General features: G+C 35.0%; 2 protein-coding genes across 2 annotated transcripts; one reads left to right on the forward strand and one right to left on the reverse strand.

Annotated features, from left to right (window-relative positions):
• The first annotated feature begins 18,980 nt into the window (after nucleotides 1-18,980).
• Nucleotides 18,981-28,096, forward strand: LOC146745812 (uncharacterized). Its single transcript, XM_085498748.1, has 4 exons — nucleotides 18,981-19,278; nucleotides 22,378-22,531; nucleotides 27,316-27,763; nucleotides 27,879-28,096. The coding sequence occupies exons 1-4, from the start codon at nucleotides 18,986-18,988 to the stop codon at nucleotides 28,094-28,096; spliced, it is 1,113 nt and encodes a 370-aa protein (XP_085354874.1). The 5' UTR covers nucleotides 18,981-18,985.
• A 4,411-nt stretch (nucleotides 28,097-32,507) lies between these two features.
• LOC146745813 (uncharacterized) lies at nucleotides 32,508-37,944 on the reverse strand. The gene is made up of 3 exons (XM_085499151.1): nucleotides 37,901-37,944; nucleotides 35,094-35,168; nucleotides 32,508-34,240 (listed from the first exon to the last, which is right to left on the reverse strand). The coding sequence occupies exon 3, from the start codon at nucleotides 34,220-34,222 to the stop codon at nucleotides 33,107-33,109; it is 1,116 nt and encodes a 371-aa protein (XP_085355277.1). The 5' UTR covers nucleotides 34,223-34,240; nucleotides 35,094-35,168; nucleotides 37,901-37,944; the 3' UTR covers nucleotides 32,508-33,106.
• Between the last annotated feature and the right edge of the window lie 34,145 nt (nucleotides 37,945-72,089).

Here is a 72,089-nt window from a genome sequence, read left to right on the forward strand (position 1 = left end):
CAAGCAGACCGAATGTACATGAGTTGCCTCAGAGAGCAAAAATTATGTTGAAGATTGATAAAAGACGCACTGAGGGTCGACTTTATATTGTATGATCCGGTACATCCTCTTCGTTCTCGTATCTGCTTGATGTATAAGAATGCGCTACAAAAGAGGCTTGGAATGCATCAATGACAGCATAACACGAGTGTTCAGGAAAAAAGTCATTTGGCTTGAGAAATTACCCATTAATAGTTTGTCATTTCTTTTCATCCATACTTGAAACACGTAGCTTGAATTTAGTAGCTCAATTGAACAAGTGCTTTATTTTCGTATTTTTGTTTCAATATTTTGTACAATATAATTACTTCTAATTTGCATATTAACGTTGGGTGAAATAATAGCGTCAAAGGTAGTTGTTTCTTCAATTTTGTTTAGCTTCATTTAATATAATATAATATGAGGTTGCTATGGTGATACAGTAATGTATTCATGAAGACATAACAGTATCAATTGACCATGTGAAATGTAAACTGAATGTATATATAGCGGCATCCTTGTAATAACATTATTATAATTGTAAATAGCTTGCTTGGTATGTGGTACCCACAGATGAGTAAGATGGTGAAAATGGGTGAAACTTTCTCGCTATGAAGTTTGCATTCAAACAGATTGGCCATCTTGTAAATATTACGTTATAGTTTCCTAATAAGGTAAAACATGGGTGCAATTCCACAAAATTATGGCATGAGGTGCGGTAACAGATGTGCAATAATGTCGTACAGCGACTTATGTGAATAATGTGTTTATAATTAGACTAATGAGTTGTTGAGTAACCTCGATTCACCCACATTGTAAAATGTATTCGATTCTATGGTAAAAAATATAGTGTTTTTATCAAGTAATATTTTATCAAAGTTGTTGTTCATATAGCAGTTGTTAAGACAAATGAAACTTTTTTGTTTTCACTTGTAATCACTAATTATTGGCGTGGAAATGGAATATATTACGTTAAGACTTATTCTTAATATATTTTTGAATTCATGTGACCAAATCAGTTGTTCCAAATTGTCCCCACCGAAAAAAAATTCACAATGATGAAAACAGGAAGTATTTATCATAGTATTATTTGATAACCCCAAAAAACTGATATAATCTTTAAAGAAAAACATGCATGTATAATTTGAATACAGAGATTATGAATTTGCAGTTACATCATCATAGTAAATACACTAAGAACAGTCAGTGGCGGCGGCGCAGGCGGGCAGAAGGAGCCCCTCCAAAATCAAGCTGAAACCCTTTGTGTCAGCAAAATTTGTCCCTCAAAATGCAGGAAACAAAGTTTCAGAGGGTCTACATTTAAAAAATTGTAAGGGGGCATGCCCGCGGACCCCCCCTCCCCCCTCATGCAAAATGTCGTGCTGTCGCATCTAATAGTTTTTTTATTGCAACAGTCAATGTCTAATGAAAATGTTTTGTGTCTTTTGTTTGGCCGTAATGTTCCATTCGTATTTGTGTTTCTGGGAGTAAATAATTTATATCCTAGATTCTTAATGTGTATTCGTTCCAATCCTAATGTATTATCTGCATCTATTCCACAAGTGCAAACGACGATATGAAATGTTCAAACTGATTAAATCACTTATCGCACAGAACACACCTCTATTGTTGTGTTGAAAGCAACTATCGCAATTATCCAGTCTACTGCTTATTGACAAGTAAATGCTCTGCCTATAATACATTGTTGACATTTGAACATAGTGGTATATTTATTCCCAAAAGCAAATTGAGACTGAACAAAATAATCTTCATACTGATTCAAAAATAATAAATTACATGTAAATATTAATGTTAAATATTGCCACCAACATAGGTGATGGATTATTAACTCATATCACTAGTGACCCAGGGAATGGAACTCAATTAAAATAAACAACAACACATAATTTTCGAGTTCTAACACCAGACACTAGTGTACCCCACAACCCATGAAATAAATAAACTGACCTTATGCTTAGCGTGTACGAAATTGTATTTATGTCGCACTCCAGAACTGAGTGAAATTTTAATGTAATGTTCAGTTAAATCTATTTATAGGTAACATTTACTCAGACTGGTAAAATATAATAAAAATAATATAATAATATACTGGTAGGTAGGAGAACTGACACGCCGACGAACTATGTGCACAGTAGCTTAGTGTTATTTATTTATTTTTTGATACTGAGTTGTATCTTATGCACTTATTTAGTGGTGAAGCAGATAATAGCGAGCACAGCAGAAACGAGCTCTGTTGGGTTGGTATAGATATGGGTATGTATTTATGGAAGCGAATGGAAGAAGTGTAATTGCAGCGTTGCACTTCCGGTCAATGAGCGGCGCCATTTTGTTTGTTTGTTTCATAAATTATGCAAAGCGAGACAGCTTACTCATGATCCAGCATCTTTAGAATAATCAATAATGAGGGAAACGATTTTTGGCAACGACTGAAAATAGTTCAACTGTGAATAGTGTTTCAGGTAATTGTTATCAGCAGCGCACACGAATCGTGCATGGCGACATCTTGAATCCCGTTTTTTATTAGAAACCCGCTGTCTACGCCCGCATAATGGTGCGTTCGTATTTCTGTTGGATAACCGTCCAAATGGATAGGTTCGTCTGTTTAATATGTTCAGTGTCAATAACGGAACTGCCCAAATTTGCTGTCGTTATAAGCTACACTCAAACTGATAAACCAAGTTTCCCGTGTTATACGTTCAGCGTGAATATACGTATAATGATGTGACAGTCGCATATGAAACCAATACATATTGATTTGATCGTGGTGGAGAGATTGTCTATCGAGTGTGGGCATACATTACATAAATAAGCCAGGTTGGCGACATATATTAACATTTATTATACACTCATTCGCAGTGTCCGAACACAGTAACTATCTCATATTGCGCCCTCGCCGATCACAATACAATTTATGCGAAGCTAAAATACTAGTAGTTCCCTACCATGGTTTACACTATTGAATGGTTGCGTGCCCTCTACATTCCTTATCTTTGATAAGTAATTTGTGTAAGTTTGTCTGTTGAATTAACACTTTACCAAATATTGACATTTTCTAAATTGATCTTGGATAGTAGTTCGCTAATCCTAAGACCACTGAAAATGTATGTAATCGGAATTTTAAATTTACCTCATACTTACATGTAAACCAGTATGCGGGAAAAATCTCGACAGAACAAAGACCCTGTGGATATAATCTCAGAAAGCATGTGGTATCTGATGTACTTTTTCATAATTTTTACAGAGTGACTGTCGGTACATTATACAACAGGAACAGCGAGGAACGTTGATGTAGATCTAAATGGTTTTAGTTAAATTTCGAGACTACTAGAGTATGTATGTTAACTCTAAAAATCATACAATATTGCGATAGCCGATAGACTAAAATAATGCTCGATCTTCATGATAGATGATATAAATGTCATTTACATTTCAGTGTTATCAATTTAATTTGTATTACTGGCGGGTGCGTAACTAGTATAATTTCTCTGGTCTGAGATTCAGGCCTGGATTCACGCGACTAAGTGACGTAATTAGAATACCGAAATGAAACTCAAAATTGTAAGTTGCTGAAGATATTTAAAATTGAATTTTCTATTTCGTAATCAAACAGTGATGTTTGCTCATTAGCATAATCATCATATGTATGCTGGAATGCCATAAAATATTTTCACACACCAACTGAATCAACTCATACACTTGTGTTTACAGGCAACTACCTACCTTGAGACGAAAATGGCAAGTTAAATTATTGATTTTGACATGTGTCGGGAGATTAATAAGAAACTTCCTAAACAGTAGTTGAGACAGTCGTTGGTGATTATGAGTTTCTAGCATTATAAAGCAACTACGTTACAGAATAGCTCACCTACAGTTATTGTTTTATATAAGTTGTATTTACAAGATTGTTCATTATACTAATCTCATACTAAGTTTATTATGATGAGTCAAAGTTTTGTCAGTATTGCGTGGATTGAAAAAAGCGAAAAGAATATTTGCCTTCAAATATAAGTTCACTTGCGAGTTGCTATAAGTGTACATATATGTTGATACAAGGAAATGACAAACAAGCACAATAATAGATAACTTAGACAATTTTTGACGAGGAACACAATATGACTAATACAAATGCAGAGTCAATCAGGAATTCGCCAGAACGTGATGACATGTTTACTGTAAACGCTCCAAGAGAATCTTACATGTAGTCTTGAATATAGCATTTTTTTTCATGTGCATTGGTTTGAAATAGACTGTAACTGCGGACACCTTGTTAAGCATTCTACGTGTATCGTGATTTGTCCTTTAGATATCACATCAGTAGTAGCCAGGCCGGGAGTTTAAGAAACTACTCCCGCGCTGTAGTTACGACATTTTATTGTGTATGTGTTTAAATGTATTTGAACAATTATACGATACTAGAAGTGCATAGGCCACCGGCCTTTAAGTACAAATCAGATAAAAGAATATATTTACACATATGAGGGCTAATCAAGAAAACTCGTATCACAATTCACAGTTGCGTGCCTTCTACATTCCTTATCTTTGATAAGTATCTTGTGTAGGTTTGTCTGTTGAATTAACACTTTACCAATTATTGACATTTTTAAAATTGATCTTGGATAGTAGTTTGATTACAGTACACACATTCGCTAATCTTAAGACCACTGAAAATGTATGTAATCTGAATTTTAAATTTACTGAATACTTACATGTAAACCAGTATGCGGGAAAAATATCGACAGAACAAAGACCCAGTGGATATAATCTCAGAAAGCATGTGGTATCTGATGTACTTTTTCATAATTTTACAGAGTGACTGTCGGCACATTATACAACAGGAAAAGCGAGGAACGTTGATGTAGATCTAAATCGTTTTAGTTAAATTTCGAGACTACTCGAGTATGTATGTTAACTCTAAAAATCATACAATATTGCAAAGCCGATAGACTAAAATATTGCTCGATCTTCATTATAGATGATATAAATGTCATTTACATTTCAGTGTTATCAATTTAATTTGTATTACTGGCGGGTGCGTAACTAGTATAATTTCTCTGGTCTGAGATTCAGGCCTGGATTCACGCGACTAAGTGACCTAATTAGAATACCGAAATGAAACTCAAAATTGTAAGTTGCTGAAGATATTTAAAATTGAATTTTCTCTTTCGTAATCAAACAGTGATGTTTGCTCATTAGCATAATCATCATATGTATGCTGGAATGCCATAAAATATTTTCACACACCAACTGAATCAACTCATACACTTGTGTTTACAGGCAACTACCTACCTTGAGACGAAAATGGCAAGTTAAATTATTGATTTTGACATGTGTCGGGAGATTAATAAGAAACTTCCTAAACAGTAGTTGAGACAGTCGTTGGTGATTATGAGTTTCTAGCATTATAAAGCAACTACGTTACAGAATAGCTCACCTACAGTCATTGTTTTATATAAGTTGTATTTACAAGATTGTTCATTATACTAATCTCATACTAAGTTTATTATGATGAGTCAAAGTTTTGTCAGTATTGCGTGGATTGAAAAAAGCGAAAAGAATATTTGCCTTCAAATATAAGTTCACTTGCGAGTTGCTATAAGTGTACATATATGTTGATACAAGGAAATGACAAACAAGCACAATAATAGATAACTTAGACAATTTTTGACGAGGAACACAATATGACTAATACAAATGCAGAGTCAATCAGGAATTCGCCAGAACGTGATGACATGTTTACTGTAAACGCTCCAAGAGAATCTTACATGTAGTATTGAATATATCATTTTTTTTTTCATGTGCATTGGTTTGAAATAGACTGTAACTGCGGACACCTAGTTAAGCATTCTACGTGTATCGTGATTTGTCCTTTAGATATCACATCAGTAGTAGCCAGGCCGGGAGTTTAAGAAACTACTCCCGCGCTGTAGTTACGACATTTTATTGTGTATGTGTTTAAATGTATTTGAACAATTATACGATACTAGAAGTGCATAGGCCACCGGCCTTTAAGTACAAATCAGATAAAAGAATATATTTACACATATGAGGGCTAATCAAGAAAACTCGTATCACAATTCAGGTCCCGTCTTTGCATAGTGTAGAAAATAAATTTTGAAGATCACGTAAAACGGTAACACTGGGTGAGGACATTAAAAAAATAAATTTACAGTTGGAAAAGAAATCATTAATTCGGAGATGTGTTTTCTCCTCAGATCATTCTAAAAAGAGCAAGTTGAACAAAAGTGGTATTCTTCTTCAATCTGGTTTGTAGTACAAAAAGTACAAATACGCTCTGATCTCTCATTTTTCAATCGCCTATCTGCTTCAATTCTTAATTCATTGGCAGTTGTAGTAGACGCAACCAGAACTTAACAATGCGGACAAGCCGATATGACCGAAGAGTTTATCGACCTAATTCAGTAAAATACCATTTCTCACAATTTTTGTTGCAAACCAACATCTGTACTGCTAAACATGACCACATCATCGGCGTACAATAAATAAAATATCTTTAAAGTTAATACGTGCACCCCAGCTCGTGCTCGTCTGAACTTCCCAAATCATTTATAAAGAGACTAAAAAGCAAGGGCGATAACACACTACTCTGTTGTACACCCACATGACAGTCAAAGAACTCTGTTATACCAATAGGTGTGCCACATGCTTTCATTTTACAATACAGTGAATACATTAAATTAAACAACTTCCCATTAATTCCCATGCTGGCTTATAAAATAACATGCAATGGTTAATTTTGTCGAATGCTTTTTCATAATCAAAGAATACACAATCCATTCTACCCTTGATATGTAATAACCTATTAATAATTATAAAATAAAAATGTTATCATTTGTTGAATATTTCTTGCGAAAACCAACTTGGGCATCGACTAGAGGGTTATTTGACTCCGTCCAGGAATTTAACTTGTCAAAAATGATATAACTGAAAACTATGGAAGGCATCAGAGTTATACCTGTATAATTTTGTACATTACCGAATGAACCATTTTATATATAGGGAAAACCCACTGATCAGGGTAAACACCAGTGATAATAATGTTATTATATAATAGAAGCATGACGTTTTTTTAATTGGCTTGGCGCATTTTTAAAAATTTCACAAGAGAGACCATCTAGACCAGGGGATTTATTGTTCTTTAATTTGACAAGCGAATTATTAAGTTCCTGAAGGGTGATTTCCCAATCCAGAGTGGTACACGCAATTGTAAGGCCATCTAAAACAGGGTCGACTGCCGATCTTGTATTGTCAACAAAATTTGTCACTTCATTGTAAAATGCCGTGCAACTAGGAGTGTTCCACTCAGTGTTATTATCTTGAAAGAAATCGGAAAAATAAGGGACCAAAACAGGGAAGAATTTTTATAATTTCATAAAACATTTTCATTTTCCATTTTAACAATGAATAATAATCATTTCTTGCTCCGTGATACTGGGTAAGATTTGCTTGCGTTTTACAATTTCTATACAATCTCAAACTTTTCTGAACATTTTTTCTCATATTAATACATTCAAAATCAAAATCAAACCAAGAATCTGTACATCGAGTAACTGTATTAACCTGACATTTCATATCTTTAACAGAAGTACTAATCATACGTAACAGAATATCAGCTGCGTCGACAACTTTACCATCATTAATCAAATCAGTAAAAATAGTCACATTAGATTCAGTTTCAATATTCGACCAGTATGAATAAAAATTTGCTGAAAATTCTTACTTAAATTTATATCTACTTATTAAAATGCTAGCAGTGATTGGTAAAATATTATTAGTAGTATTGACATTATTTATCAATCGTGGATTAACACGAAATTATTAACATTCATTAAAAGATAATCAATCACACTCCCAAACCATTCCTACCATATGTTAAATTTCCAACCCCTTTATCCTTATGAAGTCTACCATTCACAATTCTCATCCCAGTATGTATACAAACACCCAACAGTAAGTTACCAAAATGATTTACACACGAGTCTTGAGAATTTCTTGTTGGGAGGAAATCTCGGGTGTCGAGTATATTATTATCTAACGGAAGTACAGAATCTAAACTGACACAATCAGCTTCTGATGCCTTCCGGGGATTGTAATCCCCACTTTATGATTTGGATATGTAGCCAAAGTATCGGCTAACTCATTTTCCAAAATACTAAAAAGGCCATAATTTGCATAATTTGAACCTGTTGGTGAATAATACACAAATCTAAAACATACTGGAATACCAACGTTACCCATATAACATCTTCCAGCGAGTTTTAAAATATAGATACATTGTTATTTAGACTTAATTTATACAAAACACTAATACCACCGGATGGACGTCCCTTTACACAAAGTTTCACACGATAGCAATGTTTGCATAAATAGCCATTAAGATTGAAATCAGACATAACAGAACACATAGTCAAATCAAAGGTTTTTTAAATATGCTAAAAAATCCGGGTTATCAAATTTTGATGCCAAACCGTTAACATTCCATACAACTATATTAATAACATTATTACATATTAGTTACAGGGTATGTTGGGAATTATAACATTATTATAATTACACGATATACAAGAACTGTTGTCAGTGCTTAGGCCGTGGCCACCCGATTATCCATTAATAATCTTAATATCATCAGTTGATTCGTCTTAAACGTAGGCTGTACCATCAATTATCAACTTGTCGTATCGAAGCGACGCCTTCTTACCTTCATCTAGAGCTCTCCGAAGGAACACATCCAACTTTTGTCGTTATTCACGAATCATATGCGTAAAATGTTCAGTAACACGAAAGCTGGAATCATTCAACTTCCCACCAAGGCGTAGAAGACGATCTCGGTCTTTATACTTTGCAACGATTGGCTGCGGTTTCGATTTGGTTGGTAATCGATGGGCGCGATCTATTTCAATTCACTCAGCATTTACATCTAGCACGTGAGTAAGAAATTCACAACTGGATCTCGATTCCATGAAAAACCAAGTCATTGTGCATATCTTGCCCGTTTTACCGATCCAAAGCTGCTTCATAACCATCCATTTTACGAAGCAGTTTGTGGTTTTCTGCTTCCAGTTCACTAATCCGAGTATTCGCCTGTTGGAGTTCTGATGAAACATTTTCTAGTTCAGAACGCATTTGACCCATAAATTCATCTGTTTCTGCTCCGGCTGCTTAGTTGCGTAACTACAACATTATCATCAATGAACTCTGATTCTTAACTAGCTTTAGCACTATTTGCAGTTGCACGAGATGATGGGCCTGGATTTGACTCCACGTCAGCACATCGTAGTAGACTTAACCGCACAACAATACGAAGATACAGACCGCCATGAATAGTCAATTCAATATGGCTAACACCATTATGGCCACGATATCTGACTGAATAAAAATACCAATAAAACATCGCCACGCTTCAAGTGAGATTCCCATCTTTAAGCCAGAGTTGTATCAAGACATGAACAATCTCGAATAGTTGCATTTTTGGTCATTAATAATCAAGAGAAACGTAAAATGTCGTTAGTTTTCACAGAGACCACGAAACCAGCAAGCCGTGTCTAAGAAGCGCCCACTCAACTATTATGAAATATGTATGTGAAGACCCTTGGCACTGCCATTTCGTCGTAGCTAGACAACAAATGTAGATAAAGAGGAAACGAAACGCATTCTCCCAGCCCAAAGTGTGGCGAGCGTCCCGTGGTATTCACACGTCATTGCCATTACAATGTAAAAAAACAGTATTTTGAACAGTTGGAATAGACGGAATAGAAAATACCGAAATTTTCCTTTGGGCAAACATCAGAAAAACATTGAGATATATATGCGCTGATGTATTCATACTTTAAAATGAGGAAACATTTTTATAAAATCTGGTGGGCAAGTATGTTTATTTGGAAACGTATATTCATCATGGCCGACAAAAAATATCACCATAGCTGCTTCACATTCGAAGAACTATTCGAGGGTATATATTCCGGGCGGACTTCCTTCTAAATTCCACTAAATTCCTGTACAAATTACGAAAAGGGGCCAGAAAAGTGCATGTAATATTATCTTCTTCTTCTCTATATCTAGTCATTATGCATTTCACTATCCCAGTGCGGTTGACAGCCGAACACTAATGGCAATTATGCCCCTCCGCTCAACGCCATGACCCTAATCCAAATCGAAAAACTTGTAGTCAAGACTTTGTGGAATAGAAGATATACTACTGTTCGTGTTGGCTTTGGGTCGTCGTTGGCACTACGATGTCGGTTGAATTAGTTGACCCAGACAGGCATGTGAATTTACGACATGTCAACGCATGTACATTACGGCGTTGCTATGTTTCAAATAGATTTTACAAGCTTCATGCAGAGCTGCACAATATTGTTTACCTAAGGTAGAAACCTACTCATAAATGCACACCAGAATTTAGAGTTATGTCATGAATTTTAGTCCTGGTTGACGAAAAAATCATGGGGTTAATATTGTTTGAAAACAAATTAATGGTTACATATTTGAACGATGTTGTCATATCGTACTCGGGTGTGTTGGTTTTACCAAAATCCGATGGAGAAAATAATTGTATGTGGTGTATTAAATGATTAAATTTTAGCACTCGTGGTTGTATAATATCTCTGCGATCGAATCAAAGACAGATTATTGAAAGTTATTACTACTTTAAAGACGTGTCTGTTGCCATTCCGACGGGAAGCGGACAATCACTGAAGTACGAAGTTGCCCCTTTCTGTTTACATCAATGCCGTCAGGGGAAGCTGAGCGACTTACCGGCGACAATAGTTGTGATTATTTTTTTGTTTATTTGTTTTGTTTAGCACTCGTGGTTGTATAATATCTCTGCGATCGAATCAAAGACAGATTATTGAAAGTTATTACTACTTTAAAGACGTGTCTGTTGCCATTCCGACGGGAAGCGGACAATCACTGAAGTACGAAGTTGCCCCTTTCTGTTTACATCAATGCCGTCAGGGGAAGCTGAGCGACTTACCGGCGACAATAGTTGTGATTATTTTTTTGTTTAGATAGCGTTAATGAAAGAACAACCCTGGAAGCTCCAATTTTTGAGTTTATTTTGCTTACTTTCACACACCCACTAATGAATAATCAATGACATCATGAATAATTAATAACAGTCAAATGCCCGCAGATGCGTCCAGTAGTTTTCGAGATCATGCTAAAAACAATTAATTATTTCTTTTTGTCAACAAAAGTCCCGACTTTGCCAGTCTACACCTGGCACAGCTCATAAAGATATGCCATTGAATCAAATATCAAATAATATGAGGTTATTACGAGGATACCTCAAAGTATGCACGCAGACAGTACAGCCAGAGTGCATCCTCGTAATAACCTTTGTTATTATACATCTTTTACTTCCAAGGATACATCGTGGGAATGCAGAAATCCAAAACAGAGTCAGCGAACTTATTTGGGTGGATTTTCTTTTATTATAAGAGGACGCATACGCGCGTTATAATTCCATATTTGCAATTCGCATTTCCTTATCAGGTAGTATAAGCATACACTGTAAAATACCACAAAATTACGGCACACTAGAACTTTACGTTAAGTAACTTTACGTTACGGTGGCAGATGTAAAATAATATGAGGTTATTATTAGAATACCTCAAATTATGCACGAAGACTGTACAGCTGGAGTATCGAAGCGCAGTGGAGGTTGATGCGGCGTACTGTCTGAGTGCATACTTTGAGATATTCTCGTAATAAACTTATTATTATCTTTTTCTTCCAAGGATCCATCATGGGAATGCCAAAATACAAAAAGGTTAGAACAAAATCAGTGTACTTCTTTGTGTGAATTCCAGTCAAACCCTAGTGGCAGCCATGTTTGTTTGTATTATTAGAGGACGCTTACGCGCGTAATTATTCCATATTTAGAATTCGCATTTCCTAATCTGGTAGGATGAAAATACCCCCTAAAATACCGCAAAATTACGGTACGCTCTAACTTGTGGCATTATGGTGATAGATATATAATAATACCAATTATAACTATCATCACCGAAGCATTTTATTTAATAACATTACTAGACTCGCGCTGTAAATTCACAGGCTTGTGCCGTACAAACCACTACTTTTGCATCAATATTCCCAATATGGGCTTCTTGAAAAACTTGTAGACTATCTAAAGGATATTGCTGACCCACATCAATATATTGTATACTATTATATAATTAACTGTCTATTTTTCTTTGGTGAGTTTATTGCGGTGTGGTTTAAGCTGCTATAATAAAATATTATAGTATATATTAATAATATATATTATATATAATAAAATAATGTATACGCCTGACAAATGAGACACAGCCTACAGCCATGATGCTCCGCGAAATGTACCCACATTCCAGTGAGTTTGAATTTCATTAATTTGAAATTGATTATAAATTACGTCCATACTTTTCTGCATACGTATCACAAGTAAATGTATATGCACACATACCAGTTGGGGTTTCCAGTTTTGATGGTAAGAATAATTGAGGCTTGATTTTCCATCATCATAGATGGGTAATCGGAAGACGGAGACGTTTCAATTGTATCGAAAATATATCATTTCCCACGCTGCGTAAAATTACATATTACATACATATATAAAAAATACTCCCTCTGCGTTGAGACTATTTTTTTTTGCAATCGTGGTGACAACTGATTACAGAGACAAAGATCAAGGTGTATCGAGCCGTTGTTCTCACTACATTACTCTACAGCTGTGAAAACTGAACAGTCCATCAACGTCTTGCCAGAAAGCTAAACCACTTTCACATCCACCTCAAAACACTTCTTGGCATAAAGTGGCAAGACAGGATCCCAGACTCTGAGGTCCTAACACGCGCTGACCTACCTGGTATTCACACCATCTTGATGCAGTGTCAGCTTCGCTGGGCAGGACACGTAGCTCGCATGTCAGATGAGCGACTCCCAAATAGACACAGCAAGGAAAACACTTCAAGGTGGCCAGAAGAAGCGTTTCAGGGACACACTAAAAGCCGCACTGAAGAATTTTAACATCTGTCACGGCACATGGCAGCAGGTGGCCCAAGACAGAGGAACATGGCGATCAGTTGTTCAGAAGGGAGCTAAAGTTTGCGATGCCAACAATATTGCTGCTGCTGATAACCACAAACAAACCAGGAAGAACAGGCCAATAACCCTGTAGCAGCTGCTATCATTTCCTTTTCGCGCTGCCAGAGACTCTTTTGTACGCAGATCTCTCTCACCAGCCACCTGCGGACCCACAAAGCAAGATCACCCCGACCCGCGGGATGACTAGATGGTCCTTGTGTCGATGGACGTACAACACATAATTGATGTCTCAATGTACCAGAAATAATCAAATTAATATAATTGTAACAGTCCTCCAAAATAATTAGGGTGGGACTAGAATAATTTCTACAAGATTTTCAGATGATAAAATAAATGTTAGTGCACAAAACAATCTCTAAAATCGCCAGTGAAAAAAAATCATGTAGTATTTTTGCGAGCGTCGTATTTCACGTATTGTTGGACCGCTAAATACCGCGGATGTACATATTCTGAAATATGTATGTGAAGACATTTGACACTAATAAGTCTGTAAACATTTCAACCGAGTTTGAAGTGTCACTGCAAAGTCCTGTTTACTCTGTACACACCTGTCTGTAACTATAATCATTCGTGTTACGAATTGTCTTTTCAGCAGGTTGAAAAGAAAACAGCAGGTTGACCCTCCCGCGTCTTCCATTTTACTGGTAAGGTATGTAAACTAACTCTTATATTATTCATCAATACTCTGTCATCTCTACATATACATTTGTATTAATTTGTCAATGAGTTCTGCTCCACGATAGTATTTTTTGTGATGATTTTTTAGACAATGTACATCCAAAACAGTATTTTCAACAGACAGAAATGAAAATATCGAAATCTTTTTTTGCACAATCCTTTCGTAAAAAAAAACATCGGGACAATATATGTACTTATGTATTTACGCGTATTTATGCATTAGGTGCGCTAGGATTAGGAAATGTGTTTTTATATAATCTGGTGGAAAAGTATGTTTATTTGGAAACGTATATTCATCATGACCGACAAAAAAAATGACCATAGCTCTTTCGCGTTCGAAAAAACCTCCCGAAGATGTATAATTCAAGGCGGAATTGCCTCTAAATTCCTGTACAAATTACGAAAAAGAAACAGAAAAGTGCATATCATATTATCTTCTTTTTCTCTTTATCTAGTCATTATGCTTTTCATCGTACCAGTGTTTGCGTTGACAGCCGACCACTAATAGTAAATATGCCCCCTCGTTCAACGCCATGACCCTAATCCAAATCCGAACTATTTTAGTCAAGACTTTGCGGAATAGAAGATATACTACTCATCATATTGGCCTTGGATCGTCGTTGGTACTACAATGTCTGTTTAAGTTTATATTATATAATGGAAATTTATAAGTTGATTTAGTTGACCCAGACAGGACTGTGAAATCACGACATCTCAACACACGTACATTCCGGTATTGCTATGTTTTAAATAGGTGTTACAAGCTGCATGCAGAGTTGCATAATATTGTTTACCTAAGGTAGAAACCTACTCGTAAATGAACACCATAATTAAAGGCCCAGGTATACTATAAATACATTTCTAAACAATATGGTATATTTCCTATCCCAGGCTTGTCACGCTGTAGTGAACAACTCCAGCCAAGCTCCGGTAAAAAGTGTTTTCTCGAACTTGCAGGTCGATCATGTCGTGCCAAAGTGAATGTATGTGACTATGAATATTACAGCAACGACTGTGTGTAGTATTTGTAACAATAAATATTGTACGAGTGGAGATTTTGGCGGATAAAAGTCAAAAACACGAACCGGGGAAAAGGACGCCGTCAATCAAAGTCACGTGGCATCGTAGTTCAATGATACAAGAATGGCAAATGACACGATACGGTGAAATCCGCAGTTCAGACGAAGGCTATTGTTGATATAATTCACACTTGACCCGGGCAATTGAATTGGGCAGTTAATAGTTACGTCATAAATTGTACTCCTGGTTGACGAAAAACAAGGATGAGGTTAATATTTTAATATTGTTTGAAAACAAATTAATGAATACATATTTGATCGATGTTGTCAGATCGTACACGGGTCTGTTGGTTTTAACAAAATCCGATGGGGAAAATAATTTTCTGTGCAGGACCGTAGTTTATTTTGCACTACTGGATGAGTATTGCATAATACATGATAATGTTGTTTAAGTTACAATGAAACTGTGTGTAATACGTAATTAATGTATGAAACGTGAATAAGACACTGAAACCAAAATAGAAAACACTTAGAAAATACAGTATGTACCTAGTAAAAATGTTGTTTTCACTTCGTCCTCTTTGTGACCGAGCGATACTAAAGTATGAGCGACGGTGGTAACTGGTACAACCAATTCTCGTACTGATTTATTAATAAAAGAATATTGCACAACATCGCGCAGCGGAGGTCGATGCGACGGCGAAGTGTGAGTGCATATTGTTATACATCTTTTCCTTCCAAGGATACATCATGGGAATACCGGAATCCAAAAAGTTTAGAACAGAATCAGCGAACTTCCTTGTGTGGAGTCCAGTCAAACCCTGGTGGAAGCAATGTTTGTTTTTATTATTAGAGGACGCTTATGCGCGTTATCATTCCATATTTGGGATTTCCTTATATGATAGGATGAAAATACTCTGTAACTTATAGTACGGCACACTGTTACAGTGACAGATGTATAATAATACCCATTATAACTATCATCACGGATGCGTTTTATTCAATTACCTTACTAAACTCGCGCTGTAAATTTACAGGCTTGTGCCGTACAAACCATTATTTTTGAACCAATATTTCCAAAATGGGCTTCTTGAAAAATATGCAATAACAATGACCAAGTTGAATCACGTATATCATGTTTTATATCAAGTTTGTTCAATCTACCAATCGCCAGTATATTTTCTAAATTAAATATTTTAGGGTGTGACTCGAAAGAATGATGCCACGAAAAAAGTTCTTTTTCGTACTAGTAATGTCTGGTATCATCTTCATCTGCTGGTTTTGCGGATGGCAGCTTATTGGATCAAAATCGGGAATGCCACTGGAATTTACTAAGAAAACGTGTATCTCATTTAGAAATGATTCACGGATTATTTCAACGTAAGTATCAACTAATGGTCATTGCGCGATGATTACAAATGCACAATTATTCGTGGTGATGCGAAATGACTTCATTAACTTGCTCTCATGCTTGTCACTATGGAAGTTCTTTTACAATTAATGATTATTGTCATGTTAGTCCTGTTATATACTGAAGCACGTGATTCCTCGTATATCGTATATCGAGAATAATTTGTATGCACACATAATTTGATTTTTATAAGAAAAATGCGAGCATATCGTTTCTTTCTATATGAGATTATGTTCGTCACATACCTTTCAAACATAGACATGTTGATGTGCTACTTGTGTGAACAGCATATAAATAACAGAACAGAATATAACAATTTCAAATTTAATCAAATAATAATATATGCAATATCATGTTATTTTTCTGACAATGGGATGCTATTTTTTTGGATGAAATTATCAGAATCATTACGAGATTCTCTAAAATTATGGGTCTCTCTTTTGGGACTTGTAAACGAATATAAACGATGTATTTCTGGGCCACATCAATATTTTGAAATGGTATACTGCCAGGCCACTCTGGCTGCGAATGACACTCTGGCTGCGAATCCCTTGTGTTCTGATAATAAGTTACTATCCCAATGGGTTTGAAGTGTACTGCAGTCACACCGCAAATAACCATTAATTGGTACATATATATATATTGTGGTAAGTGAGATAATAATATAAGACACATATGAGAAACATATAAATGAACTCATGGCGATATTTGGGGAATTATTTTTGTCAAAATTACGCTTGTAATGTGTCAATTGCTGTGATGCAGTGCCAGATATCTGGTTTATTACTGTCATACAAAGAAAGTTTAATCAAATCGAGAAAAAAAACAATGCAATGAAAAAGGGAATTGTTGTTAGAGATGTAAAAGAGACGGCAACCAATTGTAAATTGCGAAAAGTTAGTGCAAAGGTTGCACATTTTTGAACGATTTAGGAGATAGTTAGTAATATGACGAATCTAAAGAAAAATTAAAAGTCAAAAGTCAAGACAAGTGTATGGTTTTGAGTGTGTGGCCATAGTTTTTACTATTGAGTAGGTGAATATATTGCCCTACACAGATGCGAGTATCTAACGACAATTCGTGTTGGAATCTTACAAGGAAGCTAAAGTTGCCAACAGGATTGCTGCTTTTGATGACCACAGACAAGCCGGGAACAGGGCCAACAATCCTATAGCAGCTGCTACTATTTTCTTTTCGCACTGCCAGAGACTATTCTGGGCGCAGATCGGTCGCACCAGCCACCTGTGGACCCACAGAGCAAGATCACTTCCACCCCAGGATGACTAGATGGTTCTCGTCGCATCGATGGACAAACAACACATAATTGATGTCTCAATGTACCAGAAATATTCGAAATAATATAATTTTAACAGTCCTCCAAAATAATTAGTGTGGGACTACAATAATTTTTATAAGATTTTCAGATGATAAAATGAATGTTAGTGCATAAAACAATTTCTAAAATCGCCAGTGATAAAAAGTCATGTTGTATTTTGCGAGCGTCGTATTTCACGTATTGTTGGCACACTAAATACCGCGGAGGTACATATTCTGAAACATGTAAGTGAAGACATTTTACACTCATCTGCCATGTATCCCTGCAAACATATTAACCGAGTTTGAAGTGTCGCTCCAAAGTCCTGTTTACTGTGTACACACCTGTTGTAACTATATACATTCGTGTTACGAATTGTCCTTTCAGCAGGTTGAAAAGACAGTTTGCCCCTCCCGCGTCTTCCACTTTACTGGTAAGTTATGTAATCTTGGAATCTTACAATCAATATCATTGAATTAATGGAAAAGGTATCACATGGAAAATATACTGCTAAAAGAACAAATGCTGACAAGTTTCACGAAGACAGACACAACCAAAACCAAGTTCATCGAAGTGAAAATCTCCAACATTGAATGCAACAGAACGTCACTGGCTGGCTGCTTTTTAACATTTTGACTTCAGTTTGTATTACTGAAAAAGCCATCAGGATGGGGATGGCTATGGGTTATTCATTTTTCAAAGGAATGGCGAACCTGAGATGCAAATATTCGTCTACTAACACAGTAATAAGCTAATCGTTAACTTGTATTGACAAAATTAACACAGTTGTCAAAGTTGTTATGGGCTAACTGATGCCCCAGAAGTGTTGTATTTGAACGCAACAAACAAAATTAACTGACTATTTTCCTTTGTGAATTTATTGCTGTGTCATTTCAAAACTGCTATAATAAAATATTCTGTTTTTCAGGGAATCGCGTGGACCCCTGACAAATGACACGCAGCGTAAAAAAATATTCCTTGATTGCGGCGCCAATATGGCTTCATCTGTCATGATGTTCCGGGAAATGTATCCAAATTCCAGAGAGTTTGAAATTCATTCATTTGAGATTGATTATAAATTACGTCCATATTTTGCTGCATACGTATCACAAGGAAATGTATATGCACACACCCCAGTTGGTGTTTCTAATGTTGACGGTAAGACAAATTAATGCTTGGTTATCCGTTGTATGAGATGGGTGATCGGAAGACGTTGCAATTGTATCGAAAATATTTCATTTCCTACGCCCGTGAAAAAAACGTATTAAACATATAAACAATACTCCCTCTGTGTTCAGACTACATTTTTACAATCGTAGTGACAACCGATTATATTCATCTTTTTTGGACAGATATGAATGCTCGTAGCTGTCCGTCACCTGAAATAACACTCCTTTATTTGTCTATGCAGGTAATATGACAGCATTCTTAGAAGGTGCATGGTTTCCTGGCAAAATTAACAATAAACGGGACATGCAGTGGGGTGGCGGATCGCTCTTTGCATTTGAAGATGAGAAAAAGACGGATACAGATGGTGGCAGACGAAAGCTTAGTCGTCACGTGACGGTTCCTACAATTGACCTTTCACAATGGATCCAGAAACACACACGGAAGGAAGATTACGTTATACTGAAATTAGACGTTGAGGGAGCTGAATATGGAATATTGAAAAAGATGTTGACTGATGACACTTTTGCTTGGATTGATAAGTTAGTATTAAATTATATTTTATTATATCATTATATCTATATCATTGAATGTTATGACATCATTGCTACAGATTATTCTGTATCCCTTTAGTGAAGGCCTAAAATATAAAAAAGAAGGTTTTTGTGAAGAAGTAAAATTATGATGTAACAAGTATTTAATACTGGAAATCGCATCAAATAAATTGGTCAATTGCAATAACAACAGATTTTAATATTGAAATAGGATCATTTTTTTCTAGGATATCTGTGTGCAAATGCGCGTACAGTGGCGGAGTTCCATCTAGTGCGCGATAATGATGGCGCTGTCACGGGGACCGCCATTCTCCAAGTTTAGACTGAACACGCTGAATCAGTCTCTGCCACGGACCAATTTGAATAATTGACGAATTTTGTATAGGTGATACTCAAAAACATGAGACTCTTCCTCGCCATTGAGGGAATATTGTACAATATGTAGCAGGAAATGCCCGGGAAGTGAGCGCAGTGTGAACTGAAATTCAAGATGTGCCATGCACGATCCTTGTGTCGCCGCTGAACAAAACGGCCCGAAACATTATTCAACGTCGAACTATTTTCAGTCTATTGTAGAAAACGATTATCTTTTCAGTGAACAATATGTTGTAGATGTTTTATCATAAATGAGCTGTTTAGCAAACAAAATGGCGGCGCCCATTAACCGGAAGTGCACAGTTTTCGTACTCTTAGGGTATATAGATTTCTGTCATACTCTTTGCCCTCGCTATAATTTATATAAATACATACAAATATATGAGAAAACTGAAAAAAATAATATAGCGTACTTGAATAAAGTAGATTGACGGGTAAAATACCGCCTGTGGCTTAGACTAATTCTGGATTCTCAACCACGACATCAACGACAGAAGTCGAGACATGGAGAATGGCTGGCTGCCCGACTGGGTCATCCGATCGTGTTGATGAATTAAGGTTAATCTGTTGTGATTTACCCGGTCGAAGGTGATAAACGAATTAGGGATATGTCTACAGAACGCGAGTACAAAAATGTGAGTTTTTATAGTGATTAGTTCCACATTATTTGCGAAACGTGATCGACGAAAGACCGACGGTGGTATGCATTTCCTTAGCGGTGACTCCATGGTAAATGTCACAGCCCGGGGTTACAGTTTGTATAAACTAATGAATTATCCCTGTTCCCAGGTGTGTGTTTCATTCATAAAGATACACTAAAAGTTACGGATATTCTTTCTTCTTGAAACCGAACCGCAGCGAACCCTCTCTATGTAGCAGTGGTGGCAAACTGCAGGCGGGCACCTGAGACGGCGTACCCGTGTACCGTTCAGCGTCCGATTATTACAATACTACTTCACATTAGTCACTCGACCACTCACAATGTAAATTATTTAAATTATAATAATAATAATATATTTAACGGATTAAAACTGGTTTCCTTCTTATTTTATTTTGTCATAGTTGAATAGTTGATTGTGAAAATGAATTTCAAGAAATACGTTTTAAATTATAGTGTTTTGGACGCATTTTGAATTCCGCTCAACTCGCGCGTGAACTAATAACTCGACTTCCGCAGTTCACGCGCTTCGACGTTCAATACTTACCTCAGTTCTATACAGGGACCAGTGACTGTAACAGTTTTTCGTTCACTGTGAACTTTTCTCAATTATATTGGCAGTAAATTCACTGGTATTGACAACACTGCAAAATAATAAAAAGAAAGAACTCCTCGCCAACCCAAGCATACCTTGTGCTCCATATATGCAACACGTGAGCCAATATTAGTTTTATGGTGGCTTGTGGAGAATCGGTGGTACATTTATTAATAGTTAAACATGAACGTTAGAGCGGGAGAGTCGTCACCTGCGCACACGCGGGAATTGACTCCCATGCGACGATAACAACACACGCTAAAAATACAAAGGCTCATGGGTAGACGCTTGTTTGTAAATAATGACACGCTATGGCCTTCTGGCGCTAGCGCAGGTGAAGACTCCCCTGCTTTAATATTGAATAACACTTGGTCTTTGAATGAGACAAATAGAATGCTATGTAATGATACTTTGTAATATACTTAAATCGGTGTGTATAAGTAATCATATTCATTTACAACTGTGTTAGCAGAACTAACATGGAGCTTGTTCGTAAATTTGGAAACATGAGCCTGCTTTTTTATTGGTGATTCTCTCCGCTAAGGATTGTTCTTATAATAACTCTTCTGTGTCTGTGTCTTCTTCACGTATTAACTATTCTGTGCTATTTTGGGGCTTCACAGAATTTGTTCAAACTTGGCAGGTAGGTCATGCCTTCACTCTGTTCAGATGATAACATTTGAAGAAAAAAATCCCAACCCGCTGTTGCGATGACAACTACAAGAGAAATGCTTTAATACCTTCGCGCCAAATGTATCTCATTCTCTAAATCATGGAGTGAAAACGTCGGAAACATTTCATTCCACTCAACTTCAGTGTGAGCCCAACATTATTTTTTATTGCCAGGAAATTTGACTTCGAAGTGGGGGTAAGGTCTTTTTAAATCTTCTGTTTTTGTTTGTTGTTGTTTTTGGCTGAGCCGACTTAGTTCATACTTGGCAGGCAGATATATGACGAAATCTAACAAAATTCTGGCCCACCGTTGCCATGGCAAGAACAATAATACCGTAGCGCCAAATCTCTTACCAGTCTTTGAGTGAAAACCTCAGACATATCTCATTCTACTCAACTTGAGTGTGAGCCCAATTGTACTATTTTGTTTTCGAGTTGACGTCAGTGCTTTTACTGGATTGACGTTCACAAGACACGGATTCCTTGCTAGCCTAAGTCATTATCTAAACCCGACTTCATTAGTTACAACAGCCGTGTTAATAGACTTCTATAGAAGCCATTTCGTGTGTGTCTGTTCTGGTGTTGATAAGCTAGATCAAATATTCTCTGGTTAGTTGGAAAAGTTTGGTAAAAAAAAAAACTCTGTTCTATCTTGGCGGAGCGAATCACCAATCAGCCTACCATGTATATGTTAGATTCTCATTTCATTGATGAGTAGTGACGACTGTTTAAATGCATGTTGAATTACGACAAAATGCACCAGTTTACAAATATCCCGTATGCTCAGGTATTATGGTGAGTTTCATTCCTGGCAACCAACTGGTCTCACATCGAAAGAGAAGAAAAAAATCGTCGAGGAAGCTAATAAACAGAAACAAGTCATAACATGGGCGGGAGAGTCTAAGACAATAAGTGACTTGGATGAATTGCAAAAGAGCGATGTAAGTTTCATTTCATTCACGAACATATACATATACTGTTACAGTTAAACACGTTGAAATAGCTACATGCAATTTTCAATTTTAGCGAATTTGATTCAATGCATTACTTCACTATGGCTTTAAGCTTATTATAAAATTATTAAAAATGCGACAATTATTAATAAATAATGACATATCAAATGAATTAAATAGAAATAATCAGTTGGGTTTGTTTTAAATAGTCCGTCTCATACTATTATATATAAATATATATAATATACTTACGTACAATTTATTAACAAAAAACAATGAAAACAATCGATTTCACAGCATGTATTTACAACCACAATTATTATTAACAGAAAACAATGAAAACAATCGATTTCACAGCATGTATTTACAACCACAAAATCAACGTTATATTCTTTATTTATCATGATGAGAATTGTGTGTCATATATAATCAGAAAGGTGTTTATATTAGTTACATATATTGCAGCAAAACCCATTATTTATAAATAAATACCATTATGATTGAGTAAGCTTGCTATTTTTAAATAATGCTACATATTTGTGTAAATCCTATTTCATTGCTAAATAAATTTGAATGAGTGCACTGAATAACGTGAGCATAAAAGTGCATGTATAATTGCAACTCCACGACTATAAATGTATTCGCCAACCATGATTTATAAAGAAATGAAGGTGTCAAAATTGTTCATAAATAAATTATACATGCAAGACTTGTATAGTGTATTTGTATATGCATAATACGAATATCGATATAGTTTACAAGTCCTATAGATTTTGATAATTAAATAATGAAAAGTAAAATTTGTTTGCAGACTCGGTGCGACTAAAATCATTATTATACAGCAAAAACGGTGTAGCGGTTTTGGCAATCTAGAAATGTTAGCACTAACATATCGCTTCTACATTTGAATGGTTTGCATACAATGTCATGCCATTCAAACAGCGAATTATATAAAAAAAACATTGAACACATGTTTATTATTTTATAAAACATGACAAATTCACACCGCACCGACTGGCCGTGCCAATGCGATAAATATTACCGAGCAGTGATGGAACTTTCTAACTTAGGAATAGCTGACGTCACATGTGATCGTCGGTGTTTTCAACGATTCAACTTCATTTGCCTGTGTTAGAGACCGATAAATACACCAAGCAACCGAACGCCATTTTACGAAAAGGCATAACTCTCGAATGATTCTGTCAATGTTGAAAATCATTGCAGTAAAAGTTCCGTACCACACATGTATATTGAAAACAATGAAATTATTCCACAACAAAGTTATTACAGCAGATTTTTTTGCTCAATTCGTTTTGTTTAAAACAAGTTGTTCAAACGTGTGTCGTTTTCAATAATTTTTGCTGGAAAATGTTTGACTGAATCAGGAAGATTTTATTTTCTATGCCTGAAATTTGGTCGAAGCATATTTGTTCCCGGAAGAAAATTGTGAAAAACAAAGCTCGTTTCAGTGATTACGGAGGCATTAAATTACATGTATTTGTACGACATTTGCGCAAAAAATCGTAATTTCTGGCCAAATGGCACCCTTAGCCTATTTGTGTCGGCGCAAATCTGATATTTCACCACAGTTCATCCATATGTGAACATTTTACAGTAAAATTTATCGAAAACATAACTAGTTTCACAAAAACGTGATATTAACCCAATACGATCTACAAATCCAAAACATCAACTACAATACTTATTTTATTTTCAATATTTATGTGTGCTAAGAGTTATGCCTATATCGAAGATGGGGAATTCTTGTATCTATCACAAGCGAATGAAGTTGAATCCGCGGCGAATGCAATAGAGAACGACGTTCTTTCTGAGTTATAAAGTAATATAAATAATTAGGTTGGAAAATAATATAACACACGTTCCTGACACATAATTCCCATCAATATAAATAAATAATATAACGTTGATTCTTGGTATGTGAATAAATGCTGCAAACGATTGTTTTTATAGAAATATATCTATAATATATCTCGAATCGAAATTAAATAACATTTAAGTAATGAAAGTGAAATTATCTATAAATAATGAAGTGTACATAGATATATTTTAAGTTTAAGTTCATAAAAAAACAATATATACATGAATACACAAACGGCAGCCCATACTGTTACACTGCGTTAAAAACTTTCCAATTTCAAAATTCTTTCATTTTCATTTCAAATTTCAAGTAAAATCACATTTATTAAAGTTATTGTTAATAGATGATTTGTTGAACACCCTAAATAGTTTGTAGTTCAAGACAAAAAGGCAAAATTATAGAGAATATAGCAAATTATCTTGTTCTCTAATATTCTTGTGTAACCGGTAATTATGAAAATTATTAAAGTACATTTCGTTATGAATTTTTCTTAATAATATATTTCTAAATTATCTTGTCAAAATCTCAGTTTTTTAGGGTTTTTCTACCAAAAAAAAAAGAATTTCACAATGTCGAAAACTGAAAACCAACAATATCATTGCGAGAATATAATTTATTTTAAATTAGCGGCATTTTGAATTAGCGAAATGAAGGATTAGCTAAATTAGCTAAAAGAATAGGATAGCTAAGAAAAATGTTTTGCAGAAAAAAAAACATCTTTTTTTGCTTGTAGAATAATTTGTTATTTTGTAAAAATGTGTGACTTAAGGACGATGGCAGATTTGGAAAAAAAATGTAGAGGAAAAAAATCATGGGAACACATTCTGACCCCTATTTCTCAGAAAAAAAAAGAAATAAAAAATACAGCATTTTATAATTGAAAAATGGAACAAACGCTAGTGAAGGGAGTAAATATTTCGCATAGTGTTTAAGTCATCGCCCCAGACTTGTTAATGGTCCATTCCTAACGCTTGCTATTCTTAATGTGTAATTGTCATAGTCATATTATCTAAAACGTTCTATTAAGTCGTGTGAGGGCGCTGCAAATTCTTCTTTTTTGTGACTCGAACAGTTCGCGTACAGTGACTTAAACTATCAATAAGGCGGCCACGTAGTGAATTTCCTGGATTACAACGTCATCATTTGAAATCTCGTTTCTTTGACATATTTTGCACAAAACTGTCTAATCTAATATGATGCAATTAAACTTGATTAGTCATCGTTTGCCATTTGCAGAACGAGCGTAGCGTTAACGTGCATTAGTATTCATGTGAGAGTTAAAAAGAAAACTATTAGTTGTTAGATTTTACGAGGATCAATGAGTCACAGTCACACCAACGAATAAATTGTGCAACCTAGGTATCCAAAAATCCCCTATGCTCGCATAGAAACTCGTTGATGGCGCTATAGATAAACACTCCTTATTAATTTAACACAATGTTCCCTGCAGGTAGACAACAAATCTGAAATTGCTCACCACACATACGTTTAAAGAAATTGAAATTATGATATATATTTTGTAGAATAACACAATATGCTAATTCGATGTGTTTAAATGACATTGGTAATTGACACACCTCGTGATTGATATACGTCAAAACTCTGTATTAAAACCGAGTTGCACGAACTTCTCTTTAACAATAATTGGCGATGTCGTTTATTGTCAAGTTAAATAACAATGTTACTTCAATATGGACGGTGTGTAATAATATCTTGAATACTCATTTTTGAACTATGCGTATTGCTACACGTGTTTATGGCATACCTCTCAATACGACTTAACTTTTTTTGAAAATATTACATTAGCCAATCAGATTCGTGCATCTGGCGGTCGATAAATTTTGGTATCAGGGGTCAAAAACGTAATATTCTGCTCCTCCGCATGCGCGACCTTACGATCAATCTAAGAAATTATGATTCCCCGCTGAGGTTTGTCGGCGCGTTCTCGGAGAATCACCGGTAGGTTATGAACAAGTCGAACAACAATAACAATTCCAGCTCAACAAGGTGTCTTGCATTACTTGATATGGGTTATTTTTAATGTGAATACTTGTTGCACGGTATTGCTGGATTTGTTGATGTCGTATGCCGATTATAGTGCATTTATTCACTTCGTTGAGGTAACTTTATTATATTTTGCGTATTGTAGATTCATAAGGGTTTCATTAATTAGTTCAGTGTTCTATTTTATTTTATTTAGATTCGATTGACCCGAATCCTGTGTGTGGTTTGTGTCTATGCGCGCGCGTCATGTGTAAAATCGCATATTCTGAAATGACGCCCATAGCAAGTTGATACCTACAAAAATCTTGAAAGTGACATAAATTTTGGAAATTATTATAGAATACAAATGCATACGAACTATTGGAAGTGTTATGAAACAGCTCCTTGTGAATGGAGAAAATTCTGAACTTAGGCGGGTTAGATCTTACAATGCAGTCCTTTAGAAACTTTTTTTTCACGGTATAGTAATAATACAAATATTGACCCTCAGCCTCGGTCAATATATAGATATATAGATTTGTCGATTCGATGAGAACAATATCCTCTTAGGGTCGAAAGATGTCTACAGTATTAGTTATTGTTAGTTAAACGGTTGAAGAGCAGATTAACATCTTGGCTTTATGTAATACTTGCAATAATATTCTGTACCTCACAAATAAATCTATGTTACATTTATTTACCCAGCACACATATATATGGATTTGGACGCCGATTGTGATAATATTCAATATGATAAACGCGTGTCCGATAAATTAAAACACCGAGGAAAGGCAAAAAGGCATATATCACTAATAACAAATTAATTTTATGAATACTGTGCAAAGTACTCGAATATTGTAGCTGAACCATACAAATATTGCAACAATATTTTTCTTTCAATTGTTAATAGATACCGATTGGAACGCCCGGATCTCTCGGCAGAATCAACGATCATTGCAATAAGGCATCCCAGTTGTCCATTGTTATTGAAGTGGGTATGGACCCCAAAAATGCAAAGCTTCTTGTAGATGCGTTAACAGCCTACGAAATAAACTTTCCTTTGACCCTGTTCTTGTATGGCAATTTCATCGAACTCTACCCAGAACTAGTCCTAGAATGGAGCAAACATTCCGAAATAGGCATTAGAGGGAGTAATTCAATGCCGAGTGGATTATGGGAGAGACAGAATAAGAATATTCTTCAGTTATCTGTTGTCAGTACCGAAACTAGGCTTCGTGAACTGGGGATTGTTGGAGCTTACTTTTTACCACCACGATTTAATGCCAATATCATCAGCATCTCGAAGCAAAGACATCTCCGATTGATTAATTCAACTATAACATTTCCTCCACGAACAGGTAAATATAAGCTAGTCCGTCAAGACAGAATTAATGAATGAGAATATTTTACGATACATATTTGCATGTACTAACAAATTGCATTGTAACCATCATAGCATGTTTTTTTCTACAGATGGTTACTTGACATTCGAATCCTATTTCAAATATAGGGACGTGGAAAGAATACCAAAAGCCCTGAAGATTTTACACGACGGTCTCGATGGTAAAGGTGGAATTTTAAGTCTTGATTCTGACTTTCCTGATTCTTATCTGATTTCGGCGTTCTTGTTGGATTACACTTTTGAAGTATCAAGTTTTGATGTAGTCAGTTTAAGGCATTGTCTTGGTTAATTTAATAAAAAATGTAATTGTGCGGCGACAATCCAGATGTATTAAATTCAATAATTTGATAATGATTTTACAATCAATTTGTATTTGAACTGTATAACTGTATCACATAAACCAACAAAATGATATAATATACTAAATAAGATTTTTTTCTCATTATTTCTCTGATTACATTCTTGTATTTCGATTGCAAACAAGTTAGTCAACAATATTTATTTAGGTTAGAATATTTTAATAAGTCGCTAAGCTAGTCATGTAACTGATTTATATGCAATGTATTTTTGTTCTAAAATTAAAAGTACTGTACTGATTTTTTTCTATAGTGGTCAACAAATAAGAAACATAGACACTTATAGTGAACGGGATTGTGAAATTACCATATGTGATCATGTAATCCTATATTAACCAATGAACGTGATGTATATTAATGATTGTGTTTTTAATAATTTGTGATTGGATTTACATATTTTTTTTTAATGGCTGAATATTTTGTTTGCTAGTTTTTTCTAATTTATCATATAACTATGCACTATGAGTCTTTAGAAGTAGTTCAATTGAAATGACATAACCAACCAACATAATTTATAAGTAATTACTCGGTGTGCACAGTATATCACGTTTCATTCTAGTAAATCTGTAACATTTTTGTCTCCAGTATTTCGTAGCTGTGTGTGCTGATTAGGTAAAGGTGTTTCATGAATCGTATCCTTCCAAATCTGAGTTGGCTGACAAATTGCCCACATTGCCTAACAGAACAATTCTGATATTAAAATCCGTAGGTTAACAATTTGATGACCAAGAGTAAATTGAAACAGACATTACTTCATGTATACAATGGGATTGATATGAATGCTTATATACCTATGCAGTATTACGGTGGCCCACAAGTATCAGGACTACTTAACAAAAGCTTAAATTCACATGACATATTATTAAATTTGCCCTGTGAATTCAAAGTTATGTTGTATAAATTTGTAGTTGTCCTGATAGTTGTGGGCTACAGTGGCTCCATTCTAGGTGTGTTATTTCCCCTTTACATAGCTTGAGACTGTATGTAATCTCGATATCAGACAGAGTAATTGATTGATCGCTGTTGATTGTAATTTTTACAGTGGAGACGCTGCGACATCCATTTTCATTTTCGGGAAACATTTCGTTTCACATAATTGAAGATCACTTGATATAATCGTATCTTCATAGTAATATCGCAATCATATTACTTATCTAAAACGTTATTATTACTACAAAAGTCATTTCAAGAACAAAAGGTCAACTTAAAAGTTTTAGCACACATGTAAACCTCCTCCAACTTAATATTTGGTTAGCCATAAAGTTTTGTCATTGCAATACCATTATCTTGGATTAGTTGATTTATTGTGATGACAGTTTCCATCATAGCTTATAGATCCTTCCAAACCATGTGTGTTCGTTACTAGAATTCTCTATTTAAAACTTTTCAGACTTTTTGTTTTCCCGTTTTACAGTCGACATACAATTTCTGAGAAAATTTACACAAAACAGCTAGTCTATAAAGCAATGCTATGTTTTATTCAAATATGCCTGTCCTAATATTGAATTCAAATGAACAAACTACTCAATGGAACACAAATCTGTACAGAATGATTTGAGGGGGGGTTACTGAACCACAGTACGCCCAGGGAGACAGTTATGTGCTTGCATGTACTTTTGCATAATACTTTTTAGGTATTACAGTCATGCACACTAATGAGGTCAAGGCTGATATTTGTTATATATATATATTGCAGATATGTATAGTAATATGGTAACATGACTCCCTAATCTCCACTGCTTCTATTAGTCTTTACCATACTCTACACTTTTCCTAAGATACATTGCACAATATAAATCACAGTGTATTAATATATTGAAAAATTTCTTTTTTTTCAGAAGAAGAGTTTCGTGAAGGTAAACTATTTAATCGACAACAATAAAAATTACATGCAAAACTAAATTTAGTTCGAAAATAAGTAATTTCAATTGTTCACAAAACGACGATGGCGTCGTGTTAGTAATGTAGATGACACAAACCAAATGCCACGTAAATTAGACCAGTGAGCCATTAATTGATTATGCAATTGAAGATGGCCGTCAAGTCAATGTACCAATAATACAATGCGAAAAATCACTTTCAAGAGATTCTTTAGAGCATGCTGTGGAAAAGTCAAATTAACCAGTTGTTTTCAACTAGAGGTTTTTTCGAAAATTTAAATTGCCGGCTAAAGTAACATGACTTCTAAATTATTGTGTTAATATTCCTGTACATATACCATATATGCGAGTAGAATAAACAACAAACGCTTTTAAAGACTGTTCTATTGAATACCTAAACATAGTTTATTTGTCATAAATCAGAGACACAGACAAATATACCATGGTAAATGAACTAATTACATTTTTAACATAACTATTCACTGAACAATAAAGTTAGTAATATGTTAAAAACATATTGTTGAATTTGATTTTAATTTGTATTTCTCAAAAAAAACTGGTCAAAGCTTGTTATTTTAGCCAAATATGCTAAATATAAGAGTATAACAACTGGTAAGGGAAATCAGTAGAGAAGGACACTAATAAATATACCTTGTATTTGAATTGCCTAAATATGTCTATTTTAACAGTGAACTAAAAAAAGAAATGCCCTCGTTGTATTTATTTTGAACAAAGTATAAATACTTGTTTTTGTAAAATATATATTGAAGTAAAGGTACAATGTGCTTTCCTGTACTTCTTAACCATGTAATATGTAGTAAGGAACAAGAGAACTGTAAAGAACGAAGGGAAATTGAGGGAGGTAACGTCGACGACATGTTCTTGAGTACCGAACATACGGGAAATGTCGAGGTAGAATATATATTGTTCCCTAAGACTTGCTTTATTCATTTCTCGAAACCTTAACCTATCACATGGAAATTTAAGAGCTAGAGGCGTGGCCTCTACACATTCCACTCGCATGTAGCCAATCACAAAAAGTGCTTAACACGTCATATATACTTGATTGATTGTCTGGTACATTACTACACACACCAAACTGTCAGGAATAACAGTCCGTCAACAGTCCGTGTTATATCTATAATTAGTTCCAATCACTGACTCGAGTGTCGTCTAGTACTTCGTATAAACCCTAAATGATGACAGGTTATGAGCGAGCGTTGAATGATGTCACTCAGCACTTCACATGAAACTAGTTATCAAGTCGTATCAGTGACCGATCTCTAGACAAAATATAATACATTTATGACACATTTATGACCTTTTAATTCACAAGGCTTTGTTCACGACTTATTATATTTACAGTGTCTATAATATCAACCATTTCAATGCGCTTTTCCTATTTGTAGAGGTATCAATAATCATCATTGAGCATTGCATTTTTGCATGCAACAAACTTCGTACGATGAATCTGTCTGATGTAAGTCATTATCTTTGCTCATTATGTAAGTATGTAAGTATATCTCGCAGTCAGTCAAAATTGTGCAAATTATCAGTAAGATACCAGATCAATTGGTCATTGATTCCATTCCAGGCACACTGTTGTTCATAACTTAAATAAAGAATGTGAATATTTACACAAATAATATTAACTCAAGTTTACACTTCTTTAAATATAGTGTCATGATTTATATGTTTATGTCCTTAAATGTGAGGCCGCTGTTGTAAGTTATAGCGACTTTCACTGATGACCCCTGGATGATCCACACCAGCTCATAACTTGTCATGGTCAGTTTCATTCTTATGTTTGCGGGATTAGATGCTGGAACAACTGGCGGATATAAATGTCAACTATGAAATGTTGTTCTAATACTTGTGGCGCCGAACTAATGGGTTCATGTAGAAGTTATTCCCGACATAGGGGGCGGTTTATCATATATTATGAAGTGTCCAGTACTTTTTGTGATTGGCTGTATGATTGAAGGCCATGCCTTATAGTCTTTATACTCCCCTATAATTGGTTAAGGTTTTGAAAGTGAATAAAAGAGTTGTTATTGGTCTTGGCTAGAACACCACGAGAGACGCAGTCCTGGGTCAGAGGGAGTCTTGGTGGACTTTTTTTCCCGGGGCATTCTGTCTTGGTGATTTCTTGGCGAGCGACTAAGACTTAGAAGTTGACGCGTATTCTACCTGTGTGTGTCATTGTTCAGTCGAAAGGTGGCGAATTCCCCGACCCTGGTACCTCAGATGATTGGTTTAATAATACGATAATTAATCCATCATAATATTCTCCAATAACACTAAATAACCACTGTCTGAATGAAACGAATGTAATCGTATGTCTGCTTCACAATAACCACGGATTTGATTTCCATTACAAGGAGAAGTATCTTACCCAAAAAATAAACCGCAAACTGAAAAAAAAAATGATAGGTAAACTGTATTGATAGTAATTGCACACATATTTTGCATTACATGAATTACAACTTTATTAATACATGTCATATAAACCAGCTTATATAACAATATGCGGGCATACAATCTTAATATACAAGACAATACATAAACCTAATAATTATTTGTTCAAGATGTTAGATGAATGTATAACACAATAACTCAAACAATAATGTCGTTTGATTAATCAAAAGAAGTACTGGAAGTAACTAATATGTTCAGTGAATCAAAATAACTTTTCTGTCTCCCTATTGCTGTTGAAGCTCCCCCAAACAATGTTACCTTCTTTTGTCAATTATGACACTTGCATTACATTTTTATTTTAACACACATAACACTGCGCGATGCATTTTGTTTGCTCGCCATATTTCGAGTCTATTGTGAGCATGTTACCAAATTAGATAAGGTATAAAATTCGACAAGACATATCCACTAAATGCATCGACATAAACAAGCTCAAAATAAAAGAGCATACACAATCACAAATCACATGCTTGATCACAGAAAGCTACTGATGTAATCTGAAACAATTTCATTAATTTAAATGGTTGAATCACGCTGACTCTACAATAGTGAGTTATATCACAAATCAACGACTTGTTATGCATCTCAATTAATGTTTGTGTAACGTTTCTTTTGCTGATGATAAATGAGTTTTGCATCTTCGTATAATTTTATGTCCCAGTAGTTCCTCAATATGAGTTCCTTCAGTTCATAGTCAGTTATATTTTGCATATGTGGATTAGCATTGCGGTGAACAGCCTTATTTTGTGAGGGTTTACCAAATATGCTTAATAACATATCTTGAGAAGTTTTAAAGTCTTCAGTAAGTCCAACAAATGCCATTTTAGTTTCAATGTTTCTTTTGGCAATTAGGTAGTGTTTCTCTTCCACGGCCGGTATATTAAATACATCAGACAGTCCAACTGCACCACAACAATCTTCAAATGTGTCGTCAATTTCAGGAAAATCACCAAATTGTAAGAGTCTTACATTAAGATTATCCAGATCAGGGAAATGCAAATATTCAATATTTGAAAAGTACTGAGTCAATGTAGTAGTATTAATAACATACTGCCAACACATTACATGCTTTCCACCACATCGGTTGTGTTTCAAATAATGATAAGTTGAAATTAGACGGCTTATTGGCTCACGAAACCAGGTTATATATGCAAATGGTCTTTTTGAATATACGTAGTGATGAGTGCCAAACGTGCGTTTTGAGTAGAATATGGCTTGTGCTGATTTTGTATGGTCGTGTTGTCCAATTTTGAAAAGATTATTGCAATGACTAACTCTAATATTGCGTGTCCTTTTTCTAAATATATTTCTCAAAAGTGCTTCAACGGAGGTACCTCCAGCTTTTGGAAGATGTACAAAACCAATGGTAGCGTTACGATAATCATTGGCACTGGTATTCTTACTTAGAAAAAAGTTCGGCAATGGTTCTCTCCCAACATCTGAATTATTGAGACATTTCCTGAGAGCCAAGTTTGCATGATGACAGCTGGTAATGTTGTCATTGACATAAGCCACGAGATGCGTACAATCAACTGTTTCGATGAGTGAAGTGGTCTTTATTTCTGCCATTATATTGTTTACACAGTTTGGCAGATTACTGGTTTGATGTGTGTGACGAAACCTTACTTGAATTATATAATTAAATACACATATAATAAGTACACCCGACATGAAAAGCGTAATAATTCTAGATTGTCCCATTGTGAAATGATTGGGTATCTGAAATAATAAAACCACATATATTATTACAAAAATATGTCTTAGCAACATTAATACCCAAAACGAATTGAAACAGCATGGCAATGACTAAGGTACTTGACAATCATGTTATCATTATATATTATGTTTATTTAACTCCATAGTTTATTCACGTGATGTAACCCTAACGGGAGCCCGGACAGCTTAAATTCATACGAAATCAGTTCCTAGTCTGGGACTACACGCTATTATATTTAGCTCACTATATTTAGCGTGTATTTCTGCTAGTGGAACCTTTAAAACAGTTAGCATACTATGTCCGTTTGGAATTTACTAAGAACGAACACATCGCTACATTATTTGGTTATCATATTGGTATTTGCGACCCAAGAACTCTGAATGGATGTATATGCATATCTATGCACGGAACTGTGGAGTCGTCGCCGTCTGTGCATGCACCTGTGGGTATTGGCACACACTGACTGATGACCCAAGTAACACTACCATCTCTACCAATGCCTTAATACTCATGCATTGAACCACTTATATTAATGATTCCGTATCAATTATTTCCCTTCTCTCCTTTCAACAAATATACACATTATTGGGCATGTTCAATAGATTAATTCCCTTAAATCCTGCTGGCGTAACTTACCCTAAAAATAATAGATATTAGGACTATTTTTAATTCACTGAATTTAAACTATTTTCCCTTGACTTACAACTGTCTGTTTTTTTCATAATATTAAACGTCAATACAGTCAATAAACGGCACCATGTGATTAACACATTATAAAATTCAGTTTATATTAAATAGTAGAATTAACATATGTTTTCTGAATAAAAAAATATAAATGAAAAGAAAAATACTTACTTTCCAACTAACAAACACGAACTGTAATTTAATGGTTCGGTACTGTAATACAGCGTATTCAATGCTTGATTGTCTCTGAATTAAGGAAAATAGTGAATAATAAAAGAGCACAGCAGAATGACGTGGAAAGATGTATGCATATTATTGTAGATAATTATCATAAACAGAAATAGAATACCTACGCCATAAAGCGGATTTAATTGTACGTCACGTAAATGGATAAATCTCTTGCAATGTACCCATTAATTTAGGCTCGATCTCTAATTTTTTCACGGGATTGGAGTATAATTAAAGAAACAGTGAACGCGATATTTCAGTCATGTACTACATAAATAATAACACTATACTATGTGTAATTACATATCTATCGACTGTTCATTACGGGAACGCTTGTCAGTTTAGTATTACACCACTCCGTGATTTGGCTACTTTCACATAACCTGGACACTCTATTTGGTTAATTTGCATTCGATGTAATAAAACTCGTTTTGTTGACCGGCGTTTCTATAAGGTAGTCCACAGTATCTGTTTTGTTTGTATACTTTGTACTTTGGCTGAAAATAAATTATTTCTCAGAAAATAAGGGGTTGCTTCGTTGTTGGCGTCGTCTGCTGTCAATTTGAACACGGACACCGTGTTTACAAGCTGTACATTGCACATGCGCGGAATAATTATTGTTGGAATGTTTTGTAAACTGGTCAGAAATTAATGTAAGTTTCATCGAGTTGCATCAATAATAATTTTCAGGTTATATTCAGGATATCATTTTTAAAGTCTTGAAAATATACAGTTTCAACAAGCAGACCGAATGTACATGAGTTGCCTCAGAGAGCAAAAATTATGTTGAAGATTGATAAAAAACGCACTGAGGGTCGACTTTATATTGTATGATCCGGTACATCCTCTTCGTTCTCGTATCTGCTTGATGTATACGAATGCGCTACAAAAGAGGCTTGGAATGCATCAATGACAGCATAACACGAGTGTTCAGGAAAAAAGTCATTTGGCTTGAGAAATTACCCATTAAAAGTTTGTCATTTCTTTTCATCCATACTTGAAACACGTAGCTTGAATTTAGTAGCTCAATTGAACAAGTGCTTTATTTTCGTATTTTTGTTTCAATATTTTGTACAATATAATTACTTCTAAGTTGCATATTAACGTTGGGTGAAATAATAGCGTCAAAGGTAGTTGTTTCTTCAATTTTGTTTAGCTTCATTTAATATAATATAATATGAGGTTGCTATGGTGATACAGTAATGTATTCATGAAGACATAACAGTATCAATTGACCATGTGAACTGTAAACTGAATGTATATATAGCGGCATCCTTGTAATAACATTATTATAATTGTAAATAGCTTGCTTGGTATGTGGAACCCACAGATGAGTAAGATGGTGAAAATGTGTGAAACATTCTCGCTATGAAGTTTGCATTCAAACAGATTGGCCATCTTGTAAATATTACGTTATAGTTTCCTAATAAGGTAAAACATCGGTGCAATTCCACAAAATTACGGCATGAGGTGCGGTAACAGATGTGCAATAATGTCGTACAGCGACTTATGTGAATAATTTGTTTATAATTAGACTAATGAGTTGTTGAGTAACCTCGATTCACCCACATTGTAAAATGTATTCGATTCTATGGTAAAAAATATAGTGTTTTTATCAAGTAATATTTTATCAAAGTGGTTGTTCATATAGGAGTTGTTAAGACAAATGAAACTTTTTTGTTTTCACTTGTAATCACTAATTATTATTTTTTTATTGGCGTGGAAATGGAAAATATTACGTTAAGACTTATCTTAATATATTTTTGAATTCATGTGTCCAAATCAGTTGTTCCAGATTGTCCCCACCGAAAAAAATTCACAATGGTGAAAACAGGAAGTATTTATCATAGTATTATTTGTTAATCCCAAAAAACTGATATAATCTTTAAAGAAAACATGCATGTATAATTTGAATACAGAGATTGTGAATTTGCAGTTACATCATCATAGTAAATACACTGAGAACAGTCAGTGGCGGCGGCGCAGGCGGGCAGAAGGGGCCCCTCCAAAATCAAGCTGAAACCCTTTGTGTCAGCAAAATTTGTCCCTCAAAATGCAGGAAACAAAGTTTTAGAGGGTCTTCATTTAAAAAATTGTTAGGGGGCAGGCCCGCGGACCCCCTAGATTGGTGAGCAGTTCTCGCCCCCTCATGCAAAATGTCATGCTGTCGCATCTAACAGTTTTTTTTTTGCAACAGTCAATGGCTAGTGAAAATGTTTTATGTCTTTGGTTTGGCCGTAATTTTCCATTCGTATTTGTGTTTCTGGGAGTAAATAATTTATATCCTAGATTCTTAATGTGTATTCGTTCCAATCCTAATGTATTATCTGCATCTATTCCACAAGTGCAAACGACGATATGAAATGTTCAAACTGATTAAATTACTTATCGCACTGAACACACCTCTATTGTTGTGTTGAAAGCAACTATCGCAATTATCCAGTCTACTGCTTATTGGCAAGTAAATGCTCTGCCTATAATATATTGTTGACATTTGAACATAATGGTATATTTATTCCCAAAAGCAAATTGAGTGTGAACAAAATAATCTTCATACTGATTCAAAAATAATAAATTACATGTAAATATTAATGTTAAATATTGCCATCAACATAGGTGATGGATTATTAACTCATATCACTAGTGACCCAGGGAATGGAACTCAATTAAAATAAACAACAACATATAATTTTCGAGTTCTAACACCATACACTAGTGTACCCCACAACCCATGAAATAAATAAACTGACCTTATGCTCAGCGGAGACGAAATTGTATTTATGTCGCACTGCAGAACGGAGTGAAATTTTAATGTAATGTTCAGTTAAATCTATTTATAGGTAACATTTACTCAGACTGGTAAAATATAATTTAAATAATATACTGATATACTGGTAGGTAGGAGAACTGGCACGCCGACGAACTATGTGCACAGTAGCTTAGTGTTATTTATTTATTTTTTGATACTGAGTTGTATCATATGCACTAATTTAGTGGTGAAGCAGATAATAGCGAGCACAGCAAAACGAGCTCTGTTGAACTGGTATAGATATGGGTATGTATTTATAGAAGCGAATGGAAGAAGTGTATTTGCAGCGTTGCACTTGAGCAGCGCCATTTTGTTTGTTTGTTTCATAAATTATGCAAAGCAAGATAGCTTACTCATGATCCAGCATCTATAGAATAATCAATAATGAGGGAAACGATTTTAGGCAACGACTGAAAATACTTCAACTGTGAATAGTGTTTCAGGTAATTTTTATCAGCAGCGCACACGAATCGTGCATCGCGATATCTTGAGTCCCGCTTTATATGAGAAACCCGCTGTCTACGCCCGCATAAAGTTGCGTTCGTATTTCTGTTGGATAACCGTCCAAATTGATAGGTTCGTCTGTTTAATATGTTCAGTGTCAACCACGGAACTGCCCAAATTTGCTGTCGTTATAAGCTACACTCAAACTGATAAACCAAGTTTCCCGTGTTATACGTTCAGCGTGAATATACGTATAATGATGTGACAGTCGCATATGAAACCAATACATATTGATTTGATCGTGGTGGAGAGATTGTCTAGCGAGTGTGGGCATACATTACATAAATAAGCCAAGTTTGCGACATATATTAACATTTATTATACACTCATTCGCAGTGTCCGAACACAGTATCTATCTCATATTGCGCCCTCGCCGATAACATTACAATTTATGCGAAGCTAAAATAGTTCCCTACCATGGCTTACACTATTGAATGGTTGCGTGCCCTCTACATTCCTTATCTTTGATAAGTAATTTGTGTAGGTTTGGCTTTTGAATTAACACTTTACCAATTATTGACATTTTTTAAATTGATCTTGGATAGTAGTTTGATTACAGTACACACATTCGCTAATCTTAAGACCACTGAAAATGTATGTAATCTGAATTTTAAATTTACTGAATACTTACATGTAAACCAGTATGCGGGAAAAATATCGACAGAACAAAGACCCTGTGGATATAATCTCAGAAAGCATGTGGTATCTGATGTACTTTTTCATAATTTTACAGAGTGACTGTCGGCACATAATACAACAGGAAAAGCGAGGAACGTTGATGTAGATCTAAATCGTTTTAGTTAAATTTCGAGACTACTCGAGTATGTATGTTAACTCTAAAAATCATACAATATTGCAAAGTCGATAGACTAAAATATTGCTCGATCTTCATTATAGATGATATAAATGTCATTTACATTTCAGTGTTATCAATTTAATTTGTATTACTGGCGGGTGCGTAACTAGTATAATTTCTCTGGTCTGAGATTCAGGCCTGGATTCACGCGACTAAGTGACGTAATTAGAATACCGAAATGAAACTCAAAATTGTAAGTTGCTGAAGATATTTAAAATTGAATTTTCTATTTCGTAATCAAACAGTGATGTTTGCTCATTAGCATATTCATCATATGTATGCTGGAATGCCATAAAATATTTTCACACACCAACTGAATCAACTTATACACTTGTGTTTACAGGCAACTACCTACCTTGAGACGAAAATGGCAAGTTAAATTATTGATTTTGACATGTGTCGGGAGATTAATAAGAAACTTCCTAAACAGTAGTTGAGACAGTCGTTGGTGATTATGAGTTCCGAGCATTATAAAGCAACTACGTTACAGAATAGCTCACCTACAGTTATTGTTTTATATAAGTTGTATTTACAAGATTGTTCATTATACTAATCTTATAGTAAGTTTATTATTATGAGTCAAAGTTTTGTCAGTATTGCGTGGATTGGAAAAAGCGAAAAGAATATTTGCCTTCAAATATAAGTTCACTTGCGAGTTGCTATAAGTGTACATATATGTTGATACAAGGAAATGACAAACAAGCACAATAATAGATAACTTAGACAATTTTTGACGAGGAACACAATATGACTAATACAAATGCAGAGTCAATCAGGAATTCGCCAGAACGTGATGACATGTTTACTATAAACGCTCCAAGAGAATCTTACATGTAGTCTTGAAGATAGCCATTTTTTTCATATGCATTGGTTCGAAATAGACTATAACTGCTGACACCTAGTTAAACATTCTACGCGTATCATGATTTGTCCTTTAGATAATATGCCTCAGCTATTTGTAGGCAGCTATCTTCAGCTCAATGGCAAAGTGCATTGTATTGTACAGTGTATTGTGTTGTTTTCTATAGATTTAGTCATGGCTCAGATACTGACTACGTAGTAATCAGGAGAGATAGCACTAGAGAGTTTATTCTGTAATTATTAGCAGCCGACCAACGTTAACATTCTGAGAGCTGACAAGAATTTCTAAATTATCCAACCATAATTATTTGTAGAAACGTTTACTAGGTATGATGATACAGTAATGTAAAAAAAAATAATACACACACTCTATATATATTGGTTGATCACATTTATGTTTCCGATCTCATTCGAATTCACACGCGACAACAGGGGCGGGAAATTGTAGAACCTGGTCTTTCCAGATCCTGTTTAATAGCCCACATTTCTCAAGTTGTATAGAATTGATGTGTGTCTCAAAGATGAAAACTTTGTTTTAGATTTCGAAGCCGGTGTATGGGATGCTCTCAGATCAGTATTTCCTCTGAGCGTGAAATTTGCGGAACTGCAACCGGAGTTAAGTCATCCGCCAGTCAGTCACATCCGCCAGTCAAATATTTTTTTCTGTTCATACAAAATAAACAAGTTACCTCTTTTTATAATCGCTGGTACATACGGCTATGGAAACCATTAAAAAAACAGTTTTCGTCTATATACTATATAGATACTGGAGCTTATTTATTACAAGTTAGTTAGTGTGTATCGATTTTTAAACTGTAGTTGTGATCGTCTGAAGGCGGGAGGAATGTTTTATGAATTTGATCTAAAAATCGTCATTTTGACCCCAAATTCCAACCAAAATAATGATTTTGCCTAAGGTCTGAAATATTCTCTATACTCTATAGATACTGGAGAATATTTACTACTAGTTAGTTGGTGTGTATCGATTTTCAAACTGTGGTTATTAACGCATGAATCCGTGAGGAATGTTAGCGTGTTTTATGAAATTGTACTGAAAATCGTCATTTTGACCCCAAATTCCAACCAAAATAATAATTGTGCCAAAGGTCTGAAATATTTGCTATACTATATAGATACTGGAAATTATTTATCACTAATTAGTTCGTGTGTATCGATTTTCAAACTGTGTTTGTGATCGCCTGAAATCGATAGGAATGTTAGCGTGTTTTATGAATTCGATCTAAAAATCGTCATTTTGACCCCATATTGCAACCAAAATAATAATTGTGCCAAAGGTCTGAAATATTGTCCATACTATATTGATACTAGAGATTATTTATAACTAGATAATTGGACTGTATCGATTTTCAAGCTGTGGTTGTGATCGCCTAAATTCGGGGGGATGTTAGCGTGTTTTATAAATTTGTACTAAAAATCGTCATTTTGACCCAAAATTGCAACCAAAATAATGATTGTGCCAAAGGTCTGAACTATTTTCTATACGATATAGATACTGGAGATTATTCATTACTAGGTAGTTCAGGTGTATCGATTTTCAAACTGTGTTTGTGATCGCCTGAATTCGAGAGGAATGTTAGCTTGTTTTACGAATTTGTACTAAAAATCGTCATTTTGACCCCAAATTGCAACCAAAATAATAATTGTGCCAAAGGTCTGTAATAATGTCTATACTATATTTATACTGAAGATTATTTATTGCTAGATAATTGGACTGTATCGATTTTCAAACTGTGGTTGTGATCGCCTGAATTCGGGAGGAATGTTTTATGAATTTGATCTATAAATCGTCATTTGACCCCAAATTCCAATCCAAATAATGATTGTGCCGAAGGTCTGAAATATTTCCTATACCATATAGATACTGGATATTATTTATTACTAGTTAGTTAGTGTGTATCGATATTTAAACTGTGGTCGTTATTTAGGCAAGCCGAATTCGGGAGGAATGTTTTATGAATTTGATCTAAAAATCGTCATTTTGACCCCAAATTGCACCAAAATAATGAGTGTGCCAATGGTTTGAAATATTTTCTGTACTATATAGAAACTGGAGATTATTTATTACTAGTTAGTACGGTTGGATCGATTTTCAAACTGTGGTTGTGATCGCCTGAAGTCGGGAGGATGTTAGGGTGTTTTATAAATTTGTACTAAAAATCCTCATTTTGACCCCAAATTTCAATCAAAATAATGATTGTGCCAAAGGTCTGAAATAGTGTCTATACTATATAGATACTGGAGATTATATATTACTAGTTAGTTGGTGTGTATCGATTTTCAAACTGCGGTTGCTATCGCCTCAACTCGGGAGGATTAATATCGTATTTTATGAATTTGTATTGAAAATCGTCATTTTGACCCAAATCCCAACCAAAATACTAATTGTGCCAAAGGTCTGAAATATTTTCTATACTGTATAGATACTTGAGATTTATTACTAGTTAGTTCGTGTGTGTCTATTTTTAAACTGTGGGTGATTGCCTCAGCTGAATTCGGGTGGAATGTTTTATGAATTTGATCTAAAAATTGCACCAACATAATGATGGTGCCAAAGGTTTGAAAAATTTTCTATACTATACAGATACTGGAGATTATTTATTACTAGTTAATTGGACTATATCGATTTTCAAGCTGTGGCTATTATCGCCTGAATTCTGGAGGAATGTTAGCGTGTTTTATGATGAATTTGTACTGAAAATCGTCATTTTGATCAAAATTGCAACCAAAATAATGATTGTGCGAAAGGTCTGAAATAATTTCTACACTATATAGATACTGGAGATTATTTATTACTGGTTAGTTGGTGTGTATCGATTTTTAAACTGTGGTTTTGATCGCCTGAAGTCGCGGGATGTTAGCGTGTTTTATAAATTTGATCTAAAAATCGTCATTTTGACCCCAAATTCCAACCAAAATAATAATTGTGCCATAGGTCTGAAATAATGTCTATACTATATAGATACTGGAGATTATTTATTACGAGTTAGATGGTGTGTATCGATTTTCAAACTGTGGTTGCTATCACCTCAACTCAGGAGGAAAGTTAGCTTGTTTTATGAATTTGATCTAAAAATCGTCATTTTGACCCCAAATTACAACCAAAATAATAATTGTGCCGTAGGTCTGAAATAATGTCTATACTATATTGATACTGGAGATTATTTATTGCTAGTTAATTGGACTGTATCAATTTTCAAACTGTGGTTGTGATCGCCTGCATTCGGGAGGAATGTTTTATGAATTTGATCTGAAAATCGTCATTTTGACCCCAAATTCCAACCCAAATAATGATTGTGCCGATGGTCTGAAATATTTTCTATACCATATAGATACTGGAGATTATGTATTACTAGTTAGTTAGTGTGTATCGATTTTTAAACTGTGGTCGTTATTGCCTAAGCCGAATTCGGAAGGAATGTTTTAAGAATTTGATTTAAAAATCGTGATTTTGACCCCAAATTGCACCAAAATAATGATAGTGCCAATGGTTTGAAATATTTTCTATACTATATAGAAACTGGAGATTATTTATTACTAGTTAGTACGGTTGGATCGATTTTCAAACTGTGGTTGTGATCGCCTGAAGTCGGGAGGATGTTAGGGTGTTTCATAAATTTGTACTAAAAATCCTCATTTTGACCCCAAATTTCAACCAAAATAATGATTGTGCCAAAGGTCTGAAATAGTGTCTATACTATATAGATACTGGAGATTATTTATTACTAGTTAGTTGGTGTGTATCGATTTTCAAACTGCGGTTGCTATCGCCTCAACTCGGGAGGATTGTTATCGTATTTCATGAATTTGTACTGAAAATCGTCATTTTGACGCAAATTCCAACCAAAATAATAATTGTGCCAAAGGTTTGAAATATTTTCTATACTGTATAGATACTTGAGATTGATTACTAGTTAGTTTGTGTGTGTCGATTTTTAAACTGTGGGTGATTGCCTCAGCTGAATTCGGGTGGAATGTTTTATGAATTTGATCTAAAAATCGTCATTTTGACCAAAATTGCAACCAAAATAATAATTGTGCCAAAGGTATGAAATATTTTCTATACTATATAGTAACTGGAGATTATTTATTTCTAGTTAGTTCGGTTGGATCGATTTTCAAACTGTGGTTGTGATCGCCTCAACTCGGGAGGAATGTTAGCGTGTTTTATGAATTTGATCTAAAAATCGTAATTTTGACCCCAAATTCCTACCAAAATAATGATTGTGCCAAAGGTCTGAAATATTTTCTATACAGTATAGATACTGGATATTATTTATTACTAGTTAGTTGGTGTGTATCGATTATCAAGCTGTGGTTATTATCGCCTGAATTGTGGAGGAACGTTAGCGTGTTTTATGAATGTTTACTAAAAATCGTCATTTTGACTCCAAATTCCAACAAAAATAATAATTTTGCCAAAGGTCTGACATATTTTCTATACAGTATAGATACAGGATATTATTTATTACTAGTTAGTTGGTGTGTATCGATTTTAGAAAATGGAGATTATTTATTACTAGTTAGTTCGGTAGGATTGATTTTCAAACATTGGTTGCTTCCGCCTCAACTCGGGAGGAATGTCAGCGTGTTTTATGAAGTTGTACTAAAAATTGTAATTTTGACCCCAAATTACAACCAAAATAGTAATTGTGCCAAAGGTCTGCAATATTTTCTATACTATATAGATACTGGAGATTATATATTACTTGTCAGTTAGCGTTTATCGATTTTCAAACTGTGGTTGTGATCGCCTGAATTCGGGAGGAATGTTAGCGTGTTTTATGAATTTGATCTAAAACTCGTATGTGGATTATCATTGTGGTGGAAAGCCTTATTTTGTGGGGGTTTACCAAATATGCTTGATAACATATCTTCAGATGTTTCAAAGCCTTCAGTGAGTCCAAGAAATGCCATTTTCGTTTCAATGTTTATTTTGGCAATTAGCTAGTGATTCTCTTCCACGGCCGGTATGTCAAATACATCAGACAGTCCAACTGCACCACAACAGTCTTCAAATGTGTCATCAATATCAGGAAAATCACCAAATTGTAAGAGTCTTACATTAAGATTATCCAGATCAGAGAAATGCAAATATTCAATATTTGAAAAGCACTGAGTCAATGTAGAAGTATTAATTAAATACTACAACACATCACATGCTTTCCACCACATCGGTTGTGTTTCAAATAATGATAAGTTGAAATTATACGACTTATTGGCTCACGAAACCAGGTTATATATGCAAATGGTCTTTTTGAATATACGTAGTGATGAGTGCCGGACGTGCGCTTTGAGTAGAATATGGCTTGTGCTGATTTTGTATGGTCGTGTTGTCCAATTTTGAAAAGATCCTTGCATTGACTAATTCTAATATTTCGTGTCCTTTTTCTAAATGTATTTCTCAAAAGTGCTTCAACGGAGGTACCTCCAGCTTTTGGAAGATGTACAAAACCAATAGTAGCATTACGATAATCATTGGCACTGGTATTCTTACTTAGAAAAAAAGTTCGGCAATGGTTCTCTCCCAACATCTGAATTATTGAGACATTTCCTTAGAGCCAAGTTTACATTATGACAGCTGATAATGTTGTCATTGACATAAGCCACGAGTTGCGTACAATCAACTGTTTTGTTGAGTAAAGTGGTCTTTATTTCTGCCATTATATTGTTTACACAGTTTGGCAGATTATTGGTTTGATGTGTGTGACGAAACCTTTCTTGAATTATATAATTAAATACACATATAATAAATACACCCGACACGAAAATCGTACTAATTCTAGATTGTCCCATTGTGAAATGATTGGATATCTGAAACAATAAAACCACATATATTATTAAAAAAATATGTCTTACCAATATTAATATCCAAAACAAATTGAAACAGCATTGCAATGACTAAGGTACTTGACAATCATTTTATCATTATATATTATGTTCATTTCACTCCATAGTTTAGTCACGTGATGTAACCCAAACGAGAGCCCGGACAGCTTAATTTCATACGAAATCAGTTTCTAGCCTGGGACTACTCGCTATTCTATTTAGCTCAATATATTTAGCGTGTATTTCCGCTAGTGAAACCTTTAAAACAGTTAGCATAGTATGTCCGTTTGGAATTTAATAGAAACGAAAACATTGCCAGATTATTTGGTTACCATACTGGCATTTTCTATTCACGAACTCTGAATGGATGTATATGCATATCCATGCACGGAAATGTGGAGTCGTCGCCGTCTGTGCATGCACCTGTGGGTATTTACACACACTGAATGATGACCCAAGTAGCACTACCATCTCTACTAAATCCTTAATATTCATGCATTGAACCGCTTATAAAATGATTCCATGTCAATTATCTCCTTCCTCTCCTTTTAACAAATATTCACAATATTGGGCATGTTCAATAGATTACTTCAATTCAATCCTGCTGGCTTAACTTACTCTGAAAATAATACATATTAGGACTATTTTTAATTCACTGAATTTAAACCATTTTCCCTTGACTTACAACTGTATGTTTTTTTATATTATTAAACGTCAATACAGTCAATGAACGGCACCAAGTGATTAACACATTATATAATTCAGAATTATATAATGTGTTTACTATAATTAGACATAGTCTTTACCTTGCCGTTTATTCGGTGTTATTTGCTTACTTTACTTCCTATGTCGACAGCAACTATGAGTTTAAATTATTTCTCAGTACTTATTCACTGTTACAATGCTGTACCATTACTTTCACCATCCTACTACAGCCAGATCTGAAGGCCTTTGCCGCATTCTGGCCATGCTGTGTGGCGCTTATCGCGTGGACGGGTGTCATGTTCTCTGCACGTAATAAAGCTCGGTTATTAAGGTAGTTGTTTCTTCAATTTTGTTTAGCTTCATTTAAAATAATATGAAGTTGCTATGGTGATACAGTAATGTATTTGTCAATGAGCGGGAGAATAATCCACTATTATTTCCCTAATTATTACTGTGATATTCGTTTGTATTATTGATTCAACATTATTCAATTATGTTTCAATGCTTTCTTATATTGTTATTGTGTTTCAATCGTCTTTATTATACTTTCTCGCTATGAAGTTTCTATTCAAACATATCCGCCATCTTGAAAATATTGCGTTATCGTTTCCTACTAAGGTAAAATGTGGGTGCAATTCCACAAAATTACAGCATGAGATACGGTAACAGATGTACAATAATGTCGTACAACGACGTCTATGAATACTTGGTTTATAATTGGACTAATGAGTTGTTGAGGTATTACTTTATTTATTACAACAATAAAGACTTTCGATTCTCCCACATTGTGAAATTTATTCGTTTTCATGGTAGAAAATACAGTATTTTTATCAAGTAATATTTTATTAAAGTTATTGTTCATATAGGAGTTGTTAAGACAAATGAATTTTTTTTGTTCTCACGTGTAATCACTAATTATGACATTAATCCCAAATTAACTGATATAATCTTCAAAAAAAACCTGCATATATAATTTGAATACAGAGATTATGAATTAGTAGTTACATCATCATAGTAAATACACTAAGAACAGTCAGTGGCGGCGGCGCAGGCGGGCAGACGGGGCGACCGCCCCCTCGTATAAAAGGTTTGGGACGTCGCCCCTCGAAAATCACGCTGAAAACCCTTTGAATCAGCAAAATCTTCTTCTCAAAATGCAGGAAATAGCGTTTCAGAGGGTCTAGACTTAAACATTTGTAAGGGGGGCATGCCGGCTGACCCCCTAGATTGGTGAGCAGATCTCGACCCCTGATGCAAAATGTCGTGCCGCCGCCTCTTATAGTTTTAAAATGTTTTATGTCTTTAGTTTGTCCGTAATCTTCCATTCTTATTTGTGTTTCTGGGAATAAATAATTTATGTCCACGATTCTTAAATTGTATAGCATATATTCGTTGGCATATATGGCATATATGGGATGTATTATCTGCATATGTGCATATCTGCATGTAACATCCACTCTACAAGTGCAAACGACGATATGAAATGTTCAAACTGATTAAATCACTTATCGCACAGAACACATCCCTATTGTTGTGTTGAAAGCAACAATCGCAATTATCCAGTCAACTGCTTACTGCCTATAATATCTTGTTGACATTTAAACATATTTATTGCCAGAAACAAATTGGGAATGAACAAAATAATCCTTATACTGATTCAAAAATAATGAATTACATGTAAATATTGTCACTAACAAGGGTGATGGAATATTAACTCATATCACAAGTGACCTAGGGTACTGAACTCAATCACATAAACATACCAGACACTAGTGTACCCCACAACCCACGAAATAAATATACTGAACTTATGCTTAGTCTGTACGAAATTGTATTTATGTCGCATTCCAGAACTGAGTGAAATTTTAATGCAATGTTCAGTTTAATCTATTTATAGGTAACATTTATTCGGACTGGTAAAATATAAATAATATACTAAAATACTGGAAGGTAGGAGAATTGGCACGCTGACAAACTGTGTGAACAGTAGCTTAGTGTTATTTATTTATTTTTTGATACTGAGTTGTACCATATGCACTTATTTAATGGTAAAGCAGATAATAGCGAGCACAGCAAAACGAGCTATGTTGGACTGGTATAGATATGGGTGTGTATTTATAGAAGCGTAAAGAAGAAATGTATATACTTTAAAAGTTTGCAGCGTATCACTTCCGGTCAATGAGCGGCGCCATTTTGTTTGTTTGTTTCACAAATTATGCAAAGCGAGAAAGCTCACTCGTGATCAATCATCTTTAGAATATTCAATAATGAGGAAAATGTTTTTTGGCAACGACTGAAAATAGTTCAACTGTGAATAGTGTTTCAGGACATTTTTATCAGCAGCGCACACGAATCGTGCATGGCGACATCTTGAATCCCGTTTTTTATTAGAAAACCGCTGTCTACGCCGGCATAAAGGTGCGTTCGTATTTCTGTTGGATAACCGTCCAAATGGATAGGTTCGTCTGTTTAATATGTTCAGTGTCAACAACGGAACTGCCCAAATTTGCTGTCGTTATAAGCTAATCTCAAACTGATAAACCAAGTTTCCCGTGTTATACGTTCTGCGTGAATATACGTATAATGATGTGACAGTCGCATATGATACCAATACATATTGATTTGATCGTAGTGGAGAAATTGTCTATCGAGTGTGGGCATACATTACATAAATAAGCCAGGTTGGCGACATATATTAACATTTATTATACACTCACTCGCAGTGTCCGAACACAGTATCTATCTCATATTGCGCCATCGCCGATCACAATACAATTTATGCGAAGCTAAAATAGTTCCCTACCATGGCTTACACTATTGAATGGTTGCGTGCCTTCTACATTCCTTATCTTTGATAAGTATCTTGTGTAGGTTTGTCTGTTGAATTAACACTTTACCAATTATTGACATTTTTTAAATTGATCTTGGATAGTAGTTTGATTACAGTACACACATTCGCTAATCTTAAGACCACTGATAATGTATATAATCTGAATTTTAAATTTACTGAATACTTACATGTAAACCAGTATGCGGGAAAAATATCGACAGAACAAATACCCTGTGGATATAATCTCAGAAAGCATGTGGTATCTGATGTACTTTTTCATAATTTTACAGAGTGACTGTCGGCATATTATACAACAGGAAAAGCGAGGAACGTTGATGTAGATCTAAATGGTTTTAGTTAAATTTCGAGACTACTCGAGTATGTATGTTAACTCTAAAAATCATACAATATTGCGAAGCCGATAGACTAAAATATTGCTCGATCTTCATGATAGATGATATAAATATCATTTACATTTCAGAGTTATCAATTTAATTTGTATAACTGGCGGGTACGTAACTAGTATAATTCCTCTGGTCTGAGATTCAGGCCTGGATTCACGCGACTAAGTGACGTAATTAGAATACCGAAATTAATCTCAAAATTGTAATTTGCTGAAGATAGTTAAAATTGAATTTTCTATTTCGTAATCAAACAGTGATGTTTGCTCATTAGTATAATCATCATATGTATGCTGGAATGCCATAAAATATTTTCACACACCAACTGAATCAATATACAATTGTGTTTACAGGCAACTACCTACCTTGAGATGAATATGGCAAGTTTAATTATTGATTTTGACATGTGTCAGGAGATTAATAAGAAACTTCCTAAACAGTAGTTGAGACAGTCGTTGGTGATTATGAGTTTCGAGCATTATAAAGCAACTACGTTACAGAATAGCTCACCTACAGTTATTGTTTTATATAAATTGTATTTACAAGATTGTTTATTATACTAATCTTATACTAAGTTTATTATTATGAGTCAAAGTTTTGTCAGTATTGCGTGGATTGAAAAAAGCGAAAAGAATATTTGCCTTCAAATATAAGTTCACTTGCGAGTTGCTGTAAGTGTACATATATGTTGATACAAGGAAATGACAAACAAGCACAATAATAGATAACTTAGAAAATTTTTGTCTAGGAACACAATATGACTAATACAAATGCAGAGTCAATCAGGAATTCGCCAGAACGTGATGACATGTTTACTGTAAACGCTCCAAGAGAATCTTACATGTAGTCTTGAATATAGCATTTTTTTTTCATGTGCATTGGTTTGAAATAGACTGTAACTGCGGACACCTAGTTAAGCATTCTACGTGTATCATGATTTGTCCTTTAGATAATATGCCTCAGCTATTTGTAGGCAGCTATCTTCAGCTCAATGGCAAAGTGCATTGTATTGTACAATGTATTGTGTTGTTTTCTATAGATTTAGTCATGGCTCAGATACTGACTATGTAGTAATCAGGAGAGCTAGCACTAGAGGGTTTATTCTGTAATTATTAGCAGCCGACCAACGTTAACATTCTGAGAGCTGACAAGAATTTCTAAATTATCCAACCATAATTATTTGTAGAAACGTTTACTAGGTATGATGATACAGTAATGTAAAAAAATAATACACACACTCTATATATATTGGTTGATCACATTTATGTTTCCGATCTCATTCGAATTCACACGCGACAATAGGGGCGGGAAATTGTAGAACCTGGTCTTTCCAGATCCTGTTTAATAGCCCACATTTCTCAAGTTGTATAGAACTGATGTGTGTTGTACCCTAGAAATGTTTTGCAAATTTACACACAGATACTATGAATGAATGAAATCCACATTTTATGTAAATTTAATAAAGCTGACATGCCAACAATATAGAATCGACAAAACTGAAACCCATGAAATATCTGCCTAAAACGTTTTCGCCTGCTCAACGGATGTTAATATGTTTATTTGACCCTCTTCGCGCGCATGGTAGCTTTTTGAATGGTAGTGGTTTTATGCACAATTTAAATAAACAACTGATATACCAATATAATTGTTTGCACTCAGAATCGCAGTGTCTGTTCACAACACATGCTATTGCGTTATTGCCGGTCATATTTCAAAGTAATAAAATATGTATGTTTGATTGCAGTATTAGATTAGTTAGTTCGCCCTCATCGACAGGCCACTTGTTAATGACACTGAGATCGGATTAGTAACTATACCAACACTCATTTGAGGTTCTATGTCGTGGGTGATTCATCTATTTTACGGAGATAGAGTGTCTTAACTGTACCAAGGCTATAAAACCTGACCCTATCTCTGACATTTAAAATGCTACTGACTTATTCCAAGAGCATATCCTGCAAGAGCATATCCAGTGACTAATATATGTCACGAGCAAATGTATATTTGCAGCTGGCCCTATTTGAAGTTCACATTACCAGCTTCCCCCTTATGAATTCCTCACTCTTTTAGGCGGTTCATTATATTATATGATGCATTTATGCAAAAATTTTATTCCTGTTAAAGGATTTAATTCCGTCCTAACTCATACCTGAGCTCTCCTGACAGTCAAGTCTCGCATTGGAAATTCAGCAGTGTCAGTCGTGGTCATTTGCTCATTCAGGCGACGATAGATACCACTAATCATGATACTGCAGGTCATCGCAGTGTACTCAATATGATTTTATATCATCAGTGAAGATATTTATATTAGGCTAGGATGGATAAAACAAATTATATTGAATGGCTTCATATATTAACATTACACAACTCTAATTGTATATTTTCAATGGGTAGTGTAAGGAATGGACATGGCTGCTGCCTCATAACCATCGGTATTAGACACATTTACTCCTTTTGAGTTTATATAACGAAGTATAGTCTTCACAGAATGTCAATGTAACAACTTGAAATGTGCATGTATAATATACACGTAAAAATATAAAATCATGGAACCAATTTGTTTAAAATTGTGTAAATCGTTATAGTACTAATGTCAACGAAACTGGGATTCGGTAAATGCAATACAGCGACCGTGCCTGTTATAAATAATAGTTGGAGCGAGGCAAAGGTCACTTTGAACATATAGGGAACTGTGTTAGTTGCATCCAATCGTGTATAATGGTCTATACGTGCTTTGAATGAAAGCTGGACCACATTGCAAAGGGATCGTTCATTACTCTATTCATTAATCTGCCTGTTCAGTGGCTCCCTTTTCAGTTCGATGAGAATATTTTTGAAGTAATTGCGATGTGTCGGTTAAAACGGTGCCTTTATGGGGCCACTCCGTATTCAGGAGCTGGGAGCTTATCTTCAATACCGGTCTAATAATAGACATCTCCGGTTGCGTGCTCATCTTATAAGTCTTGACCTTCAGCTAATACGCAGCCATGGGGTGGGGATCGTTTGGTGAAAGTAAATCAACACAACTAAGGCAGTGCACGGAAGGAAATATACTGGTAACGAATACAATAAATCAAAACAACACAATATATCAGGTGTCCTTCACTTTAATAGTATAGGGTGCTAGTCACTAGAACCGGTAAAGGGATATACAGTAAACAAGTAAAATTTATGACCTGATCGATGCTGCAGGGAACACTCCACTCTCCGGTGAACAGCAATATACAAACAACGTTGCGTTCCTTCGTATCTCACACACTGTCCGAGCAGCTGCACTACAATTTAAACTCGTGCTCTGTGTCCAAAACGTATCAACAACTGCACTGCTATTTGCTGCTACGAGTAGCACCGGTACAACGGAAGCCCTTCTGGTAGTGAGCGTTAGTGGTTCCAGTTGATCAGCAGGGATTACTGCATCGTACGTCAGCATATATATCTTTACGCGTATTTTAAGTACTTCATGACATATCATATTTATTTATTTTTTCCTTTATGCAAATGTTAAAGTGGCTTAAATGTATGTATCGCTTTGTAATCGTATACCATGTTCATTTTACACACTGCTTTAGTTATTCACGAAACAGTGGTTAACACGGTCGAATGCTTTTGAAGCGTCTAAAAAAACATAAAAATGCAGGTCTTATCTTTAAGTAATAATACACAAATATATGTAAAATGTCCTTTTTTGAAACCAAATTTAGATAGTAGTAGCAGCTGCAATGTGACAATAATTTCCAGAGCTTGTAATATCACCGTTTTTAATTTTTACTATCGTGCCGTATTTATAAGTTACTAACTATGAAACGATTCATGAGGAGAAGCCGTAAATACACATTCATCGGCGTGGTATGATGAGCCTCACTGTAATACATGAATTTATGTCCAGTGCCTTGAAGACAACGTCGGAACAGCTGTTTGCTGAGAAAAAGAAGTCAAGTACTTTACCAAACTAAGAATTCACTCTAGCATTCAAATACCCAATGATGAGTACATAACTGGAAAATGTGTCATCAATACAACCACGTACTGTGGGGATATATATAGAGTATATATAAATATATGTACTATATGAATAACATCATTAACTATATCTCATCCTGATATCCGGAGACTACTGTAATGTTTACTTTTCGTGGATTAAAGTGTTTTCCCCCACAATACTGCCACACTTCCTAGCGGCTCAGTAGCTTCTTTATATTACTTAAAAAACTGCATATAGAAGTGTGCATGGAATCATGGGAAGAAACAGTGTGCATTGCCGTGTAATAACTTTCATGAAGGTAATTGAAAGGTCATACTTTGCAACTTTGGAAGGAAATTGGAATCTAAAAGGCGTGCTTGTAATTTACATAACAAGGGATGTTTATGGTCTACAGACTTGCTTACGTGAGTGTCTGTATGTCATCGTGGGACAGCTGCCAGCAAGACCACATATAGGACACAGTATCATCATTCTGTGAGACTTGTATAAACTGCTCTGTGATCTCCTAATATCAGCGGTGCCCCCTAGAATAACAGCATTCCTCTGTAAGCAAGATTCTTGTATCTCTTCGTTGTTGTGTTGCAGAAGCCATTGACTGTAATCAATTTCCATATCCCGGAGCTGTGAGTTATCACCAATGCACACTTCCCTAAACAATCCTCTAATTTAGTGAATTTATACAATGTATAATTCAGTGTTTTGTTTCTTGTAATTATTTTGAGAAGTATTAAAGCCAATGTTGGTGTATTTCATTTCTGGTACTATTGTCTTGTCTAGCCCATTTTAGCAGTGACAGCACCTGTCCATTGTGAGTTCTGTGGTTGTTCCTCTCAACATCAATAAGCAGAGTGACACTGTGACAGTGTGAAAATTTATAAATTTATTCTCACCAGAAAAACCAAAAATATGTGCATAAGATAATGATGTACGTATAATAATTGTATATGTTGTTATATGGTATTGAACGCACATATAGTTTGCTTACAACTAGTCAAGGCTGGGCCCCAATTATAATAAGATGTATCTAGTGAATGCATTTAGTAGAGAATCATAAGCTTAATAATTACAATTGTTTGAAAAGGATAAAAAGTAATAAACAGTATATAAGTTGTAATAATGATATTTGTAACAATAATAATTCATACAATAAATTGTAAATAATAGGATATATATCGTTTCAAAATAGGGCTTACATTACTAAAATAGAGCATGGAACAGACTGTCAATTCATAAAAATATATAAGTTATTCATTGTGTTTGAATATGAAAATACAATACACTACTTAATTAGAATTTCTATAATTTTTTTTAATGTTTTTTATAAATTTGAAAGTTTGTCCAAATCGTTTCGCAAATTGACAATGTTAAGGAGGGCGTAAATCTGCGTTCAAAAATCTTTTGGCTGAACGTTTGAAAAGTGGTAATTCCGAATTTGTACATCTTACCAATTTAGTTGCATATTATCTAACATGAACAAAAAGTAATTACTTTCCACTTTTAGTGCAAATTTCAAAGGGCAACACAATTAGTGATCTTGGATGTTCTCACTGAACAAAAGAACTTAATTCAGCAATCGCGAAGTTAATTCACAATTGAACCTATCAGATCATGGAACCCTGATACCAAACCCATGGTCGCGATGGGAATGTCATAAAAACAGAAAAGCTGATCATTATAAATATACAACAGTACAGTTTTTGTGTTTAAAATTCACGCCAATGAAACATACAGGAGGATGACACAATTAAATTACGGAAAATTGAGTTTCCATTTCAATTTCATAAAATGAAACATCTGGTCAGTTTAAATAATCATCTGACAATTGTATGACTTTCGGTGCATTGTGATTAAATAATTCTTTCAGTTAAGTATTCAATACTTTTCAGCACATTTTCTAGTAATGACAGCGTGTGTCGTTCTTTGTACGATTATTCGTCTCTCATTAAAAGCTCTTTCAGACAGAAAACAACGCTTATTGCCGGAAGGTTTCAACACCATTCCTGGTAACATCTCTCATTCAATCTACAACAATGTCTCTATAAAACAGAGGTTATGGTGAGCCGACAATCACGTCCAGCATTCTTAGCAAGTGGCAATGACTTCACGGTCAATGCTAGTACTGTTCGGCACTCGAAATGACGTCACGGTCAATGCCAGTATTGTTCGGCAATCACAATGAGGTCACACTCAATACCAGTATTGTTTGTCAGTCACCCGGATAGACAGCGTTGGTATTTTCGCAATGAAGAATCATTCTATGCTACAATTATCGGCAAGTCATGGTGATGTGACAATCAATGTTACTGTCTTAAGCATGAACTTGAATTTACGTGTTCAATCAATGAGATATTGTCTACTACTTAATGCTACATAGAAGTATGTGTATATTTACTGCAATGTGAATTCATCATGCAGTGCTGAATTCTGAAATCCTTAAATTGATTGAGTCTGTTGTATCAATAATAGTTAACTTTTTTATATTCAAAATTGATTTCTATAAAGCATTTGTTAAGGCAGTGCTCATCAAAATAAAACACGTAAATAACAAAATGTATTAGAATGCAATATACACAAATACAATCTAAAATCCTCGTGGATATCTCAAAATAATAAATGAGATTTAGGAATAAAAATGTTTTACATCGCAACCATACAAAGCAAAACGGGTAGTAAAATTAAACTGTTACTATGATTCTACATTTTGTTAAACAATTGTTTTTACAGTTTCATGTTGATCAATGTTTTTCTAATAATTACGTGATCTCAGTTTATTTGATTGACAGCTTTTGGCACTCCTCGAAGGGAATCAATCATGACACTCGTTTTATTTAGCGTAGCCCTACCACGTGTAACCTGTGTAGTCCATTCTGAACCACGACAACCAATAAATTTGCTTGCATCTGAAATGTAAATAAGACATTTAATAAAACGTCTCATGTTGTTGATGCTTCAATATTATGTGTAGGTCAAAGATTATAATTCATGGAAGTTATTAGATTAGTGGGAAGCACTTAAATATAGGACCTTGTATACCATATGTATATGCAGCGCTCTCCCCAGGAAAAAAATAATCCACGTCGCTATTTTGTATATTGGTTCGCATACAAATTGGCATGTTACTTCATTTGGCGTATTGTATATTCTCTGAACTTATTAAATAGAATCTGTATTTATTTAAATACACACATATTCCATAAATTTCATTGCCGGCACATTGTCACATTTTCTTGATTTGTAATCAATGTAATTGAAGTAATTAAAATAATATTTTCGCAAGCGACATATATCAATCCGATGCTAAATAAACCATTAATGGCCATACAAATGCAAAGTTGTCTTGTCTCAAGTTACAGTTGCGTCACAGTATTACTCCCTTGGTTCTCAATATCTTCACCGGTCACCATAGTCTAGTGATTATTAGGTTGATGCTTCATTTCCGAATGTTATTAGTGTTTCGTGTCATCATCTCGTATTGATGATTGTATTTGAAGTTGCTGTATAAGTACACCTTGTGTTACACTGGTAACATGACATGAGGTATCAATGCAAATCTTGAACCTCCTGGGGAGTACACTGATTATTGTGTATATGAGTTTGTATTACATATGTTCAGTATAGATTTGCAGGCTGAAGGAAACATTCCTCATGCAAATCACAAAACCTGGCTACAATATCAAGAAGGGTGAAAGGTTAGAATGAAATTACGTTTTAAGTTTGCCTTTGGCACACATGTCCCAGATGTCGCTCACTTGCTGTTCTGGTTAGAATGCTGACTTGTTAGAGTACACTTTGCGCGTATGTGTTACTTTCTTATATAATAAACTCATGGCAAAAATAGATAGTAATTTCAAAATTAAAATAGTATAAGTTTGGATAACACGAATTAAAGATAAATATTCTAACATTGGTGAGTATCTACTAACAACAATAGACATATATAATACAACCGTATGTACTTACGAAGAGCTATTTCTTGTTCCACCAATGACATGACGTAATTGTCATTCTCGTACTTTGAGATAGTTGGCACTAACTTCGGAATATCGAGTTTTGTGTAAATATTTGAAATTTTATTATGCAGAATTTCTATTATGTTCTGTCAAATAATAGAAAATGTACACGTATTTGTTAAACATCTGGCATTGACAATGATATTATTTACTGATCCGCATTCATTCAAAACGTATTTCTTACTTGGATTTGGTGTAAACTTTTCTCCGAATTTTTCATTTGTTTTCATACGATGTGACAACAAAATAAAATCCCGTCACTGAACACAAAACAAATTGCACAGATGACTACAAGAAGTATATAATGTAAATTATGGACATTGACGATGATAACTTCATTATACTAAAATAAAACAAATCCATGGCAGTAATTTAGTAATACAATAATAGCCACAAAGTATTTGTGTATATATGGTAAATACACTCACCTTTGTAAACGGTGGATATGCTACGTAAACACATTTTAATTTATGTGTATTCATAAAGTTTTGGAGAACATTCACAAGCTTATTTTTGTCTTTGGCAAGAGTTAACAACTCTGACTTGCAAAGTGTAATATCTTTATAGTCAGGCCAAAAGTCACATCTGTTAGAAGAAAAGAAATTGACACTTGAAAGTCATTGTTGGATATTATTAGTTCTCAATAATGAGAAATATTGTTCTTCATCAAGGTTATTTCCAATGTTAACCCTTTCTAGTTTTAATGTTAATCTCTAGAATGCAGTTAATTTGTCAGTACTTAATTGCATTGAGTTTTAAACGTAATATGGTGATTAATCCCCGACTTTAACTTTTATAATTGTGTTGAACGTTTAAGCCCTTGCGAGTTGTTAGTTAGACAGGTATGGTATACTAGTTCAACACAGGAAGTATGTCTGGCAAAGCTTTACTAAATCTGACTTCTGAGAGCGAGTGTACCTTTACTCTTCGGTGAGCAGTACAAACATTTTGTTAATGGTAGCACAGTGATTCTTGTATAAGACTCATGATCAGTAGACCGAGTTCAATATACCTATCGTATACCTTGGGCCGGGGTTCAATCACTATTGGATGGGTATTTTGAGGGACCTCGGTTAAGGTCTACATCTGCTTGCGTTTGACAGGGCCTTGTTGACACCAGGATAACACATTAAATTGCCATTTGATAGGGAGTCAGCCACACAGCCGCATCATGTAGTCCGAACATAAATATAGATTCTGCGGCAAAAATGCACTATGTGTCAGCAATTTGCACATAGAAAAAGGAAGAGGAGACAACAGTGATATTCAATGTCCGGAATTGCGGCATTGTTGGGGCATGGTGCTTCTAGTATATGCCATCATATGTCCACCATATTCAACCAATGCATTGAGAAGAGTATTTTTCCTGAAAATGCTAAATTAACTGAGGTAGTACCACTTTTTAAAACAGACAACAGACTTTTTATAAAACATTACAGACCAGTTAGTATATTGCCATCTCTATCTAAGGTTATGGAAACTATCATTCATAAAGAGATGTCAGTTTTCGTGGATCATATCTGGGATTCTAAAATTGCAGCCAATAGAAAGGGATATAGCTGTCAACATGCCCTCTTGTGGAAGCCTGAAAGCTTGCTTTAGAAAACAAGCAACAAGTAGGAACCATCCTTATGGACCTTAGTAAAGCATTTGACTGTCTCCCCCATCAGCTGATAATTGCCAAGCTGAGAGCCTATGGCAGTGTCTACTGACGACTTATACTACATGGCAGCCGGCGACCTTGGGGCTTTGCAGTTGAATTAGTCAATGATTGGAACAGTGCTAGATGTAAGACTGTTAGTGGGAAGATTGTAATATGTATGATCACCTGCCTCTGCCTCCAAAGCATCATGATTATTGTCGGCACTGAAATAAATGCTAAGTCAGTGGTCTTTCAAAATTCTTCAAAGATAGTGGTTTAGTGGAAATTTTGCAATTAGATGCAATACAAAATTTCAGTTTAAGATGGCAGCTAGGTCGTGTGATCTATGTGACTGAACTTACCATATGCACAAGTTTAAACTCGACCACCCTGCCAAATTTGAGTTCATTCGGCCAAAGAACATAGACAAAAAATGACTGAAGAAAAATAATCTTAACTATAGCAGCATTTAATGTTGAGGTTCCATGTTTTGTCCAATTTGTTCAATATAACAGCATATATGGACATCGAATATTTTGGCCATTTCTCTTGTCCAATGATTTCAATAAACCGTTGGTTACATGTCTCTATCTTAAATATTGCTAGGCATATATTAAACATGCACATCGACGTTAAACTTGTTTTCATGAATTGATAGCCCATAGGTCAATGCTGCCTCAGAAAGATGTTTAAATAAGCATGCCATATTTTGCTTTATATTAAAGATGGCTACCAAACCACGTGACCGATATGTCACCTTAGGATATTCACTAAATATCATCAGAATCTATAAACATTATTCAGTTTCAGGCAACACTGTTCAAATGTTACAAATGTGAACAAACTGGCGGAATAATTATAAAAAAAAATAAAAAAAAAAAATTTCCAAGACAAGCTTTTTGTACATGCTTTTGGGCCGATCAGCTTTACAGTCGGAATGAAGTTAAAGGTTGATAAGACCTGGTGCATACCCTATTTTGAGCCACATAGTTCACATAACCTAGCCGCCAGCCTTGATTGAAATTTTATTTTGCATCTCATATGCCTAATTTTTGAGTAATCCACTATCCCTGAAAATGTTTTAAAAGACAAAATGACATAGCATTTATTTTATTAACATTGCAGACATGTTCCTCGCACACATTGTTAAGTCCAATAGTGGAGGGAAACGTCTCATTGTATATTAATGTTTACATCAAACTATATCAAATCCTCAACAAGTAAATGCTACGGAACTGTCACAAATTATAAGAACGTTGACCGTTTTAGTTTTTTTTTTGAATAAAACCATAATGGTTTTATCCTGGCGTTGACGATCATAGATGGAGCATAACAAGTACTATTGGTGATTTCTTCAATATATTTGCAACACCAATGTGGGAATAGGTATAAGTTTATCTTTTATCATAACTGCTCTTATTAATCAATATTGCTATTCTTTCTCAGCATATGTCGGTCTCTTTTAATTTGATTTATTATTCTATTATTTGGTTTAGAACTTGGTGAGTTATAATGTTTACAGTCAGTCAGTCAACTAGACAAAGGTACGCCGACAAAAACATAACCTCCGTGGTGAAAGTAATATTTCATGTATCACAACACAATATGTTATTGTCATATCACAAACCTACTTCTGTGTATATACTATTCATTAAAATGTGTAGTATGATTACTATTCCAATGATGACTATATAGTATATGTTATATTATCTGTGCAGAATGTGTGGTTATTATATACTACACCTTTCGCCGGTTCTATTCCTCCAATGGAACACGAGATAAGGTTTTCCATTACAGATTGTAGCGGTGATTTCTTTTGCTATATCTGTTATATATGTTGACCTTTTGAAGAATCGTCCATTTGTTTTCTCAATTTAAATTGGTGAGTGTCGAGGAATCGAAATAGAATCGCTGATTATGCACCTTTCTTTAATGTATGTGTTGCATCCATATTCATTTTTTGTTTTGTTGTCAATTCGAAACTCTAGGCCTATATCGGACATTATTTTCTTCATTATAGTAGTAGGATTTAAAGACGTTAGATTACTACAAATATTGAAAGCTGCTTTGCCGTTACATCTTTCGTGGAACATTTGCGGCGTTATTAATGGAACCGACCAAGCTGTCATAATGCTCTCCATGTCAAATGTTTCTTCCCAGCTTCTCAGAAGTGTCCCATTTGTTTGAGTTGCGTGAACTGGAATCGGATACAAAGCAATAGAGCAGTTTCTATATTTAGCCACATCCATTGCAATCGCAATACGACTGTAGTAATGCTGAGGCCCACTTGCAGGACGAATAAAAACTGGCATGATGTAACAACTTGTTGGTATTAGCTGTTGACTTATGGGCGTAACCTGCAAAAGATACGTATGTGCAGTTATTTGTGGACGATATAAGAATGACAGAAAGCATAAATGAAATTATCTGTGCTGTACCATTGCAACAAATGGGTAAAATAGTTTCGTGGCAAGATGAAACACCATCATGTTATAACGACACTAAAGTACTGAAAAAGTTGATGAAATATTGAAAACTACGGGTGCGACAATTTGAAGTTTGTGGGCAATTTGAAGTTGCCATTGTTTCTGTTGGTGAGATTGTGGGAGAATTGAACAATTCATACCAATGAACCACCCTGCATATAGGCGGCATGCGCTGGGATGGAGCATAGCGAACAAACTTGTTTGCAGAATCGGCAAACTTGACCATGTATACCATGGAAAGAGTCTGGTACAATATCGCAGACATCATAACGACTTAGGATCATGTGTAATATATTTCAAACATAAGATCCTTTCAAAAATGTTCTAATGCTGCCAAATTCGCCACTCTTCGCCAAAATATTTCGCCGAATCGAACGAATATAAGAATCACAGGACATAGATGTTTTCGTAAAAGATGATGTAAAAATTAATAATTGCTGAATTATTGACAACATCGTTCATGTAAACAATTGACAAAAGCGTGGATAGTGAACAAATCTTCGTCCGGATTATGCTGCGAGTTTTTATTTGTAACTAGAGCATAACAGTTGTATGTCATGATTATGACATGTAGTCATAAAACAGTTCCTATTTATCATCAAACTTTTGCTATTAACAGGTTTTAACATATATATGTTTAATATTCGGATCCCATAATTCCATCAGGGTTCGATAGTCTGCATGCCATTCGCTTCTGCCTAATTATATGACTAACACTAATGTCGAACTATATTATTTTAGGTGAGAAATATAAATGTACGTGCCTACACAAACAATGCATTTACTTGAAGGTGGATAAATATTATTTACCTTTGTTGTGTGTGGATAAACTGTATCTACCTTCAATGTGATTGGTCCAGATATGTGACAATCTAATGACAGGTATGTCACAATAACAACAAGCACGGTCAGGAGAGTATTATACAAAAGCATACATTTCATTGACGACACTGTATTTTTATTCAAGAACATGATCTTCTGTTTATATTATAAATCTGCAATGAAATGAACAATGACATTTCTATAAGATATACTTTACCAAATGTATGTAATTAGCATCATATGCACAATATAGCTGGGATAATTCTCATCGTGTATTATTATTATTATTATTATTATTATTATTATTATTATTATTATTATTATTATTATTATTATTATTATTATTATTATTAAGTGATGCATCTGAACGCATCTATATATGACCTGATATATATAATACTCGCTTTGGCAGCTTTATAATTTTTAAAAGCTTTGCAATGTTGGCAGGCAATGTTAACTAAATATTACCTGATTAGGAATGGTTGAAACCGAAAAACTATATATAACTAGGTGAACAATACTTTAGTACATTAATTGATAGCTTATCTAGGGCGTAAATCAGTACTTGAGTTGCCGATGCCACTGAAGTGGGAGTGTCTCTGGCTAGTGTCTACAGACTAACACGTCTTTATGACTGCTCAATGCTGGAGTGACGCTAACGCAATGGGGTGTGGCAAAATACGCTTCGCGTGTTTAGAACATGTTGGTGTTGTCGATTTCAGGTGAAACACAAGAGTGGTTCCCAAAAAGACGATTTTTGATTGTTTTATGCAAAATTTCGTGATTTTTGAATAGCATATACCGGTTTAGATACGCCTTTTCTAAAAACAAAACACGATGCAACCATCCATGTTTGGTGTAGGTTGTTTAAAAAAAAACATTATCTTATATTTAACCTAGTTACTCAACTTACTTACTGTCACCAGTAGTTGCATGAAGCGTTGTGACACACAATGTTCCCCCGGATTTTTGTTAGCGTGTCTACCCGCAAAATTCTATAAAATATCCTGTTTAGGCCACTCAAATAATGGTTGCTACATATAGGGAGAAGCATTGTTTTCTGCATAAACGACGATAGAGCTTTGCGAGGGTGAGGTTTGAACCCATTACATGAAGGAGAACTTTCAACAATTAGAACGTTGTCGATTGCTATGTAGACTCTTGCCAAGAGGACATCACCAATAAGCAATCGACGAACCATAGTGCTTTTGTTAAACTAACCTCATTCAACGCTGTTAATTGAGAAAGCAGCTAAAGCCACCAATCTTATCGTGTTCGTCGTGATATAAGTTTATCGTGTTTTCATGGCTGTAAATGCCACTGTGAGAGTTGTGCCAACTAAAAACATTATTTATGCATACTCACTCGGTTTTCGCCGTCGTGCAGTCACAATATGCCGACCTCAGCTAATGCATTGAACTCAAAATACCATTACGGCGTCGCACATTAATTTTTGTACGAATTACGATCAAGGTAAATACGCGCAGTGGAAAAGAAGTCGTACAAGCGGACATCGATCTCATTTACTTCTTTTCGAAGAATAACCGTAAATTTTCAGTTATATCTGGTTTTTCTTTGCAAGTTTCGTTGTAATCCCAAGTGTATAATCTCTCTGGACCACTACTACATATATATTCCCGATGATCATGTATTATCTGACTAGCGCACGACACTGTGGTGACCCACTTTTCCAACATTTCACATTTTGTCATAGATTTTAAATACCTTTTAGCCAGAAATATAGTTGCTCTACAAGTCATACACATTTAACCATGGAAATACTGTGACTCCCAGGAATTGCATCAATGAAGCTTTGAACACCCCTCTTTAAGTTATTTGCATAATCACTCTATGTCGTGTTATGATTAGCTGTATCTTCCCCTCTCAAATGTTTTTTTTTTCCATAAAATCCAAGTAGGTTACAACTCATACTGCTGTCGTAATTGACCTGACCCCTTTACTTAAAATGATCATAATCTGCTGCTAACAATGCAGTTATCCATATCGTAAAAATCATCTCCTTATCAAACTGTGAAATATTAGTCTCGTGTCATTTCTGAAAAAAAAGTCCCTGTCTGAAAAGCGAGGAGAATTTTGGGGTAAATGCTGGGAAGCAGATATTTTAGCATAATTCGGGCATGCTAAATCAGATAAATCTGAAACCCAAGTTAGCAACATTTACCGCCCCTTTCAAATCTATATAAACCAGAAATGAAGTAAATATGGCTCCTGCAATCAAATGTGTTTGTCTATTTGGTAAATTTAATACTGCGATCGTTTCTGCTATAAGTACAGCAGGCCAAACGTCACTTTCGTGTTCAAGATGACTCCGGATAATTTCCAAGATATTGCGACGACGCACGGTATCCCGAATACATGCTTCTCGGGATATTAGGATACCTGCAGCGAAGCAGGACAAACCCATTCAGGAGTTAATACATGCTAGAATCTGTTAACATCTGTTAGGAGTCATTTATTTTCTAATCCTACTGACATTATGCACTCGCTTTTACACTCGCTTTTACAGTGTTCTCTTGGATTCTGATGAATGTACGTACGTGCTCCATTATCTGTGTTCAGTAGCATGCTAACTATGACAAACAACAACTAATTATTTACCAGTTTTAGCACGAATTCGAAACGACAACAAAATAGAGACGTTTAATGGCAGTTGTCTTATTATGAAAGTGATGATCACTGCAGCAACGTTAACGAATTATCATTACGTCATAATTATTTTTCAGGGATGCATAAATACGTCATTAGAGCTTAATTATGAGGTTATCACAAAGAAATAAAACTCCCTGCCCAATGTATTTGAAAAAACAATCTAGGATCATCACTAAAGCAAACTCGAAATTATTTCATAATTGAACTTTTCAGGTAATGTAAATGTGTCTATCAAACCAATGGACTGTTGAGCTGTTCCCATGGAAATGTTATGGCAACAGATTAGCTGGTCAGTTAGGTATTATTTTTTTGATAGCGTGTTTTGTTTTCTCATAACAAAGTTACTAGCAAATGATTATTGCCTGTTTTGTCAACAGCTTTTGTGTCTAAATTACCGCCAATAAAACATACCTTATGGAGGTTGACAGAGTTTAATGTGACCTTTTCAATTTCATGAAATATTTAATGTAATATATTAAATAATTTGGTAAAATGTACACTGTTAGAACATTTTCAATAACGTGTCTTGATGGTTTTTGAAGAACAACTTCATCTATATGTAAAATTATTCAATTTGACCAATTTCGATCCCACGGACTGTCGAATAGTTCTCGTAGAGATGTCATAGCAACAGAGCGCCTGGTTAGTTTAAATAAACATCTGCCAATCGTCCATTATGTATTTTTTTTTGCATTGTGAATAATTAATTCGCTCAGTTATGTATTCGCCAGTTTTATGATTTTGTGTAGGCGATAAACGGCGGTGACAGTGAGCATAAGAGTGTTCCGACGGAAAACACTACTTTATTGTGGAAGGCCGAGTGGTCGACAATGCCGCCATACCACAGAGGTCAACAGCAGGAATGCAACCGAATAACGAGCTTTTTTTGTCATATTCCAGATGCTTTTTAAAAATATTTTTAGAGGTTAAAATAATATTATCCAAACAATCGACACACCATCGAAATGTTATCAATTTTTATAGAATGGTTGTCAAAACACTGACAAAAACAGTATAGTTCACATAAGGATGAAAAATAGAAGCGTCCCTGTGTATATGCACAATTACTTTACTTGTATATTCGCATGCAAATCAATGTATGGATGGTACACAAGGGGTTCGATTCATCATGTGCCCAGAGAGCTGTACCTACCAATGCCACACACAAAAAAAACATCTCATCACAGCAGTGAACATTCAAACTTGGCGCAATCAAATGGGAAAATGGGAAAAAAATTAACCGATTACCTGTAGTTTCACGAGTTACTCAACAGTACACTTTCACAAGTATACGGCCGTTCTTTTGTAGCAGTTCAATGTGATGACCTGAAACTACTGTTTACCCGGGGGGGAAAGCACATATTTGGATTTTGGGTGAAAGTGCTCTGCTGTCGGTTGAAAACTGGACCCAACTAGATCGATGTTGATGACGCTTTTTCGCCAAAACCGGTCGTTTTCCGCCAAAGATGCTATCAATTTTGCAAAAAATAGCGCGAAATGGTGAAAGAGCGACTTTATGCCTGTTTACTTACATTATTATATTAGTCTTCCCCGTACTATTTGTGCCGTTTATCTAAAATGACCCGGAAGACGGTGGTTAGCGACACGTGACAGAGCAATCTACATAAACAATGAAATATAGAAACGTCTCTGTGTATATACACAATAAGTGAACTTGTATAGTTACGTTAAATCCATGTCATCATGGTGGACAACTAGTTCGAATAATATGCCTTGAGGGGTGTACTTCCCATAACCTAGAAACATTTATAGTAGTGGAAATTCAAATTTTATTTTATTTATTTTAGTTAATTATAACATTATACACTGTCGAAGCAGCTGCACTGCAATTTAAACTCGTGCTCGGTGTCCAAAAACTATCGGCAACTGCACTGCTATCTGCTGCTACTAGTAGCACCGGTACAACGGTAGCCATTTGGGTAATGAGCGTCAGTGGTTCCTGTTGATCAGCAGGGATTACTGCACAGTACTTCTGCATATGTACCCTTGTATAAGGTAGCTCACTGGAGTCAGCTCAACTTCCTGACTAAAGTTTTCCACACATGTCTGGACTTAAGTACTACAACTAAATTATGGCCATGCAAACAATAAAATGTATCCAACGATATGATTGGTTATCTCGAAAAAGCCGACAAATCAGTGTATAGAGGATGCCAATTTTGGTAGTGGAATAAACCATTCTTTATTAGAGCTCTACCAATTTCAGATTGGAGACTCGAGTCAATGATGTCATATATATTTTCATTGCCAACAACGCTTGGCTCGGCAAACTCCAAGGTATTTCACAATCACCACTCCTCTGACTGAGACATACCAAAATGCCACAGGGAGAGACAGGATGTATGTATCTCAAATGCTGCTGACAACACGATCCAGTGATTTTATCAGCAGTCTAAAAATAAGCACGTGCAATGGGATGTTGCAAAGTATCCAAAAATGCGTCCTGTTCATTCACACATCAAAGGCTCTGCTTTTTAAAAATACTTTTCACTTACAATTTATGTCACACTATGATAATTAGTTATATACTATTGCGCGTATTTCATGTAATTTATGACATATGTTTTTTTTCCCTTTATGCAAGTGTTAAAGTTGATTAATTGTACGTATCGCTTTGTAATCGTATACCATGTTCTTTTTACATGCTACTATATTTATTCACGAAAACAATTCTTTCTATTAACTGGCAAAGGTCGTATTTATATACCAGTCCCAAAATAACCTGGTTCATCCATATATAAACAAAGCCAGAGAGCACTTTTTGGCCATTATAAGAGTTTCGAGGTTTTTGGCTGTTAAATTACCGTGCGCATTCACGACACAGTGGGCGGCGCATATCATCACGTTGAATAGACATGATGTATGTTGCCTCCTGAATTTGTTTGTTCAAAACGGAATTCATGCGTTGCGTTATGTGTAAGATTGACCGTCGTGCTTCACTGATGCCCACCAGGAACAGGACTTATAACTTGTACTCATAGTTCTTATAGCCTAGGCGCAGTTAAATACTTGAGCGATATATGATTTCTTAGGCAGTGATTTAGATGTATTGTTTAAATTAAAATAAAATATTAAAAATAATTCATTACAATATATTACAAGCAGTGAACATCAAGAGATGCTTTAATTAATGAAACTGTACAGTTCACTCACATGAAAACATACTGGGGCAGGACTTATATCAAGGTCCCTTGGGGGGTCAATCTAGCCGCAGTAGATTTTTTGTAATATATGATTTCTCAGGAATTGATTCAAATTTAGTGTTGAAATTAAAATAAAGTATTAAAATAAAAATGAAAAATGTTTAGAAATCAGATTTGTTATAATATGATTACAGCTACATGCACTAAATTTACCTTCTCATTTTCTTGGATTAACGTTAAGTCCAGATCTCTTTGTATTGGTACCACATATGCGATGGTAACAGATCAACTCGCATCAATGCCAACTCGCATCAAACCAAATCATATCAATGCCAGCTTACATGAAACCAATTCGCACCACCATATGCGATAGCTTGACGGAAAGGACTTTCATCGTGTAAATACGGTATGGTGTAACCCTTGGGTAACATATGGATTGGCACCATTGGTTTTCCTTTGCGTGTATTGACAGCATGACAAACTGTAAATCCTCCCGCATCCCTTAATTTTGGATACACGTAGAAGAAAATGAAAAAAATGTTTAGAATTATCAGATTTATTATAATATGATTACAGCTACATGCACTAAAGTTACCTTCTCATTTTCTAGAATTAACGTTGAGTCTAGATCTTTGTATTGGTACCACATATGCGACGGTAACAGATCAACTCGCATCAATGCCAACTCGTATCAAACCAAATCGTATCAATGCCAACATAGCACCATTGGTTTTGCGTTGCCTGTATTGGCAGCATGACAAACTGTAAATCCTCCCGCATCCCTTAATTTTGGATACACGTCGAAGAGGGTTTCACGTAGATGTTTAAAATCGCTATTTCTGTTCTAGAAGATGACCATTTTTTAGGTTAATATCTTTTTCTGCACTTGATGGTTATTGTGATTGTGAGTCCACATCTTTGGTACTTGAGTAATAAAATGAAATAAATTAGTTTTTCCCCTTTTTTCGAATTGTCTGGTTCCTGATTCTACCAAATAAAGCTTTGAGTTCCGGTGACGCTGTTGTTGTTCCTGGTCAACTTGACCCCAATTAAATTCGACCCCCGTATTAGTGTAGGTACTGGAGGTGTCGGTGACACACTGCGTTGTCGATTTAACCTACGTAAGATGTCCTCGTGTGCGCTATTGTTAATGGATAGTACGCAAGCATGAACACAACCACCCTTGTCAGCTTGGTATCTCAGAGCGATTGAAAACAGAAGTTGAAATGAAAAAGAAGACAACAGACGAGTTATTTAAATCCGCCAGTACACTATACGAGCAGGTACTTTCTAGAAGAAAAATGTCATCTGCATGTATAAATGACAAAGCCAATATAGTCAGAGTTTCTAATCATAAAAGAAAACATATGCGTCCAGAAGAACCCAGAGACATTGATATCGATATTGCCCACGACTTTATTCCGTCCAATTGCCTGCAAGAAAACATCGTAGTTGAGGGCGCACGTCGACTTGAAGTACTGAGCCGTGCGAAGTCATGGTATATGAAAGGTAGTTTCAAAATAGTTCACGAACCAGTTATTTTCAATACATGCATTTGTGAAGGGTGCTGAAGGCAATCTAAAACAGGTTCCTTTACTATTCGCACTTATGTCATGGAGGGAGAAAATAGATAAAAAGTGCAGCACTAAATCTCAAAGTTGAAAACTTTGTTTTAGATTTCACAGCCGGTTTATGGGATGCTATCAGATCAATATTTCCAGAAGTAGAATTTCAAGGTTTCTGATTCCAATGGTCACAAGCAGTATACAAAAAAGTTCAGCAATATGGTTTGGCAACTAAAGACAAATAGACTGGTATAATATATTAGAAAAACATGGACCGATAGCACTATCTGGAAGGTGTCTTCATGGAGTATTTTCATGAAAAGTATTCAAGGACCACGCAGAAGACTGGCATCAAAAATTAAATGGTAAAGCCGGGCGTAGTGGTCTCGAATTATATGTTATCATCCTACTTCTCCACGAAGAAGCTCTGCTAACCAGTATACATGTGAAGCTCGGGGTGAGGGATGGCAAACTCAAACGTTACCAGAGAAAAATCTGCAGAAGCCTTAATGCCAGCTTATTCGACCTATGGGAAAAGTATAACGATCGTGAAATAGATACAACAAATCTATTGAGATCTTGTAGCAAGCTGAATAGACCACACACCGTTTGGGAAGTTTTTTTTTTTAACAGACGAAATCGTGAACGTTTAACAATTTCTGGGACAATGTGAAACTTTTTTTTGAAAACTTGTAGCAATTTCTGGGACAATTTCGATTTTTTTTTAAAACTTGACTAAATAATAAGCACATTGCAAACTTGTAAACAATTTTTGACAATTTCTTCTTTTTTTTTTGAAAACTTGTGAAAATATTTTAACAATGTTCGAAAAGAGAAATACCGTATACCGTTGAAGTATCAGTGCGATCTTGTGTGACAAATATTAATATAAATATTTCACTTATTAGAATCTTTATTTTCATAAATCGACTTTATGATGTACTTTGTTCAAAGTGTTGGCACCAGAGCTTTGTTACTTTGTTTCTAATATCTAGTTGGTCGCGTTTCGGTCATGTGCGACACTTTTTAAGTCTCAACTTTGCGAGTATTGTAGAATGATATGTACTTTGTTTCACCTTCGAGTGTTTTTGTGGGACATGTTCGCACAGGAGGATAACGCACACGAGTCGGAGAAATCGACAACACAGTGTGCGACATATGGACAATGCCTACACTTATATGGGGGTCGAGATGACTTGGGGTCGAGTCGACCTGCTACCTGCACGGCTTCGCGCGCGTAACATTTGCGGAACTGCAAACGGAGAGAAGTCATCCGCCAGTCAGTCACATCCGCCAGTCAAATATTTTTTTCATTTCATACAAAATAAAAAAGTTACCTCTTTTTATAATCGCTGGTTCATACGGCTATGAAAACTATTAAAAAAATAACTTTCGTCTATAAACTATATAGATACTGGAGATTATTTAATACTAGTTAGTTAGTGTGTATCGATATTTAAACTGTAGTTGCGATCGCCTGAATTCGAGAGGAATGTTTGCGTGTTTTATGAATTTGATCTAAAATCGTAATTTTGAACCATAATTGCAACCAAAATAATGATTGTGCCAAAGGTATGCAATATCTTCTATAATATATAGATTATTTATTACTAGTTAGTTAGTATGTATCGATTTTTAAACTGTAGTTGTGATCGCCTGAGTTCGGGAAGAACGTTTTATGAATTTGATCTAAAAATTGTCCTTTTGACCCCAAATTCCAACCAAAATAATTATTTTGCCAAAGGTCTGAAATATTCTCTATACTATTTAGATACTGGAGATCAT

Source organism: Saccoglossus kowalevskii, chromosome 5 (assembly GCF_978046115.1).
Source record: "Saccoglossus kowalevskii chromosome 5, keSacKowa6.1, whole genome shotgun sequence".
In the NCBI taxonomy this organism is placed as follows: domain Eukaryota; kingdom Metazoa; phylum Hemichordata; class Enteropneusta; family Harrimaniidae; genus Saccoglossus; species Saccoglossus kowalevskii.

Bases quoted from the DNA above. Each gene is read 5' to 3' on its own strand.
- LOC146745812 (XM_085498748.1), top strand. From the start codon at position 18,986: ATGACAGCATTCTTAGAAGGTGCATGGTTTCCTGGCAAAATTAACAAT. The intron at 19,279-22,377 runs GTTAGTATTAAA...CCGTATGCTCAG, and splicing joins ACTTTTGCTTGGATTGATAA to GTATTATGGTGAGTTTCATT. The intron at 22,532-27,315 runs GTAAGTTTCATT...AATTGTTAATAG, and splicing joins ATGAATTGCAAAAGAGCGAT to ATACCGATTGGAACGCCCGG.
- LOC146745813 (XM_085499151.1), bottom strand. From the start codon at position 34,222: ATGGGACAATCTAGAATTATTACGCTTTTCATGTCGGGTGTACTTATT.